Source organism: Urocitellus parryii, unplaced genomic scaffold (genome assembly GCF_045843805.1).
Source record: "Urocitellus parryii isolate mUroPar1 unplaced genomic scaffold, mUroPar1.hap1 Scaffold_53, whole genome shotgun sequence".
Lineage (NCBI taxonomy): Eukaryota > Metazoa > Chordata > Mammalia > Rodentia > Sciuridae > Urocitellus > Urocitellus parryii.
The window spans coordinates 1,630,360-1,702,448 of record NW_027554068.1 but is presented as its reverse complement, the minus strand read 5'-3'; the positions used below and the strand labels follow the sequence as shown (position 1 = coordinate 1,702,448).

Here is a 72,089-nt window from a genome sequence, read left to right as displayed (position 1 = left end):
TGTATATCTTCCTGTTTCAGTCTGGGCAAATTATATGACTTAAGAAATTTGTTTATGCCTTTAGTGTCTTCTATTTTGTTGGAGTATAAGTTTTCAAAATAATTTATAATTATCCTCTTCATTTCTGTAATGTCTGTTGTGATATTACACTTTTCATCTCCAATGGTGGTAATTTTAGGTTTCTTTCTCCTTCTCTTTGCTAGCATAGCTAAGGGTCTATCAATTTTATTTAGTTTTTTAGAAAACAAATTTTGTTTTGTTATCTTTTTTAATTTGTTTCTTTTGTTTTGATTTCATTGATTTCAGCTCTAATTTAAAATATTTCTTGCCTTCTACTGCTTTTGCTGTTCATTTGTTCAGCTTTTTCTAGGGCTTTGAGATGTAGTGTGATGTCATGTACTTATTGAATTTTCTTCTTTTAAGGAATGAATTCTATGCAATTAATTTTCCTCTTAGTATTGCTTTTATAGTGTCCCAGAGATTTCAATGTTGTGTATATGTTCTCATTTAGCTCTAAGAATTTTTAATCTTCTTATTAAAGTCTTCGCTAACCCTTTGTTCATTCAGTAGCATATTGTTTAGTCTTCAGGTGATGAAGAAATTTTTATTTTCATTTTTTTGTTGATTTCCAATTTCTTTTCATTATGATCTGATAAAATGCATGCTAATATCTCTACATTTTTGTATTTGCTAAGAGTTGTTTTTTGGCATAATATATGGTCTATTTTAGAGAAGAATCTGTATGTTCCTGAGAAGAAAGTGAATCAGCTTGATGCAGGTTGAAATATTTTATATATGTCAGTTAAGTCTGATTTATTGATTTTATTTTTGAGTTCTATAGTTTCTTTATTCAACTTTTGCTTAGAAGACTTATCTAGTGGTGAGAGAGGTGTGTTAAAGTCACTCAAGATGATTGTGTTGTGGTCAATTTGACTCTTGAACTTGAGAAGAGTTTGTTTGATGAACACACCATTGTTTGGAGCATATATATTTATGATTGTTATGTCTTGTTGGTGTATGGTTCCCTTGAGCAGTATGTAATGTCCATCTTTATCCCTTTTGATTAGCTTTCGCTTGAAGTCTGCTTTATTTGATACGAGGATGGAAGCCCCTGCTTGCTTCAGCAGTACATGTGAGTGGTATGTTTTTTCCCAACCGTTCACCTTCAGTCTGTGTATGTCTTTTTCTATCACATGAGTCTCCAATAGGCAGCATATGATAGGGACTTAAATAAAAGTGCAATAATTGTGGCTTTAAATTCTGGTTTGCAAAACTATTAGTTTATAAGTAAACAACAACAAAAAGTCTAAAATTTACCCCAAGGGGGGAATATATACATATATATATATATATATATATATATATATATATATATATGTGTGTGTGTGTGTGTGTGTGTGTGTGTGTGTGTTTTATGCATTTCATAACCATCTTTGCAAGTATACAAATTCATTGCAATAATGTTTGTAGATATGTGCATTGATATTTTAATCATAATTTAATATTTGATTTCTTTAAGAAAACTGATTTCATAATTCAGTCACTTGCATCTTTTCTACAGAACATAATTGGTGGGCAGAATTCTCAAACACATATTTTTTTATTGACATATCTGAGAAGAAGATGTCATTGTGTAAGTTGTATCAGGGATATGAATACAGATATATATTCTTATTTGGCCATGTGAAAAATGCGGTCCTGTAAGTTAAATACTTATAATTTCAAATCAGTTCTTCCCTTGTTCTTATTATTCTTTTGTTGCTTTTCGACCTATGAGATGGAGCTGCCCTTGAACTTGGGGGTTCCACCCCCCGCCACCCACCCTGATCATTCAAGTGCAACCATCAACTTGTCTGTAATATTTTAAATCTGAGGCCTCATAGTGTTATTTTACAAAATAACACCACATAAAAGTCTGGGCTTTGGTTTCCTTAAAATACAGTGTTGGTTGCTTTATGAATAAAAGCATAATTTCAATTTAGGAGACTTTTTGCCTGAAGCCTGCAAGACAGATGCATCTGATTAACTTTAGGGAAACTGGCCTGGCCTGTTATTGTAATGTAGATGTTTTGGGGTTGGGAGGATATTTTAAAAAGGCATGCAAGAAGGTCTCTTTTTAAGAGAGTCAGAGAACAGTTTTGCTACAGAAGCTGCATCTCAGATCACTTTTTTCCACACTTTTATTTTCTAGTGGAACCTCTCCATTAGCCTGTCTGAATGCAATGCTTCACACTGACACTCGGATAGGGGATGGAACATTCTTCAAAATCCCTGGAAAGTCAGGCCTCTATGCTCTCAAAGTAAGTTGTATTATTCTGCATGTTATGTGTGTTATTACCATGTATCATGCATTTTTTTCAAACATAAGAAGGTAAACAAAATTAAGTTTGAGTGAAGGGTTGAAGAATGACCCCTATGCCTTTTAAATGTTTTCAGATGTCATAAAAATGATTTCATACTGAGAATAAACAATGACATTTTTCTTTAAGGAAAGCTTATCTGTGGTTTCTCCACAGCATCTGGCAATGGAAAATAGCTACGGCTTCCTTAAAACTTTTGATTTTTCAAAATTTATAGGGAGGAGTATCATGAGTCATCAGTGAGGAGTTTAAGACAATCAAAGTTGCCAGAAACTCTTTGACTTAATGACCATCAGCTTCATTTTTACTTATTGCTATTATTCTCACCAATTCTGTGAAGTCTAGAAAACTTGGACTACTTTTCTTGAGGAAATATATGATCTTAGTTAACTGATATTGACTGGGAATAAATAAAATATTTTTTTTGTTATTTTTATCTTCAGAAAATAATGGAATTATCAAGTGTACATTTTATATAGCTAACTGTAGTTAAACAACAAAAATTAAAAATGGGTTGCTCCAGAAGTCTCTATTCTTAGATATTAGGAACACTTATGTAACATTTCTTATTTTTCACTTATTTTTTAAAATTACAGTTAATGCAAAAGTTAATCACCCTAATCAAAATTACACAGTTTAAAACTCTATATCTCTGTGTATATATTCATATACATACACACACATACACATATATACATTTATATAAAAAGCAATAAAACTTCAATGTTTTAACAAAATATCTCTAAAAGTTCAGAAGTTACTTACTTTCTATCAAGATGCATTGGAGGAATCATGATGTCCCAATTTATAAAAGAAAAACAAAGAAAAAAAGAAGAAAAGAAAGTTAGTTTTCCAACATTAAACATGATTCCACATTTTACCATTTCCATGCATAGGATAATGTGTAAGAACTAGACCAAAGCCTTAGATTTGGCTGCCTATGAGAAGATAGGAAGGAAAAAAAGATCAGTGGGCTAAAAGTTACTTTGCTTTCCTTCCTAATTCTTCTACAATGTTTTCATTTTGTTCATAATGCACATATATTTTCAGATTATAAATACAATAAGAAACAAATAAGCAGGACAATGTACACCCCCAATTCTTTTCTTTCTTCCATCCTCTATAACTGGGCCTTTTCCTATACACCTGCCAGGGTAGATACACAGCTTATTCTGTTTATTTGTTTTTTTCCCCTAGACTGTAAGGTTGTGGAACCCTTCTAGTTTGTTTTCATTTCCCACAACCCCTGAAGCAGAACAGGGGTGGAATTTGGAGGCAGGGGAGCAGGCATAATTTAAACTCTCTAGACATCAAAGAACCCCCAGAGACACTTTGCAGAGCCCCAGTGCTGTGTGAAACATAGAAAAACCACTGCTTTATACCATCAAAATGCTGATGGGACATACAACATTTTACTAATAGTAAACACTTGGTGAAGGGAATGAATAGCCTCTCTATTTAAATAACTTTAAAATTCAGGAAGAATAGTGGAGAATGTGACTGAAAGACTATTTGCAAACATGACAAAGAAATATCATAATCATGAGCCTCCATTCCTTTATATATAAAGTAAAATGCTTTACATGACAGTACTGAAGTAAGCTTAATATTAAACTATTTTATTAATGTACCTGTTACTTTATAAAAAATTTAGATGGAAGCTATTTCTCATAAACATTTTTAAATCTCATTTTCAGATATGGAAATACAAAAAATAATCCTTTTCAACATAAGTGTAAAAACAGATTGAACAAGCAATTATTAAGCACCATTAGTTATTAGAAGTACTATTAATATCAACAATTATATGCTCACTCTCCTTTCAGAAAAATTATAATTGCTTTGTTCAAGTATTTCCAGTATCAGTTTTCAGAAAATATCTTAATTATAAAGAACACATCTTTAAGAGAAAAGTATGTGGGCCTCTGGCAGTGCAAATATGATTTCAGCTGTTGATCTCTGTGTTTGGGTTATAAAATTAAATTGTTTATACTTAGGATATATGCACTTAAATCTACACGTTTTACTTCACAAAAAAGTTTTTGAATGTTGAAAAGGAAATAATGTACCTTTGGATATATTTGACTATTCATTCTACAAGTGGAAAATTAAACTATTTTTACCAGTGAATGAGGATAACATCTAAGCACACATAGTAATATAGTATATATCAGCTGATAAAGCAGAGGCCTAGATGAATAAAAAGAACCCTAAAAGTAAAGACCAAACTAATGTCTACTCTAAAGAAATGTTACTACTAGTAAGATATTTTCTTAAATGACTGCTAATAAAACCTTTATTAAATACTAAGGTCTTTTGTATGTTATATGAATAATACATGCATGTAAGTATGTAATTGTTATCTGAATAACCCCAGCACAAAACATGCACAAAAATGACCAAAGTAAGCTTGAAATTGATTTTGAAGAACAGTCTCCTAAACTACACATTCCCTTCAAGAAGCTCACTAATGAGAGTTTGATGAACACTGACACAGGAGAAATAACAAAGATTAGAGGTTGGGGAAAAAAAACAGGAATAACTCAGGAACTCAAATAAGAGATGGGTTAAAGGAAGATATTGGGTAAATTTCTATGTAAACATATTTACATGATTTTCAATATTCAGCATGTCTGTAATAGAAATGTAATCCTAGTCCTCTTTTATCAGATGAAGATATTGAGGCAAGAAATGATCATCAAATGCCATATATTATGCAACTTACTTCTTCAATTCTTAAATGAGAATTTCAGACTTCAACCTTAATGCACATCTGATGGACTTCAATATAAGAAGATATTCTTAAACAGATATTGAAACTTAGACATTTTATCCATTTCTATATACTACGATACTGCTACTAAACAGATGGTAATAATTCATACATTGTTACTAAACTGACAATAATTAGGAAACAAAAATTTCAAAACATTAAAAGAAAGATAAAAGTTTAATTAGTATCATTTTAAAATAGGACCTAAAAGGGCATTAAATATCCCTATAAGTATAAACAAAGTATAAAATCTATATTATAATTTTCAAAGTCTTTCCAGTAAAACAGGAGGACAGATATCATCTTTGATTGAAGACATCCAACAGCCTGTATGCCACATATGGGGCTAGATATTGATAACTTTTCCTCTACGAACATGCATGTCCTGACACGCTATGTTAGCCTGCTCACTACGGAAGGCCACAGAATGAACACGACTGTGGTCCCTGGAGGCTGGCAGCCTGAGTTCAACTGAAGCAGACTATTCACAAGATGCATCACAATGAACTCAGCCTTCCTGGGTCACACTCTCTTCAACTACAAAATGTGAACACTTAAAGTCACAATATCATAGAGAACTATTCTAAAGATTAAATAAGTCAAAACATGGAAAACATTTAGAATGATGTTTGACATGTTCTAAGTGTTCAAAAGTTACCACTGCTACTCAACATAACCAATATCTATCTGTAGGCTCAAAGAATGGAAAATGGAAAGAAGTTAGTATTTCATATCTTGTTTAAAAAATTGGTTCAGGAAAAAAATACATGTATAAAGACATGAAAGAAAGAAAAAAAAGAACTGGTTCAGTTAAGATACTGTTTAAGTTCTAATTTCATTTTCATCTCATTAGTAAGAATTAGCAAGTGAAGACAAAGACAGTGAAACTCCTAGTCTGCAGTCCTTCACATGTGAATAATATTGAAAATCAGGGATGACTTACACAGTCAGAATACAGAGAAAATAACAGCAATAAATGATTATTACAGTTATTGATTATTAAGAACATCTAAAATGTGTCTAGGCTTTCACAACTGATCCATATTTCTTATATCCCTGACAGCTACATAAGATGTAAGCATGATTCCCAGTTTTACAGATGTGGTTGAGGCTCAGATATTAAGAATCTTATTGACGTACAATAACAACTAAGTGATAAAGTGAAATCCAAAATTGAATCTAATTCCAAAACTTTCCACTGTCCTATATTCTGTCTCCACAAAACTGCCTGCTACACTTCACCCATCTTGACCACAAAAGGAAGAATATTTAGCACTTGAAGGAAACACACCAAGAAATGCCAGATGTTGCTGAATAGTAAGGTGGTTGGCTCCATCTTAAGTCAATACTGCATATGGCTTTGAATTCCACAGCACAGATTTTAAATATTATAAATATAGACCTAGGCTATAGAAGATTTTGTCAGTTTTCTTACTTGGGTAACGCTATCCCTGGAAACTAAGGAAGGACAAACTTTGAGAAAATATGAGAGAGAATTCAGACCTACAATTGAGATGCCTTTGTAGAATTGGATCATTAAAGAAAAACAATCCATTCATTGAACAAACATTTATTCAAACACTATATATGTCAAGATAATCTTGAAATAAATTTGCACTCTGACAGTGCTTCGCACATAATGGAAATGTAGGCTGAACTGAACTGAATTTTCTGAATACATATGAAAGGACTGGGATTCGGGAAAAAGGCTGCCATGGGGCACATTACAAATGTGAGGTGAACCATTTAGAATTGAAATGTTGCCCTTAGTTTATTCCAAGGAGGTGACTGGAGATATGATCATGTGTAGATTTCTCATGTCATCAATTCCAAATGCAACAGTCAATCCATGTCCACTGGTGACTCTCTGGGACTATATACTTTTTCCCCAGTCATGCAAGCCCAAAGAGAATACTGCCAGATCAAAATGAAAATTTGTACATTCTACTAGGACCTACGCATCCTCTTCCATCTTGTCAGCAACAGTTAATACCACAACTCCCTTCCCAAAATCTGTTCTCTGGGATATTATTCCCAAGTGATGCTCAAAAAAAAAAAAAAAAAAAAAAAAAAAAAAAAAAAAAAAAACCTGACAAATGTGTTTGGAAAACACAGCATGCTGTAGTTGACTCTGGCAAATTTACCAAATATATTAGCAATGTATATTAAAAATCTCTGAAAAATTCTGGTTAACTCCTTGTTTCTTAACCGCATATAATAAAATAATTCTCCACAGCATGATATTTAGCAATGTCTCCAATTATATGCCAAAAAATATACATGGTAAAAAAATGCAATACTATGTTTATATGGTTAGGATCATTTGGAGGAGAGTACTAGTAGTCATCATTCCCAATGTGTTTAATTCTATTAGCGAGAACTTAAAAAGATTATTTTAAAAGAATACAATATATCTATTTTTTATGAAAACATAATGCAAGGTGAGATTTTTTCCTGTGTACATTTATAAAATTGAAAAATACTGACAAGAATTTTGAGTAGTATTGAGATATTATAAGCAGTAACCATATATAATTGAGAATACTGTGAATTTTCAAAACTATATTACCCAGCTCATCCTCCCCAATTTCCAATTGCTTAGTGAGCGGCACCATCCTCCTCTTCATCATCATCATCACTTGGGACAAACATTTCTCAGACTATTCCAACTATTTGCCTCCACAAAGCCTCCTCAAAGTTCACCTTAACTTTACTACATTATTATTATTATTATTATTATTATTATTATTATTATTATTATTTTACTTTCTCACATTCTAATTCAGTCCTTGCCTCACTCACAAGAGGATAATTCTATGGCCCCTAAATGTTTTCTCTGCCTTCAATATCTCCCTGCTGTATAATAATTCATCCAACACAGTGGTGCCAAATAGTTTTCCTACTTTAAAACAAAAAAACACTGTTCAGACTGCTTCTTAGGCTATACCATTCACTGGCTTTGTTTTTTAATTTGTGGGGGGTTTTTGCCCACCAAAGGAAGTACAATCTCACCCCGCCGGCAGTGTAGTCCTATACAACATGCTCGGCTCTCATCTCATTTCATCGGCTTCAACCCTCAGACATTCTCCCAGTCCAGTCCAACTCAGTAAATCACAATGCCTCTGCCGTTTTCCACCTCTCTGCTTTAGAGCTCAGGTTAGGACCTGTGCCTGCAACCATCACCTCATTCCTACTGGGTTTCATTTTGCCACTCTAATACAATTTTTAAAGGAGATGTTAACCACCTACTATACAGTGAAGCCCTTTGAACTCAAGTATATCCCCCTTCCTCTGGAAAATATTAACACTGAGGTCCTCTTGCACAGTTTCTTGTCTTCAAAAACTGTTTATACCTCTAACTTTGCTATTCTTCCTACTTCCAAAATGTTTGGAAACTCCCCTGGAGATAGACATATATTTATCTCTGTATCAGCTGACAAAACATTCCAATATACTCAAAAGGTGTTCACTGAAGTAAGTTTGATTACTGCTATAAAACTGTTGCAACCATGGATGCATAGACATAAAACACCTGTGGTGAATATCATAATGGCTCCCTTCATGTCAGAAAACACTCCACACACCCGTCTGCAGAGGTCATCTTACAACTGGCATGCCCTGCAGTCTTTCTTGCAGAAACTCTCCTTCCTTATTAATGTGATTCCAGTGCAGAAATCAATGAAATGGTCCAATTTTCCCACCAAGAACACTGGCCAGATTAGGCTGGGGATATAGCTCATTTGGTAGAGTGCTTGCCTCACATGCTCAAGGCCCTGGGTTCAATCCCCAGCACCAAACAAAAACAAAAACAAAAAAAGAACCCAAGAAGACTGGCCAGATTAAACTATGTTCCTGATCATAGTGATTAGTCCTCGGATGGGAATTGAGTATTTTGGTGGGTGGGGGGTGAGTGGGTAGAATTTTTAAAGAAATAAAGAGAAGGAATATAAGTAATTTTCAGTAGGAACATTAGCTGTAAAAACATAAAAAATATTACCTGGTGCGTATCTCTCTGCCTCTACAAGGATAGAGCCTACTGAGAATAAGGCTACCAACAGGAAAGCAGAGCAAAACACAGAAAGAAGAGGGAGAAAAATTATCCCACCGAATCTACTGCATTATGTAATCATGTTGAAGATCAACCCATTCATTAGATGTTGAAGTCAAATAAGCCAATAAATCTGGCTAATTTTATTTTCGATACCTGGCTAATAGAAAGCCTAAATGACTTATATAAGCTGACCTTATTTTTATGTGTTTCAATTTCAATTTCCTCATCTATAAAATGATGAGTTTAAAACAGCTATGTTTTAAGGCTCTATTAATCTCTTTCTGGCTAAAGTTTTAAGGGCAGCTAGTGGTTGACTATTAGCTTTCTAAAGCTCATTCCACTTGGGCTTCCTGGCTACATGCTTCCCTCATTCTCAATGCCCTTTGCTCCTATAAACTGCTAATTACCTCTCCAGCCTCTAAGGATCCTCTCTGCACCTCCACAGGCAGTGTAGTCTGTGCTGCTATCCTAGCACTTAGCTCTGGCCAGTCTAACACTGCAATGCTTGTGGCAATAGCTGCCGGAGGACTCCGGCTTTATTAATGATTCTTCCTTTTCCCCTCATTGGAACCCACTGGCCTTGAACACTCAGAAAAATTCAGGGCTTGTTAAGAAGCTAACATTTCACAATTTACAGAGAGGAACAAAATTTAAACCTTGAGGATTCCAAGTATTGGCTGAGGATGTCCAGACATGGGAATTATGAAATACTCTAGTGAGAACATGAACTGATATAACCAATTTGGAAAGACATTTGGCAATATCTAGTGAAAATAAGCATACATGCTCTACAGACCAGTAATTCCACTTTTTGGTATAACTCTAGAGAAACTCACACTTTTACAAAGAGATGTTACTCACTATGGGGGTGGGGGGAACTATAAATACTCTAAACGTTCAGTAGGGTACAACTATAGGCAAACTTTTCACCCAGATAATCAAAGTAAAATGTAAAGTTCCAAACTTTAGTAATACATAACAAATCTATAACAGTGGCTGCCTCTGAGCAGAAAGAGAAGGAAATTGAAGGAATTTCAGCTTTTTCTGATACTTTATTAAAAAACAAAAAAACAAAAACAAAACCTGAAAAACTATGACAATATGTCCAGAACTGTTAATTCCAACTGGTTTCTGCTGGTATATGGGCACTCTGTGGTATTTTCAAAACAGAATTTTATATATATATATATATATATATATATATATATATATATATATATATATATATGATTGATCATTGTTATTGTTCTTTTACCCATGATTCAGCTTCTCTCTAATACTATCGGATTTCCTGCTTGATTCAATTTTTGTTAATGGCTAATTTTTATGCAAGCAAATTAATATTTATGTACATAGAAAGTATAAAGATAAACATTATACTTGGTTAAAAGTAAAAGTGCCTCTCAACTCTCCTCAATCCTACCCAACATTTTCAGAAGCAATAACTACTGAAAAATGTACAATGTTTTCTTTTAGCTCTTTTTGTATTTACATCTATTTATGCACATATTCAAATGGTTTAAAGGCTTTATTTTCAAAACAAACAAGAGCATCATAGTAGGTACGCCTTTGTACTTAACATGATTGGGAGATTTCCCCACAGAATAATTTTTGTTCTTTTTGTTTGTTTGGTTTTGGTGGTGCTGGGGATTGAAGCCAGGGCCTTATGCATGCTAGACAAGCATTCTACCAACTGAGCTATATCCCCAGCCCCATGTTTTATTCTTAATAGTCTACAGAATCTGAATGATTTTAATATTCATTTAAAGCTTTTAAGAGTCTATAGAATCCATATACTGTATCATGACTTAAGTATTTCCCTATTATAAAGTAATCAATTTGCATATAATTTTTTCATTTTGAATAGGGCAGCAATAAAGAGACTTGTTTATACTTTCTAGAATATATACATATATATATATGTATATATTCTAGATTTCATATAAATCTTTTTTAATATTTATTTTTTAGCTTTTTTTTTAGGTGGATACAATATCTTCTATTTTTATATGGTGCCGAGAATTGAACCCAGTGCCTCAGGCATGCTAGGTAAGCGTGCTACCACTTGAGCCACATCCCCAGCCCTAGATTTTATATATCTTGAACCAATTCCAAAAGTTGAGTTTTTAATTTGAAGAGTGCTTTAAAAATGTTGATGGGTACCTTCCAATGAGAGTGCCTAGTTAATGAAGGATCTTAAATCTTTGAATTTTTGATAAGCCCATCAAACGTGGGTGTGGCAAGATCATTCCAAGTAGAGGGAGCAGCACAAATGAGGCATAAATGGAAAGGACAGAATGCCCAGTGCAACATAATTAGCTGGCATTTCCTCAGCAGACAGTAGGAGAGAGTCTAGGGTAGGGAGCAGATTCCTGAGGGAAGGCATGCACTCCATCATAGTGCATGACGTTTACTAACACAGCAAACAGCTTACACTTCATGCAGGAGGTGATGGTGAGGCCCAGAGGATTAACAGGAAAAGTGCTCTTGTCCCTCAGCCAGCAGCAGAACAGATTTAAACTGAGACACTCCTAGATACATACCAATTAGGAACCTGTAAGACTGGCCTGCAGGGAAGATGGGAAGAGTTCCACCAGACAATGATATTAGTATAAAAATGTGTTAGGACAAAAGATGTGGATAAAAGTCAAGAAACACATGGGGAGAAGTAGGGCAGACAATGACAGGATTGCTTCAGGCACTAAATGTGAATAATGCTTTGATTAATTAAGATGGACAATAAGGCTTGGCACCGTGGCGGATCAGGAAGCTGAGGCAGGAGGATAGTGAGTTCAAAGCCAGCCTCAGCATAAGCAAGACACTTGGCAACTCAGTGAGACACTGTCTCTAAATAAAATACAAAATAGGGCTTGGATGTGGCTCAGTGTTCAAGCATCCCTGAGTACAATTCCTACTACCAAAAAAAAAGATGGGCAATAAGAAGAATGGTCAGAAGACAATATGGTGAAATTAGTTCTGGACTTTCTAATTTAAGGTGTGCATCCAAATTCAGATAGACACAGACATCACAGAGTCAATACTGGGGTTAGAGATAAACACTGGGAACCATCATTTCCTAGATAGCATTTAGAATACTGACAAACGATAGGCACACTTGTAGAGAAACAAAAGAAAACTTACTCATTTGAGTTTATTATACTCCAACTTCTGAAAACTACAGGAGAAAATGTTCCTGAGACCAAAGAATGGAAAAATTCTATGAAGACTTCGTTATAATATTGTAAGATCTATTCTAACATCAGCATTTGATTATTTTATAAGCCAGAATTAAAAAATCTGATTTCACAAGGAGAAACAACTTATAAATAGGATGTTATCTAGAGAATCTTGCCAGCAGAAACCCTTCCTTTAACAGTCTTCTTTTTCAAATTAACAAGAATATTACAAAACATCTGCCAATTGAAAAAAAAGATGAGAAAAATTGCTCAACTTCATAACCCCTTAAAATACTTTCAGCATTTTGTGAATTTTCTTTTAGACTATTTTTATTATTCCCCTATTTTAAAGTTATAATTTACCTAAATATTACAACTCATGATAACGCTTTTCCATACTACCACAAAACCACCATTAACATCATATCACATATGGTTGAACACATTGTCAGTGGTCTTCAACCTGGCTGCATTTTAGAATCTTAAGTGAACTCTTCAAAACTGTGAATTTCAGGACCCATTCTCTATCTATTAAATAAAAATCTTTGGGTGTGCCCAAACATTAGCATTTTCTTAAATCTTTCCAAATGACTCCAATGTACAACCAAATTTGAGAAACACTGATATCACCAGTGAACATTTACATTATGTTCTTTATTGACAATTGAAATAGCATCGATATGAATCTCTCAGTGCATATAATATCTTTTCCTGGGAATCAAGAATAATTTCTTAAGATGGTGTGCAGAAGTGGCATTATTAATTCATGAGATGGAGGTTATTTAATGACCTTTGGTGAATAATATCAACTGACTTTTCATATAAGCAAGAAGCACAATTTGGAGTCGGGACAAAAGCATGGACTTATTAATGTATTTGGTGCGCCCAAAAACAATCTCAAAGGGTTGCTTTAACTTGCACTTTGATGATTATTAGTAAGAACAGATATTTATCCACCTATTTGTTTATTATTCATTAATCTTCTCCACTGGAGGTCCTCTGTTCACATCCTTCCACCATGATGCTTGACAGTTATTATCTTTTCTTATTGTTATAATAATTTATTTATATAGCCCTTCTAACATGTGCACTAAAATATTTTCTTCATGGGTTTATTGTCATTTTTATATGCAGGCATATTACAAGCCAATTACATCCACCTTTTCCCTCATGCTTTGTTTTATAGCTTCTGTGAAAAGCTATTTCTCTATCAGTGGTGAATTTAAATGTTAGATTTGATTTTTTTCTGATTTTTTCCCAATGGTATGAATGTTTCATATTTGAATTTTCTATCAGGCTTGTATCTTCTTCAACATAAAACACAACTACCACACTACAGGTTCAATAAAAATTTATCATTTGTAATGGCTTTCTATGGCTCAGAAAGAAAAGGTATATAGTTCCCTTGTCCATTACTTCAGTTCAAATGAATCCTCCCACTCCTTCTCTGCAAAAGACTCTGGCACTACTACTCTGAAATTCCTTGATCAGCAGAATGTCAAAAGAATTCAGCTCAGAATTTTGCTGGCTATGGGAAAAATTTTACCTTTAAATGTTTGATAAAGGAAATGCCTAAAAATAACTACACGGACCACTACTGCTAAGATTGGCATTCACACCACAAAACAAATGCCAATTTGATTTAGTTTTCTTCTCTCCTCTCTCCCTTCTCTTTCTTTGTCCACACATATTCTTACTTTGTTCATAATGCCTTCTACTTGATTAGAAGTGTTAACATAAAAAGATATTTAATAAAAATAACCTTTTAGGAAAAAGATAACTTTCTGCTATAAAATGTGTTTTGTAAAAATTCAAACACCATAGTTATTTATAATGATAAATTTTTGATAGAATTATAATGTAAAAACAAACTTTATTTTACCAAAGGCATAATTTCAAGATAATACTTCTTATGGAAATAATGTGCTTTGGAAAGAAGTATAAATACAAAAACCAATGATTTGAAGAAGCATCCTTCCTTTTCCCAAACTTAGCATGCAACACTTAAAAATATATCTTAAGAATCAGCAGGAGGTCTAAAAGAAAGGCAATACACCTAGTTCTTGCTTTACTTTCACCCTAAGGAAAATATGATTCATGAGAGATATAAATAGGAAGCAGGGGATTGCCGAAATGCTTATGTTTACTGTAACCCACAGTAATACTCTTTCATACAGTAAAAGAAAAAAAAATAACATAAAGTTCAGGATGGATACAATCAATGTAAATGTTTAAAGCAAACAAATACTAATGTTTCAGGCTACCAGTTTTGAAAATTATAAAATCACATATACATACATATTAATAAACTACAAAAGTAATGTTACTATTAGGTTATGTATATATTACTTCTGTTTTATAGTAATAAATATCTTCCTCTGGGAAATTGTGCATTTTGATTACCCATGAGGAGAAATACATGTTTAGATAAAACAAGATTTCTTGTACATTATTTGACAGCAATATCAATGTTCCAAACAGGCATACACAGACTCCCCAGAGAACAACCACAGTAAGAAAGAGGGAGAACAATAGATAAACAAAATTGGGGTGGCAAGAAAAAGAAATGGTGAGCTAAGGTAACATTCAAGAAAAACTACTTCAAACTCGTGGTCTTACTCAACCAACTAACCGGTTGTTAAAATTACAGAAAACCATCTATGTTTACCTAACTACAGGAGAAAGATTTTTTCTGTCTTCATGTCTTAATTGTTTTAAAAACACAACATGAGCTATCATGGTTTCTAGCAATTTGTCAAACATCTTATTTAAATAAGCATAACTCCAATCCATTCAGTTAACTGGAATCAATATTCCTGAATTTTTATACTGCCACTTGCATAAAGCTTTCAGGAAATATTTCCTTGATACACCTGCCACCCAATTCCATGAAATCAATATTTCATTGGAGCCAAGCTGGGAAATCCTAAGGCACTGAACTCAAATATGAACGCTGCTTTATGAGTTGCTAAGATAGCAATGAAATTGAACACCACTATCGTCAAAGAGTTTTACCTCTCTTTATTGCAAGGGGTTTGTTTTCTAAGGTACCAATGAAGTAATTAATAACAACATTGTGCTAGGATAACAGTAACAACTTTAATTTATTATATAGCACTTTCCTATTTACAGATGCCAGTCTGTAAGCCCAGAAACAACACTCTTTTGGGCTATTCCTGAAATAAATTTATTGTGGTGGTAAGAGATAGCTACCCATCAATATAAAAAGGAAGACTAACAATACGAATCCCAACTTTGAATCCAATTCAAAGATAAAGACAACCATTTACTAAAATACATACAAATTACTCTTTAGGCAGAACAAAAAAAATTCAGCACACTATCGGCCACATCTATCATGTTCACGTGTGAGAACACCTAAGCAGAGGTTCCAAACAGAAAAATTCTGCACATTTTTTAAAAGCCTTTATTCACAGTAAACACCTGGTATTTGCCTTCAAACGTTGTTTTTTCTCAAATAATTACTACCTGAGTACTTCATGCATTGATCTTTAAAAGTAGTTTCCTAGGATCCAATACAGGGTATCATTACTTCATTTTCAGCACCAATAGTGAACAAATGTCAGAACAAAGATATAAAATCCAAACTCTAAACCTATTCATCTCTTAAATGGTAAACATTTGCTGACCCTAAAATTATACCTTTAGTCACTTGGCTTGTCAAACTGGGTTGTAAGAAAAACTCTGAAAGTTTTCAAAATAAACATTCAGCTAGTACATTCCTATGTCTCCCATTTCCTCCTTGGTTTTTTTCATGGCTCCTAAAAGGCCATGTTTTTCTTTTTTTTTTCTTTTTCATCTTTTTGTTCTTTTCTCTGGAGACCCCACTTAAAGCTTAACATTTGCTTATAGCCCACTGTGACGAAAAGATTGAATCTAGAATCAGCCAACCTAGGCTCAAATACCAGATCTTCCACTTCTAACTGTGAAGTTAGGCAATATACCCAACTTCTCTCAGCATCAATTTCCTCATGTGTAAAATGAAGACACAGCACCCACTTCTCAATGTTACTGTGAGGATTAAATTAGCCAAAAAAATAGAAAATGCTTGGCTCAGTGCCTGACACTGATCACTTACTGCATAAATGTTAGTTTCCTGCCCTTTTGCCAAAATGACATTCAACAGACAATTCTAATGATATTTACAGACACATACATCTGTGTTTCTTCTTTTCAGTTCTTTACCCACAGGCCTAATAAGATTCCTCTATGTGCAGTGCTCAAAACGATTTTCATTCTTCCAAAGGAAAATAACTGAAACTGCATTGCATAAATAAATAACAACCAAAAGAGGCACCAGATTTCTAAGAAAACATGTCCAAAATTGAAGAAAATCTACCATATTGCTTGTAAAAAACTTAAAATGCCTGAGCAGCTTAAGGAAAATTATGTTGCAGAATTCCTTAAAAGTACAGCCCAATTTGATTCTCGGTTAAACAGAGTCACAATAATGAAGTGCTTTCAATGAATAAAAAAACAAAATCACTGGGAAAAATCAGCCATCAGCCTCCAGCATATCGATTAAACATTACTCAAATTGTAATAGGGTTTTTATGATGAGATAAATTTGTGCTTAAAAATATGGCCACAGTGTACACGAACTGTAATTCTAACAGAGAAATTAGAAAGCACACCAGAGCGCCCCACATATTTTCACTTTCCTACATGTTACCCTTTCTCAATTTCCATTCCAGACGGCACTGCCACACTGACAGACGGAAAGTATGTGAGCGACATCATTCTGGGAATCACTCTCATAACCTTCTACCCAGTCATTCAGATCGCACTGCCTGGTCTTTAAGTTGTCCTCTCATGTCCACTAAACATGAACTGGGAATGAGTGACCACTATGGGGTTCCATATGGGAAGACCCTCAATGTCCATTTCACCCACATCACTAGCTGGTACCTACCCGGAAGGAATGAACGGAACCACTCCAATGCAATCCCAGCCACTCCTGCTAGTTCAAGCATTCGGTTCAGCATCACCCCATGACCAACACGAAAGCAGCTGAGGCTCTAATATAATCATCATGGAAAGTTGTCCCAAATCCTTCATTTGAGGAAGATCCTTCATACACACCAACGCTGTCTCCAAGCCATGCCGGGGTCTGAAACCAGACTGGAAAATATTATATATGTGTATATATAGTAAAACTCCCACAAACCACTCTTCTACTTTGTCATATTTATTTACAACTGCTAATCCCATCCTCTATGCATCACCTTTGCAAGGTGAAAATATGACCATTCAAGGAAAGATCCTTTCCATAGTAGAAGGTAAACTTAAAGCATATGAAGACCTGGTGCTGCCTGGTAAAGTGGTTGAGGCGATCCCAAATGGAACATACTTTGTCCTGAAGGGAAGAGAGAAAACACAATATTGGTTTCCAAGGCTAATTTTCTAAACTTGGTGGACAGGATCAAACTATTCTGATTGTTTTAAAAGCCTTGGCATTTTCAGGGGATAGAATAACAGTGCCAGATTAATTCTTGAAGCTCAATTTGTTATTACCAATTGTGCCTCATCTCCTGAATCCCACTGGGTAGATACTGCTTTCATAATCCTAACTACCACCACCTTAATCACATTATCAGACTCTGTGCTCATCAAAGAGCTCTACTGCACTTACTCATCGCGGAGACAGGGAGGGCTAGGAACCTTAGAGTGAACCACAACTTCAACTGGGAGGAAAAACAGAAAAGTGATCAATCGAGCCCCAAGATCTATTATAACTTAAAATAAAATAAAATAAAATTCAAGACAATTTTAAAAAAAATTTCCTTCTCTCTCCTTAATGAATAGACTTTTTAGAAAGAAGGTGATAGAGTATACAAAGTTTAATCAAAGAGTCACCATTTTTATTATCTTGAGCCCTTTATTAAAAGATTGAAGACTATTCCTTTCAGCTTGCCCATTTTACCTAAAAGAAAATACAGACAACTACAACTTTCAATCCCACCACAAAATTTTACCAAGTTTCTATTTCCAGAATATGTTTTAAATGAGTTATATCACTGCAACATTATTTTCTATGTACTTACCCTAAATTATTTTGTATCAAGCAAACAGCTACCTATGAAAGTGCTTGTCACATGTAATTCCATTTAAAAGTTAGTAGAATTCTGTCTTATCTCCATTTTCACTTGCTCTCCTGGCCAGACTCACTCCATCCTTATCTGTTACATTCAGTTTATATTAAAAGAGCTTGGAAATGTCCATCTGCTAGCCTGCCTACATACATTCACTCCCAACTCCGTTAAGTTCTGTGGACATTAAATATCCAGAAATCTTTCAGACAGATTTGGACCTGTAATACTTATTATGTTTTTCTGCACAGTCCCCACTACCTCACTACATCTCCTAAAACTGACATGTCCCTCATTAAGGATCATTCACGTAGTTAAGACTCAGAAAACATTATTTAAAAATTTATAGAGATATAAAAACTGAAGGGACAGTATACTTGGTTGTTTAGTTTAAGCTCACAGACTGCTTGGTGCTTGCAAAATAGTGCTTTTCCTCCTAAATGTTAAGTTCTCAAATTGAACCCTGCAGCATTATCTGGTTTCTGACCATAGCACAGTAAGTTTATCAGTTTTCAAACCATCACTTATGCAGATAAGGCTAAAGGTTATCTGTAAGTAATAAAGGTTTGGTCAATAAACATTTGCTCTGATGCCTACTATGAACTAGGAAACGTACAGGATGTGCAAATATAAGGTATGTCACTCACCATTGAGGAATTCATAATTCAGTTGAAAGAGAGAGGTATAAACAAAACAATTATAATAATGATACAGTAAAAACATTCCCATGAAATACAAAAGAAAATTTATTCTGCTTGGATGCTATGGGAAAAGTTTCATCAGGAAAGTGACAATCTGTATCTTAAATGATAACAAGCATTCGAATGACAGTGACAGTAATAACCCACAGAAGCTAAGCCATTAGATCTATGCAATTTACAAGAATCTTGGAAATCAGTTCAATACTTGCAACTAAAATATACACTATGGTATATTTAGTTTCACAGGCAGCAAACTATTTCATTATAACAGAAAACTCCTCACATATTATAAATATTCAAATATATAAAAGCTGTGAGAATCTCAGTGACTGAAGTACAAAAATAATGACACAGATTTTCCAAGAAATTAATTATTTACAACATATATAAATTTAGAGCTAAGAAAAAGCAAAATGGGATTGTTCATTAAAGTCTCTTCTCCAAAATTTTATTTTGTGTTTTTAAAATTTCGTAATTGAATTTCAAACAAAATTTAGGTGATATGTAAATACGCAGGACATTATGATGCATCTTCCTTCCTCCAAAAATAAAAAATAAAACCACGCCAATTAGATAATTAGGAGTACTTTCAGGATACTATATGTTAACGCATATGAATTTAGAAGGTGAGGGAGCAGAGGAAATTCTACATCAAGACTGTAGATTCAGAAGGCTCGGGTGGCTGAACAATGGGAGTTACCTAAGGAAATACACTCTATAGATTGCAAATAAGACCGAGGAAAGCATATTATTTCACAAAAAATAATTTAATTCCTGGTATTCTATATCAGGAAAATCCCTAATCCCACACTCCCAACGTTCATCCCTGGCATATTTCATTACTAATAACAACTGGCTTTGCTCTACCAACTCACAGTAATTTAAAATCTTGTCATGGAGTCTGAATTAAGAAACTAACTAGAATCCCTTTTCTAATCTTGGATGAAATTTTAGATAGAACTTAACTGGTCAATGATATTATACATTTCTTATTGAAATGTGAAACATTTGGCACCACTGTGACAAAATACTACTGTAAATAGCTTAGGAATAATATAAATTGGACTTCATCCCATCTTGATTAACTGCCTCCAAATTGCTAACAAAATGGCCAACATGAAATCTCATAAACCAAGTATCTTACAATTGGCAGCACATTTTCAAATTTTTCCACATTATTTATATCTTTATATAGCCTTATAATGCAAATAAAGTTAAGTTTCTTCTATTTTACTGGAAAGATGAGAAAGAAATGACAGAAAGACTGATGACTGACTGACTGACTTATCCAGGATAACACATTATGTTAGAAGCAGAAATAAATCTGGAATTCAAATTTCCATTCCCTCAATCAGAAAACATCATGAGCCTATTATGTGAAGGGCACCATAGGGAAGAAAAGGATCAATGAGACATGAACTTTACCATTAAGGAAATTGTAGTCCTATTACAACAAGAGAAAATTTGAGAGAGTTTATTAGGTACTACAGCAAAGGAACACACACATTATGTTATAATGGAAAAGCAAGGATAAGATGATGAACTGAAGCTGAAGGAGTTAAAAGAATTCTACACTGAGAAAGTGGACTTCACATCTGAGCCTTGAAGATGGGGGCGGAAAGCAAGAAACAGTGAGGGTCCTTATAGGCTGGCAGTGACAGACCTAAAAAACACATGAAATGTTTACATAAAGTATACAATTTTTTCAATATAAAAACACATATTTAACTCAAATCAAGTCCAAGCATGAGATTAAATGAAAAAATAGGAATGGGAGAGGTTGTTATTTCATCCTCAATAAGGACTTCCCTGCACTTAAGTCCTGCCCACTGTTTAACTGGGAACATGCCTCTTTTGCAATAACCATAGTACACCCACCCCCTGCCCACCCCCAACCACCGCCTCAGCTTCTCTTTGAGCTTAGTACAAGTATAGGTAAGGCCAATAGGACATAAGGAAAGAACTGATGCCCTTAACGTCCAGAACAAATCTACAAAGGGATTACATGTGTTCCTTCTTCCAACTGCAAGCTCTCTCAGATCAATGAGATAAGAAGAAAATCACAGAGATGGGAACACAACAAGCTGCAAGGATCTGGTTCCCGGGACATCTTGGTAGAGCAAAGCTAATCCCATCACTCCTGGGACTCCCCTTCAAACACCTATTTGATTAAGCCACTTATGTGGGAAATCCATCATACCTAATTAAACTTATACATAAGCTTGTATAATAGGTTACTGTATAAAGTAAATAGCAATCAAAAGTAATTCTCAAAAATCTAACAAAACAATCTGAAAATATGTAAATTATTTGCAAGGGCTAAAATAAAGTGTGCAACATGCAGTTGTAAGAATTTTTAAGTGTATTTTTAAATTTTAATCTATGGAACAGCCATAAACATTAGAAAATTCAGGGTTCAATATTATTTTATATGTGAGGAATAATAAAACATATAATTAATTACAAAAGATATTTGATAGCCACAAATTGTAATGAATTTAACCTCATTTAACCCATTAAAAAATCATTATACATATTCCATGCTACGTTGATACCTAAAGACCCATTCATTAAGTCAAATAAATTATTAATATCAGAAAAATAGGAATCAATGATTGAAAACTTGATTTTTGCTGTAGGTTCACATTGGTCTATGTTTTCATTTACCCAATGGACTTTTCAGACACCTCAATTTCATTGATTATATTTATATATTTAATTATTTTTATATATGTGCATTTAACTGCTATCCACCTGTGTTTATATAGAGAAGAGAAAATATAATAAGTAAGCATAAAATAGAATAACATTTAAGAATATTAATACATAAAAGCACAATAGGCTGCAAGTCCACTTGGAAAAACTGAAATCAAGAGAAAAATGGATGCTGGATGAACCGTTTTATTCAAACTATCTGCAGGCAAATCTATTGGCCCTTGTTTTACTCGTCTTATTCTCATGTACATTAGAAAGAACAACTAGACTAGGAATAGTCAATAAAATTATCTGTTCCATTTTCATTGGTTCACTGAGCCTGGCTCTCGCTGGATCTCTTCAATCAGCCCCCAGCAAGGAAAGTCTATTCTCCTGCTACTCCTTTGGGGAACCAAGGAGCCCATGAGACCAGAACCAAGAACTTTAGATCACGATTATAATCTACAGTACAATCTTTCTTTTACCCTTATGCCAAGAGTGCTACTGGAGGCAAATGGGTCATCAGGTAATAAAGATGATAATAAAATCAGGTAATAGAAGATGACTGGATCACAGTCATCTTTAACTCAACACTTCAGTAAAAACAACTGAAAGGCATGATCCTTCTACTAGTACCTTAGAACACACCTGTTTTCTTTATAAAGTCTAGTCTTCACTCACTAGTAGGCTTTTGTATATTCTACTCAAACTCCAAAACAATCACCCTTTTCTAAGTTGAAAGATGACTCAAATATTCACCAACTCTACTATTGTGGACAAGTGACTTACATTTTCAAAGTCTTAGTGTACTATCTGTAAAATAAGAATCTAAAACTATATGATTTGTGAAGTCCTCCCCAGAAACACAATGGTATAATTCCAAATTAAACTTCATCACATCTTAGCTTGCATCGTAAGTCGGAGCTGTCTGAAGGATCTGCTTCTAGAAGGGAGTTTGCGCTTCACAACTATTCTCACAAGAATAGTTTAAGGTTGACAAATGACAACAGTAAAACTAGTCCCGACCTTCTCTCTACCAAAGCACTTAACCCCTCCTGATACTGAGGGCTCTCACTACCCGTCCACTTTGTTTTCACAGAGCCACACTGTTTAAATAAAGACTAGAAGTTTTGGGAAACTAGGTAGTTGAAGTTGAGTAAAGGGAAGACTGGATTTTAAATTTTAGATAATTATCCTAATTTCCCCAAATGCCTTTGAGTTTATTTCATAAGTACCCATCCCTTTCTTCAAAGAAGACTGTAGGTTCACATTATTCTACCACTGTGCCTGATTATACAAAGTAATTTATGAAAGTATAAAAACTAAAGTTTGTAACTTTTTTTTGGTAACATGACAGATGAATGATTTGTAAAAATAAGCATTAAGTGATCATCTTAAAAATCAAGTTAAAATTCCCAATATTGAAATTGGAATTTTTAAGAGGGTGGGGGGCTGGAGATATGGCTCAGTGTTCTAACATTTGCCTAGCATGCATGAGGCCCTTGGTTTTGATCCACAGCACTGCAAAATAAATAAATAAATAAATAAATAAATAAATAAATAAATACATAAATAAATAAAATTAATATTTTTAATGTTAGAAACTGGTTTGGTAATGCCTAATAGAATCTCTGTTCCTAGATGTGCACTTCCCTTCTTGGAGTGAACATGTGGGGGATTCCTAAGTGAACTTTGCCAGCAACCCCAACACTTAGCAACTTAAGATTGGAGGCATTCTTTCAACTATCCCACTAACAAAAGCCTATTCCTAGATCTGCAGCAATGCCATTTTCTAGCAATGAGCAGGTCTTCTTCAAAGAGCACAACATAAACAACAAGTTGAATAATTTGTTATATAAATCATTATACTTCATGAAGACATGTTAGGAAAGAATTAAGTCATGGATTCAGGAGAACCATGGCCTGGCAATTGTGCATGTCTATTGTAAAAGTAAAAATTAAAAGGAAAGAGAAACGATCTTGTGACTCCCAGCAGGAGTACAGGAAGGCTGATAGATAAGTGGACATGATACAAATTACAAATAACAGTAAATTGTCTCTGGTCATTTTCTGCTTAACAAAATTTCCTAAAGGAAGCACTGATGGTGCTTCTGAAACTATATTTACTTATGCCTCTCAGCCTTCTAGTGTCTTTTCCTACTTGCGTCTCTCAAAAGAAAAATGGGATTAATAACCCAGTGTTCCAGTACCTCCACCCAACCACGGTTTAAACAATACCATCTATTTTCATTCAGTTGTTTCCACAAATGGACAGACTGCTAATCTCTAAAATTGTCTTTTGGATTATCTACATTTTGTTAGTAATCATGCTTTGATTAATCAAGTTAGCCAGAAAGAAGAATTTTAATTTCTAAGTCTAAGATCAACAATAAAACAGTAATATTCCTATGAAGTCTTTGGTTCTCCCTTTATTCACAGTACAAGTCACATTCTCACAGTGTTACCTTGTTAAAAAAAAAAAAAAGTAAAAATTTTGCATTTGAACGATGTCTTGCTGCTGCCCATAACCTTGATTCTTTACTCAAAATCACCTCCTCATATTAGACAAGCATAGTCATCAATGTCTGTCAAAGGCGTGGCATCCCACAAATCTCAGGGTTTATGAGAAGGCTTTTTTTTTTATCCATCCATCCTAATTACAAATAGACTATAAACTGAAAGCACTTCAACACATTTACCTACAAGTTAGATTTTAATCTTGGTGAGTAATATATACAAGATATCAACAATGAACCAGAAAAACCACTAAAGAAGATGGGAGGAGTATTTATTAATAGAATCTTACAGGTTTTAACTTTGTAAAGTTGAAATCCTGTTTTATCACTAGCCACTGGAAGAATTATCTCAAGGTACTTAACCTCACCTTCCCCCATTTCTTCTCTGTAACATGGGATATAGCAGAATATCTACTCACCGCAGTGCTTATTTTACAAAGATAATTCACACAAAGTCCTCAGCCTAATATAAAGGATCAATAAACATCAGTATTCTTTTTATCATCAAGTCCCTACTCATTAATTTGCCTGACATGCTACATAAAACACAATGTCTTGGCACTCTGCTAAGAAAATTAATGGATAAAGGTATCAGTTTCTTATTTTAATGATTTTAGATTTGTGCTAGAAAGACAATCTTTACTGTCATGTTGGAATACCAGATATTTGTAAAAAAAAAATCAAGAGTTTAGACATTCCCAAGTATAAAAGTTAAACATTATGCACTAGGTTTAAGACATGCTTCACAGAGATTAGAAGATTGAATTAAATAACACAAAGACTGATCTGGAACCACAGTGTTAAACCCCAAAGCAGAGACCACATTTTGTTTTTCTATTAACCCCATCATGGGCTTAGAAATGCTAACAGAATAAATATTTGCCTCTTAACTTCCACAAAGCCCCTAGGATCTTGTAAGTGAACACTGAGTAGGCCCTTAACTGGCCAACTTTGTGCAACGATAGTCTCTCTCTACAACTTATATTCCTTGATGCCCTTTAATTTCTCTTATGTCCCTCTAATGTAACTCCTATGCATCCTGGGCATACACACTTGCATACTGAGAAAAACCCAAAAGATGATAACCAACAGACTGAAGAGACCAAATACAAAAAAATCTTTACACTACACCTAGCACAGGTCTTGACTTAAACAACAAAAAAAAAAAAGGTTAACAAAATAATCACCTGAATTTCAGGCAGAGTTCCAGCCAACAATTAGCAATTTAATTTTGCTTGGGTATGTGAGGAGGCATTAGATAAATAGTCTTTTTCCCCCCTAAGAGAAGTACAACTTGTTCTTAGGAATTATGCACTATAGCTTTTAGAAAACCTGGCTCAACAAAATACCATAATTTTTATTCCTTCTGAAAACAAATCAACTATAAAAAGAAGTCCCCATGTCAGCATATCAACTATTTTGCATTTGAATTATGTTGTCAAGTTCAAAACAATGAAGCAAAACTAAAATCATTTAGGCGTGTGGCAATTAAGAGCACAAGGAATGTAAGAAAGGATGAAGAGAAAAGCACCACTTAGGAAAGAATGAAACAAAATCACGACGCTTACAAGCCTGCTCCTCCCCAAAGATTTTCACCTGCACAGGATACTTAGAAAGACTCATGCACAGTGTAATTTTATATCCATTTCTGGTTCTATTTCTGCACTGAAATATTTTTTTTTTTTTATTGGTCGTTCATAACATTACATAGTTCTTAATACATCATATTACACGGTTTGATTCAAGTGGATTATGAACTCCCGCTTTTACCCCGTATACAAATTGCTGTATCACATCAGTTACCCTTCCATTGATTGACATATTGCCTTTCTAGTGTCTGATGTATTCTGCTGTCTGTCCTATTGTCTACTATCCCCCCTCCCCTCCCCTCCCCTCCCCTCCCCTTTTCTCTCTCTACCCCTTCTACTGTAAATCATGTCTTCCATTTGTATTCTCTTGACTTACCCCTCCTTACCTCTTATATGACATTTTGTATAACCCTGAGGATCGCCTTCCATTTCCATGCAATTTCCCTTCTCACTCCCTTTCCCTCCCACCTCTCATCCCTGTTTACTGTAAATATTCTTCTCAAGCTCTTCGTCCCTACCCTGTCCTTGTTTACACCCCTTATATCAAAGGAGTCATTTGGTATTTGTTTTTTAAAGATTGACTAGCTTCACTTAGCATAATCTGCTCTAATGCCATCCATTTCCCTCCAAATTCTATAATTTTGTCATTTTTTAATGCAGAGTAATACTCCATAGTGTATAAATGCCACATTTTTTTTATCCATTCATCTATTGAAGGGCATCTAGGCTGGTTCCACAGTCTTGCTATCGTGAATTGAGCTGCTATGAACATCGATGTAGCAGTGTCCCTGTAGCATGCTCTTGTTAGGGCTTTAGGGAATAGACCGAGAAGGGGAATAGCTGGGTCAAATGGTGGTTCCATTCCCAGCTTTCCGAGAAATCTCCATACTGCTTTCCAAATTGGCTGCACCAATTTGCAGTCCCACCAGCAATGAACAAGAGTGCCCTTTTCCCCGCATCCTCTCCAGCACTTATTGTTGTTTGACTTCCTAAAGGCTGCCAGTCTTACTGGAGTGAGATGGTATCTTAGGGTAGTTTTGATTTGCATTTCTCTGACTGCTAGCGATGGTGAGCATTTTTTCATGTACTTGTTGATTGATTGTATGTCCTCCTCTGAGAAGTGTCTGTTCAGGTCCTTGGCCCATTTATTGATTGGGTTATTTGTTATCTTATTGTCTAATTTTTTGAGTTCTTTGTATATTCTGGTTATTAGGGCTCTATCTGAAGTGCGTGGAGTAAAGATTTGTTCCCAGGATGTAGGCTCCCTATTTATCTCTCTTATTGTTTCTTTTGCTGAGAAAAAACTTTTTAGTTTGAGTAAGTCCCATTTGTTGATTCTATTTGTTAACTCTAGCGCTATGGGTGTCCTATTGAGGAATTTGGAGCCCGATCCCACAGCGTGTAGATCATAACCAACTTTTTCTTCTATCAGATGCCGTGTCTCAGATTTAATGTCAAGCTCCTTGATCCATTTTGAGTTAACTTTTGTGCACGGCGAGAGATAGGGATTCAGATTCATTTTGGTGCAAATGGATTTCCAGTTTTCCCAGCACCATTTGTTGAAGATGCTATCCTTCCTCCATTGCATGCTTTTAGCCCCTTTATCAAAAATAAGATAGTTGTAGTTTTGTGGATTGGTTGCTGTGTCCTCTATTCTGTACCATTGGTCCACCCGCCTGTTTTGGTACCAGTACCATGCTGTTTTTGTTACTATTGCTCTGTAGTATAGTTTGAAGTCTGGTATCGCTATACCGCCTGATTCACACTTCCTGCTTAGTATTGTTTTTGCTATTCTGGGTCTTTTATTATTCCATATGAATTTCATGATTCTTTTATCTATTTCTACAAGATATGCTGTTGGGATTTTGATTGGCATTGCATTGAACTTATAGAGAACTTTTGGTAATATCGCCATTTTGATGATGTTAGTTCTGCCTATCCATGAGCAGGGTATGTTTTTCCATCTTCTAAGGTCTTCTTCTATGTCTTTCTTTAGGGTTCTGTAATTTTCATTGTATAAATCTTTCACCTCTTTTGTTAGGTTGATTCCCAAGTATTTTATTTTTTGGGGGGATATTGTGAATGGAGTAGTTGTCCTCATTTCCGTTTCAGAGGATTTGTCGCTCATATACAGGAACGCCTTTGATTTATGCGTGTTGATCTTATATCCTGCCACTTTGCTGAATTCATTTATTAGCTCTAATAGCTTCTTTGTAGACCCTTTTGGGTCTGCTAGGTATAGAATCATATCATCTGCAAATAGTGATAATTTAAGTTCTTCTTTTCCTATTTTTATGCCTTTAATTTCTTTTGACTGTCTAATTGCTCTGGCCAGTGTTTCGAGGACTATGTTGAACAGAAGTGGTGAGAGAGGGCATCCCTGTCTTGTACCAGATCTTAGAGGGAATGCCTTCAATTTTTCTCCATTCAGAATGATGCTGGCCTGTGGCTTATCATATATTGCTTTTACAATGTTGAGGTATGATCCTGTTATCCCTAATTTTTCTAGCGTTTTGAACATAAAGGGATGCTGTACTTTGTCAAATGCTTTTTCTGCATCTATTGAGATGATCATATGGTTCTTATTTTTAAGTCTATTGATGTGGTGAATAACATTTATTGATTTCCGTATATTAAACCAGCCTTGCATCCCAGGGATGAATCCTACTTGATCATGATGTATAATTTTTTTGATATGTATTTGAATCCGATTTGCCAGAATTTTATTGAGGATTTTTGCGTCAAGGTTCATTAGAGATATTGGTCTGTAGTTTTCCTTCTTTGATGTGTCTTTGTCTGGTTTCGGAATCAGGGTGATGTTGGCCTCGTAGAATGAATTTGGAAGTTCTCCCTCTTTTTCTATTTCCTGAAATAGCTTGAAAAGTATTGGTGTTAGTTCCTCTTTAAAGGTTTTGTAAAACTCTGCTGTATACCCATCCGGTCCTGGGCTTTTCTTAGTTGGTAGTCTTTTGATGGTTTCTTCTATTTCCTCTATTGTTATTGGTCTGTTTAGGTTGTCTATATCCTCCTGGCTCAATCTGGGCAGATCATAGGACTCAAGGAATTTATCTATGCCTTCACTATCTTCTATTTTATTGGAGTATAAGGATTCAAAGTAATTTCTGATTATCTTCTGTATTTCTGAAGTGTCTGTTGTGATATTGTCTTTTTCATCCCGTATGCTAGTAATTTGGGTTCTCTCTCTTCTTCTCTTCGTTAGCATGGCTAAGGGTCTGTCAATTTTATTTATTTTTTCAAAGAACCAGCTTTTAGTTTTGTCAATTTTCTCAATTGTTTCTTTTGTTTCAATTTCATTAATTTCAGCTCTGATTTTAATTATTTCTTGCCTTCTACTTCTTTTGCTGTTGTTTTGCTCTTCTTTTTCTAGGATTTTGAGATGAAGTATGAGATCATTTATTTGTTGGTTTTTTTCTTTTTTTGAGGAATGAACTCCAAGCAATGAATTTTCCTCTTAGAACTGCTTTCAATGTGTCCCATAGATTCCGATATGTTGTGTCTGTGTTTTCATTTAACTCTAGGAATTTTTTAATTTCCTCCTTGATGTCTTCTAAAACCCATTGATCACTCAGCAACCTATTGTTCATTCTCCAGGTGATGCTTGCTTTTTCCTTTCTTCTTTTATCATTGATTTTCAGTTTCATTCCATTATGATCAGATAAGATGCATGGTATTATCTCTACCCCTTTGTATTGTCTAAGAGTTGCCCTGTGACATAGTATATGGTCTATTTTTGAGAAGGTTCCATGTGCTGCTGAGAAAAAAGTGTAGCTACTTGATGTTGGGTGGTATAGTCTGTATATGTCAATTAAGTCTAGGTTGTTAATTGTGTTATTGAGTTCTATAGTTTCCTTATTTAACTTTTGTTTGGAAGATCTGTCCAGTGGTGAGAGAGGTGTGTTGAAGTCTCCCATGATTATTGTATGTTGGTCTATTAGACTCTTGAACTTGAGAAGAGTTTGCTTGATGAATACAGCTGCACCATTATTTGGGGCATATATATTTATGATTGTTATGTCTTGTTGGTGTATGGTTCCCTTGAGCAGTATGAAGTGTCCTTCTATATCCCTTTTGATTAGCTTTGGCTTGAAATCTATTTTATTAGATATGAGTATGGACACGCCTGCTTGTTTCCGCGGTCCATATGAGTGATATGATTTTTCCCAACCTTTCACCTTCAGTCTATGTATATCTTTTCCTATCAAATGCGTCTCCTGTAGACAGCATATTGTTGGGTCTTGTTTTTTGATCCATTCTACTAGCCTATGTCTCTTAATTGGTGAGTTTAAGCCATTAACATTTAGGGTTATTATTGAGATATGGTTTGTTCTTCTATCCATATTTGTTTATTGATGTTACTAAACCTGATTTGTTATCCTCTTTGACTACTTTCCCCCCTTTACTGTCCTACCTCCCATTGTTGGTTTTCAATGTTGTTTTCCATTTCCTCTTCCTGTAATGTTTTGCCAAGGATTTTTTGAAGAGATGGTTTTCTAGCTGCGAATTCTTTTAACTTTTGTTTATTGTGGAAGGTTTTAATTTCATCTTCTAACCTGAAGCTTAATTTCGCCGGATACACGATTCTTGGTTGGAGCCCATTGTCTTTCAGTGTTTGAAATATGTTATTCCAGGATCTTCTAGCTTTCAGAGTCTGTGTTGAGAGATCAGCTGTTATCCTGATTGGTTTACCCCTAAATGTAATCTGCTTTCTTTCTCTTGCAGCTTTTAAAATTCTCTCCTTATTCTGTATGTTGGACATCTTCATTATAATGTGTCTAGGTGTGGATCTCTTATGATTTTGCACATTCGGCGTCCTGTAGGCTTCTAGGATTTGGGATTCTGTCTCAATCTTCAATTCTGGGAAGTTTTCTCGTATTATTTCACTGAATAGACTGTTTATTCCTTTGGAATGGAGCTCTGTGCCTTCCTGTATCCCAATGACTCTTAAATTTGGTCTTTTGATATTGTCCCATAATTCTTGGATGTTCTGCTCATGGTTTCTTAGCAGACTTGCTGAGCTGTCTATGTTCTTTTCCAGTTGAAATACTTTGTCTTCATTGTCTGATGTTCTCTCTTCTAAGTGATCTACTCTGCTGGTAGTATTCTCAATTGAGTTTTTAAGTTGGTTTATTGTTTCCTGCATTTCTAGAATTTCAATTTGTTTGTTTTTTATTACCTCTATCTCCCTGTGAAATTGATCTTTTACTTCCTGGATTTGTTTGTCAATGTGATCTTTCATTGTCTGATTTTGCTGTCTCATGTCTTCCTTGAGACTCCAGATCATCTGAAGCATATATATCCTGAACTCTTTATCTGATATTCCATCTGTTGCAGCTATTACCTCTTCTAAAGTTGAGTTGACCTGCATTGCTTGTGGACCTTTCTTTCCTTGTCTTTTCATACTGCTCGCGTTTCTTTCTGCTTGGTGCAACTGTTGTGTTTTGAAATTTACCCCCTATTTATTTATGTTGCTCTTGTATACTTGAAAAGTCTCCCTTGCAGGTGCGGGCGGCGGCTGTGCCCCTACTCCAATTGGGGTGATGTGTCTACCACGCTGGCGGCTCTCTGGGCCTGTTCCGGGAGTGGAAGGCGGCTCTGCTCTGTCCCTATTCCAATTGGGGTGTCGTGACTACAATGCTGGCAGATCGCTGGGCCTGTTCCGGGCGTGGGCGGTGGGCTTGGCTGGCGGGATTCCACCTAATGGCAGTCCCTAACCTCCCTGCTTGCTAATTAATGGCTTCTCTGAGGCGCCATGCCTTCTGTAGCTGCGGGGCAGGCCGCGCGAATCAGTTGGCCTGGATCTCCGGGGTCCTGCTGCTGGCTGTTTTGATGTTGCAAGCTGTTGGAGAGTGGTGGTGTATTCTTCAGCTTTCCCGGATGGTGTCCACTGACTGCCTGGATGGAGTGTCCGCTGTTTTGATGTTGCACTCTGAAGGAGAGTGGCGGTGTATCCTTCAGCTTTCCCGGATGCTGGCCGCTGACTGCCTCGGTGGAGTGTCCGCTGTGGGGGATGGGACTGTACCGCTTCCTTCCCCTTCTGAGAACCCGTGCTCGGCCCAAGGGTCCGTGTGGGCTTGGCTGGTGGGATTCCACCTAATGGCCTTCCCTAACCTCCCTGCTTGCCAATTAATGGCTTCACTGAGGCGCCACGCCTTCTGTAGCCACAGGGCAGGCCACGCGAATCAGTTGGCCTGGATCTCCGGGGCCCTGCTGCAGGCTGCTGGGATCCCTGGCACTCTATCACTTTGATTTTTTCTGCTTGCCCCTCCCCCAGCGCTGGCTAGCCAGGTTTCCTTTTGGCTGCTACTGGGAGGAGGGGTTGGAGGTCAGGTGTCTCTGGTTTCCCCCTGGCCTGTATGGAGGCTCAGCTTGATACTCCCTCTCCCGGCAAGCCTAGGAGAGATTTTATGCGAATTCCCGCTGTCTGGGGGGTGAGCTGAATGACTCCGACCTGTTTTGATGTCGCACTCTGAAGGAGAGTGGCGGTGTATCCTTCAGCTTTCCCGGATGCTGGCCGCTGACTGCCTCGGCGGGGTGTCTGCTGTGGGGGATGGGACTGTACCGCTTCCTTCCCCTTCTGAGAACCCGTGCTCGGCCCAAGGGTCCGTGTGGGCTTGGCTGGTGGGATTCCACCTAATGGCCTTCCCTAACCTCCCTGCTTGCCAATTAATGGCTTCACTGAGGCGCCACGCCTTCTGTAGCCGCAGGGCAGGCCACGCGAATCAGTTGGCCTGGCTCTCCGGGCCCTGCTGCAGACTGCTGGGATCCCTGGCACTCTATCACTTTGATTTTTTCTGCTTGCCCCTCCCCCAGCGCTGGCTAGCCAGGTTTCCTTTTGGCTGCTACTGGGAGGAGGGGTTGGAGGTCAGGTGTCTCTGGTTTCCCCCTGGCCTGTATGGAGGCTCAGCTTGATACTCCCTCTCCCGGCAAGCCTAGGAGAGATTTTATGCGAATTCCCGCTGTCTGGGGGGTGAGCTGAATGACACCGACCTGTTTTGATGTCGCACTCTGAAGGAGAGTGGCGGTGTATCCTTCAGCTTTCCCGGATGCTGGCCGCTGACTGCCTCGGCGGGGTGTCCGCTGTGGGGGATGGGACTGTACCGCTTCCTTCCCCTTCTGAGAACCCGTGCTCGGCCCAAGGGTCCGTGTGGGCTTGGTTGGTGGGATTCCACCTAATGGCCTTCCCTAACCTCCCTGCTTGCCAATTAATGGCTTCACTGAGGCGCCACGCCTTCTGTAGCCGCAGGGCAGGCCACGCGAATCAGTTGGCCTGGCTCTCCGGGCCCTGCTGCAGGCTGCTCCTGAAATATTTATAGAGTGCTCAGTGTTTCTGGAGTAAATTATACCTAGATCTTGGTAAAGCTAAAATCACTTAAATTACCTTTTTTGCTCAATTATTTGGAAGAATGGAGAAAGAAAGCTTGACAGAATAAAAAGATATATTAAGCAATGGCCATTTCATAGCTATAATTGCATAGCTAAGTGGATATTGATGCCTTGAGGGCTATATGCAGTCACCACAGCTATTTTTACCAAAGGCTTCAAATAAAATCCAAATCAATTTATGTTATGTGAGCATACACATTATACTTGAACATGAAAGTTCTTAAGCCAAGTATTCCATCGGTTTGTATGTTAGGAATAACATAGAAAAACACATATTAGCAGTACACAAAATGAACGTATGGTACTATGTTAAGCACACAAGTATAAATACCTTCCAAAATAACCACTCAATTCTAGAAATATTCTTATGATATGCCATGAAATTCAGAAAATGTTCCAAATTTGGAAATCACTGTTATGGACTGAATGCCATTCACCTTCCCCAAGATTCACATGTTGAACCCTGAGCCCTCAATGTGATTATATTTAGTCCTCTAAGGAAATAACTAACCTTAAATGAGAAAGGGGTCCTGATCTGATAGGATTAGTGTTCTTATAAGAAGTGACAGACAGCTCTCTCTTTCTCTGCAAACTGTACTGAGGAAAGGCCCTATCAGGACATAAGCAAGAAGGTCAGCTACAAGTAAGGAAGAGACCTCTAATCAAAAATTGACCCTGCCAGGCTGATCTGGGACTTCTGGTCTCCAGAATTGTGAGCAAATAGATTTCTATTACTTCAGCCACCCAGTCTATGACATTTTGATATGGTGGCATATACAAACTAAGACAATCACTATTAATATGACTTTGATGTGGAGAATCCTGTTTTAAAGTTACTATATCACTGTGAAGCACTGCATGTGAAAAGTACATTAGACCCACTCACTCAGCAATTCAATCTTTCTTATATCAAAAATGTGATAACTATCAAAAGTATATGGGAGTGTATACACACACACACACACACACACACACACACAACTCAATTCATAAATGCCTTGTGGGCTCTACTTCTATTTTTCAAACCATTAAAGAAATAATGGGGGAAATTTCACAATGAAAGACAAGTCATCAACTGAGGCCACAATGTCAGATATTTGATTTTGAAGGCTCTACAGCTGCCCAAGTCCAAGTTAATTAGGGTTGTACTAAAGATCTGGAACCTGATCTTGTAGGATAATATTTCACATAATTACTTTTAACTTAGGAACTGCTTCCACAGTAAAATATAACGGTACTCCCCTCAAGAATTATTTCAATTATTTTTGTCACTATATAAAAAAGTAATTTTAAGTTTAACAAAAACTTAATTTATGAGATTACAAAATTATTTTTAAACAATTAGTAATATTCATATATGACTATGTATTTAATCAACACTATACCATTTAAGTTGAAAATTATATACAGAAAACATACAATGCCAGCAAATATTTTTAAAGATTTTTTTTGGGAAAAGTCAAATGTATATTAAAATGACCAGATTAGAAATTCAAAATTTCACCTACATGTAAAGTATAACAACATGCATTCATCATTCATATCATATATTGTCAGAAATATCATAATTTATACAGAGACCAAAAAATAGGAAAAATACCATGCCTAATTTCATCTGATTAACCACAAACATACAATGTATAGTAGTTTTTGATTCATAATTCACCAAGTGTGATACTGGTTCTAGAATATTATAGATCATTAGTAAGAAATGCTACAATAAATGTTGTTGTTTGTTTGAGGGTGAGAAAATAGATTTGAAAAGGGAAACCTAGGAGTATGGTCAACAGATAAGAAGACAGTGCAATAATACAGGTAAGAAATAATAAGTGCTTGAAGAATGGCAAAAAGCAGGATACAGAGAAATAAATGTGTACCCGAGTAGTAGAACTGACACTATCCATGAACCAACTGGCCGTAAGGGCTGGGAGAAGACTGTTAAGAATGACTCTAATGGAGATTTCTAATCTCACAGTGATGGCAAGTAAAATTTTGCTATCAACCTCTAGAGGCTTGCTTAGACACATGGACACACACATAAATATATGCAAATTACCCTATGTTTCTGCTTAATAACGCCATTGTCTCATGCATCCCTCTCTCAGTAGCTGACTGTGCACACCATTTACACAATGAGATAATTAGATGTTAACAAATGGTAGGGATGACACTGTGTGCTAACACTATAATTCTAAAATGCCCCAACACAAACTAGAACACCATTTCAGTATGAAAGGAGGACTGCCAACATGGAGACTGGAGATAAGAATTGATTTTGCAATAGAAATTATTTGTGTCTCTCTCTTATCTCTAGACAAAACATTTCAGCAGCAAAAAAAGGAATCATCTCCTATAGCACTAATTAGCAACATAAATCTCACCAGGAGCAATGCCAAAAGATTGCAACTTAGTGAAGCTGTAAGAAAATCAACAAAACCCTTTTTCTTTATAGAATAATTTATTAAAGACTGAGAGTGTTTTTAGCAAAAAAGCATATCTGATTTCAATTTGTAATATGAGAGAGATCTTGCAAAAATAAAAAAAAATAATCAGTGACACTCTTAGTGTCAAGTATGTAAATAATTTTAAAGTAATAGTGAGCTAGTTGGAAAACACATCTAGGTTGTTAACTGATGCTTTGGAAAGTTAGTCTGCTCTCCAACATATAAAAGTGAGAGAGGAATTCTTTATTAGGGTGTGTATAAGAAAAAAGGGGAGTTTTGACACAGCTTTTAGTTGACCCAGCTTTAGTGGGTGATTAGGGTTCTGCCAAGATGATAAATTCTTGATTTATTTGAAATAATGTGATTTTATCTAGTCTTCATAAACAAAGATTGAGATCTAATATAAATCAGGCTTGGCTAAGGAAAAACATTTCAATGAAAAGTAAATGTATGAATAAACACATAAAACAATATTTAACAAAAAGTTAACATTCAGAATATTTATGCAATTATGTAATGATGAGTAATGTAAGAACAATGACAACTAAAGAAAAAGTGAATTAATAAAAAAACAAATAAATAATGTAATGGATTAATTAATGAATGAATAACTAACAAGTACAAAGATGTAATGTGACTGGAATTGTCAAAGTCAGCTCATAACCATGAAAAAGTGTAAAGGTACATAGAAATAGTGTTTTACTACTTACTGAGACATACCCTATGAACTATAAATTCCACTCCTAGGTGGGAAGAGTTGAACACAGAACCCATTCACCTGGCTCTCTCACTTGGGATCTGTGCAAAAAATTACCATTTTCTTTCCCCTCAAATTTTATTGCTGCTTCCAAGAACACTAACCTCTATATTGGGTATCATTGTAGACTTGTAGCATCTGAACCCCTCTACTGTTCAAGTTTTTCTTCTCTTTTTTCATTGCTCTTTTTCTCCCTACCCCCATATCATCCACCAATACTTATTTTGTATAGCAAAATCTACATACTCAGCAATCACCAGTCTTATATCTTACTATATCCATTTCCTACCTTGTGTATGACCACTTTGAGATCCCCTCCATCAAAACGTCAATAGTCCAAAGTGATCAGAATTGGGGGTAAAATTTGCAGAATATTAAAGGTCAGTTACATAACAAGAAAGCTATAAAATGTGGGCTTCATTTAAAAATAAAAAGAAAAAGAAAACCTTTAGACTTCACTAGTTAAAATAAAGGATCCAAGATTTATGAGTCTCAATAATTTGAATTATACTTGTGAGTCACTTTTTTGTGGGGAAGGGATATAAGGACATTGCTAATGAGTTTAAAGCTCAAACTATTTTTTATGAGACAAAGAACAGAAAAGTTAAAAAATATTAAAGTAATTGAGATATCATTTTAATAAATAAAAATATATACATATTTATTCACAAATTGCTTTAACCTTATAAACAGTTATAAGTGTCAATGCACTTCTCTCTGCACTAGCTCCTATTATTGGAAGAAAACTTTGCCTTAAAATAACCCCATACACAGGTATTTAATGCAATTTACAGGCCATTAAATAATAATAATAATAATAATGATAATAATAATAATAATAATAAGTGAGGTGTGGAGGATTTCAGGGTTGTAAAGCATACCTGTAATATAAGTTAATTGAAAAGCCATCACAGGAGAATTTTATACACTGACATATATATTTAAGACATATATGTAAATATTATTTATAAAAAGTGTTTATGGGTTCTGTAGTCTTTTTTTTCCCCACAGTCTTTTTTTTTTCTTGAATATTTTTTGTTGTAGATGGACACAATATCATTAGTAGTTTGTTGGTTGGTTGGCTTTTTAATGTGATGCTGGGTGTTCAACCCAGTACCTCACGCATGTTAGGGAAGCACTCTACCATTGAACCATAACCCTAGTCCCCAAAGTTCTTTACTTAATTCATTTTTTTGGAGGGAGTGTGTGCGTGTAGTGCAGGGGATTGAATCCATGGCCTTATACAAGCAAAACAAGCACTCTACTGACTAAGCTATATCCTCAGCCCTGATCTGGAGTCTTTAAAAAAAATTAAAAAGCGAGAGAGAATTTCTGCAGACATAGCACCTTTGCTTGTACGTGGTGGTGAGGATCGAACCTGGGCCACACTCATGCCAGGCGAGCGCGATACCCCTCGAGCCACACCCTGAGCCCCAGATGTGTAGTCTTTATACAGTGACAATGGAGCAGCCTGTCATTCAGACTTTGATTGTGTGTCCACTTGGCTCAGGTTGGGGGCAGTGCCTGAAGCCTTGACCAATCAGTCACTTAGGTGAGAACTGTCCAATCCTCAAGCAGCCGGTGATGAGGGGGGGGCTTCCACAATCTTCCGTTCCCTTTTCGTATGGAGCCCGCCATTTTTTCAATCTTTTGGTAGGCTTCTGTCCTGGATCCGGAGCCCAGGTGTCTGTGCTATGCAGAATCTGAAAACAAACCACAGGGAGAATCCTGAGAACCCTGAGAGCCAGGAAATGGTAAGTGTGCCTTGTTATATTGAGACTGGGTAGGAAGGTGGCTTAAAGCTGACAGGAGTGGCAATGGTGGAAACTGGCAGTCATGGCTAGGGACTCCTCGTGGTCCTCTCCAGAGTCTTGTGGCCAGAGGGTCTCTCTGTGGTAGCTTAGCCTTCACCTCCCTCTGACTAGTCTAGTGAGGCTTAGATCAGCAGTTGAAAACCTGGGCATTTTATTCCATAATTGTATGGTGTTTTCAGCTTCTTTCTAGAGCCCTTTGTGGGCTTCCATGTGCCATGAGTCCAGCATGTCTCCAGATTGCATAGTGAAGACTGAGATAATTACCAGGAAAGAACTCCAAATCCATTTATTGTATTCATGCATGAGAGAGGCTGTTGATTTTAGGGCTTGTTACTCATGAGGGTTTTGTTTGTTTGTTTATTTATTTATTTATTTTGTATGTGTCAGTGTTTGTCTGTGTGTGTGTGTGTGTGTGTGTGTGTGTGTGTGTGTGTGTTGTTTTCTTCTTGGTACCAGAAATTCAACCCAGAGGTGTCCATCCACTGATTGACATTCCCACCCCCTTTTTTAGAAATATTTTTATTTAGAGACAGGGTCCCTTTGAATTTCTTAGGGACTCAGAAATTTGATGATGCTGGCTTTTAACTCATTCTCTTCATGAGTCCTGAGATTTTTAAATGTAGCAGAAGCAGTATCTCAAATCCAGAACAAAAATCTGAAATCCAGAACTTCAGCTCAGCTCTCCATAGGTCTCAGAATAAACCCCTAGTTTTCTAGCTCTCTGTTCACATATCCAAAACTAGGGTTCTCTGTTCACAGAGAATGAGTATAAAATAGAATAGATGATATAATGACCATGTAATTCGAATAATGGGCCTCACTCAAACACACCTGGTGGCTAACTGAAAGATATGTTAATGAGCACCATTAAGGCCTATTTGACATGTAAAAGACCTTGAAGCCCACTTGTGGGAACACCTTCTACAAAGTCCTTTGCCCCAGAGGTGATTCCTGATTGAATTTGAAGAAAAAAGGACGGGTCACAGAAAGTGAACCTATATGGTAGTCAGGATGCCTTTTCCAAAGCCTATTCTAAATGCAGTATGCTCCTTGTTCTGCCCAAAACCATCAGTAAAGTTGTAAGATGGTACACAAAAATGAATTTTTTTTCTGGTATCATTCCTCATACCACATGGTGGTCATTCTATTTCTTTTTGCTTAAATAGATTTTTTTCTTCAAAATTTATGAGACAAGCACCCAGATTCAATTGGCAAACTGAGAAATTTTGGTTCATCTCAAAACTGCACTTTCAGCATTATTAATCATTATTTTCCCATGTTTTATTTCAAATGTATGCATCATTTATAATGTTTTTCTTCAAGAACTTGAGGGCATTTTTAAAAGATTTTAATTTATCATCTGAGATTTTCACATGAGAAAAAAGCAGAATAAAATTAGGTGACATTAAAAAGAATGAATCTCTCCTAAATGAGATTTATGTGTCCCATTTAAGGATTTTTAAAAAGTTTAATGGGTCATCAATTGAGGATTTATTCATTTATTAATTAATTTGTTTATTTACTTATTTATGGTCAGATCATTTCATTAAAATAACCCACAGAAGGGGATGGGGTTGTGGCTCAGTGACAGAGCACTCACCTAGCATGTGCAAGGTCCTGGGTTCGATCCTCAGCACCACATAAAAATAAGTAAATAATAAATAAATAAATAAATAACGCACAGAAACGTTCCAAACATTTCAGGAAACTCTTTTATTCTGGTGTGGCAGGAAAAAATAAAAGTGGGACTAACTTGAATTTAAATTACATGCAAGTTAAATCTCTCTCTCTCTCTCTCTCTCTCTCTCTCTCTCTCTCTCTCTCTCTCTGTACTGGGGATTGACCCCAGGGCCTCATGCTTAGAAGGCAAGCACTCTACAAGCTGAGCTATTTACTCAGCCCCATTTATTTTTTTTTTGGGGGGGGAGAGACCAGGGATTGAAGTCAGGGGCACTCTACCACTGAGCCACATCCCTACCCCTATTTTGTATTTTACTTAGAGACAGGGTTTCACTGAGTTGCTTAGTGCCTCGCCATTGATGAGACTGGTTTTGAATTCATGATCCTTATGTCTCAGTCTTGTAAACAGCTGATATTACAGGCATGCACCACCATGCCTGGCCAACTTCAATCTTAAGGGCTAAAGTACATAGCAAATTAGATCAAAGTCCATGTCAATATCTTGGTACTATATATAAAAGTTGTTGATAGACCTTATATTTCATTTACTTATATGTGGAGCTGAGAATTGATTCCAGTGCCTCACATGTGCCAGAAAATTGAGCTCCACTGAGCTCCAGCCTTAGGCCCCTGGTACTTTTTTTATGGGGGATATTGGAGATTGAACTCACGAACACTTGACTACTAAGACAAATCCCCAGGATTTTTTTTTTTTTTACTTTATTTAGAGACAGGATCTCACTGAGTTTCTTAGCACCTCACTTCTGCTAAGGCTGTCTTTGAACTTTTGATACTTCTTCCTCAGCCTCTTCAGCAACTGGGATTACAGGCTTGCACCAACACACCCAGCCCCTGGTACATTTTAATACTGTTTTATGTAGATTTTAACCAGTAGCTTTAACTTTTTTTCTAATATATATTTGATTTGAATCCATAACCCAGAAATCAGTGAAACAGAATCTATTTTTTTTTTTATCTCCAACACTGCTTTTGGTTATGACAGTGTCTGAGTTCAGATTCCCCATTAAAGAGTTTACTGTGTGTTGTGTTCTCATTCTGACCCCCCATATGACCTATTTCTGAGTTTTAGAATATCTGAAACAAGGTTCCCAGAGATTCCAAATTTTTTGGAGTATTTAGAAAACACCACTATCTAAGTCTTGCCTTCTAGGGACCAGTTTGAATTTTAAGTGTATAGCATCTGAAGGGATGGAGTAATTAGATGCTTTGCAGTTGGAAGACATTTTCTGATATACTTTCTATCTAAAAGGTACTTCATTTGTTTCCTTTAATTAGATACTGTGAATAAAGGTACAATAAAAATAGATGTGAGGCAATATATTTAGCAAAACGATTCCAATTTTTTTTACATATATACCCAGAGTTATTATTACTGGATTGTATGGCATTTTTTAACCAAGAATTATTATTTATATCTTTTTATTTATTTAAATAATGGAAATTAACCCCAGGGCACTTTACCAGTGTGCTACATACCCAGTCTCCAACACTTTTATTTATTTATTTATTTTTGAGAGAAAGTTTTACTGAGTTTCTTAGGACCTTGCCAAGTTCTTGAGGCTGGTCTTTAATTTGAGAATAAACCCATAGTTTTCTACCTCTCATCCTCCTAAGCCACTGGGAGTACAGGCATGTACAACCTTGCACTGCTACCCCAAATTATTACTAGTGGATTATGTGGCATTTTTATTTTGGGCTTTTAAAGAACCTTAACCCTTTTATAAAATATATTTATTAAATTTACTTAAAATATATTTATTAAATTTATTTAAAAATGTCACCAACATTTTTACATATTTGTGTACCCTGGAATCCCTATTAATTATGAGATATTTGCTTGGTTTTGTATGGTTTGGTGCTGAGTATTGAACCCAGGGGTGCATACCACTGAGATACATCCACATTCTTTTTTATGTTATATTTTGAGATAGGCTCTCATTAAGTTGTTTGTAGCTTTGTTATGTTAATGAGGCTTTGAATTAACAATTCTCCTGTGTCATTTTCCATAGCTTCTCGAATTTCAGGCATCTGCCACCATACATGACAATTTTATATTTTTATAATAGCTATTCCAACAGCACTGCATAGGCTGCAGAAAATCTATTTGATTACTGCATTAAATCCCTGAGGCAGTTTATGTGAAGTAGCCAGTGTAGGAGTGTTGAGTAAAGATTATCAAGGATTGTGGAATGTGATAGACATTATTATCTAAAGTACATGTATGGGGCTGGGGATGTGGCTCAAGTGGTAGTGTGATCACCTGGCATGCATGCGGCTGGGGTTTGATCCTCAGCACCACATACAAACAAAGATGTTGTGTCTGCCGAACACTAAAAAATAAAAATATTAAAATATTCTCTCTCTCTCTCTCTCTCTCTCTCTCTCTCTCTCTCTCTCTCTTTTTAAAAAAATAAAGTACATTTATGAAGACAGGAATTGATGTGAACATACTTTATATACAAACAGAGGTATGAAAAATTGTTCTATATGTGTAATAAGAATTGTGATGCATTCCGCTGTCATTTATTTTAAAAATTTAAAAAAAAATCTTTATATGTATTGCTGAGAATCAAATTCAGTGCTTTGCACATGCTAGCAAAGTAGTCTACCACTGAGACATAACTCTAGCTCATGTACCCAGCTTTTTATACTCTCTTTGTAGTAATCAGAAACAACTTTAAAAATTAAAATTGCATTTATATCATTTTTCCTAGTATAGTAATGTATTACTAACTAAACTTATTCTTAGTATTTTTTAAAAATAATCTAATGGATGACTGTTATTTTTTCCAGAGATTATTTTATCACTTCTTTAGGGCTTGGTGAAGAGTCTTTTTTTTTTTTCAGAATTTAGATGTCTTCTATTATCAAATGGGTCCATGCTAAGTGTGTTGAAAATAGTGATTCTAAAAGTTTGCACAATCCACACCTTTCCAAGACTATAGGAGAAAGGGAAAGACAATATTCACAACCAAGAAACCATTTCCCATGGAAGCATAGTATCAATGTCCAACCTTTCAGTGGTAAGGTTGTTTAAGAACCACAACCATAGGTTTCTGGGATCCTCTAAAGAACACTGAATGGCTAAAAATGACTTACTCTTCTTCAAAATAAAATTTTTGCTACCTACTTAAAAAATAAAGCACTATGAATGAGAAAGGTGAATGAGACTTAAGTTCTGTGGAGGTACTGAGGTTGACATTTCATTATAGTTTATAAATAGTCAAATAAGAAGGGCCTTAGAGTTGTCTCATCTTTTCCAACACATGATATGGAATACTTAGATGAACTGACATGAAATAATGAAAATGCATTTCAGGGAAGTGATATCACAGAAATTTTCAGGGTAGAATCTTGGAAATGTGGGAAAAATATATTCATATTCATTTCTATAGAAAAAAATAAGTGATAAGTACATGAGTAGGGTAAATTCACTGTGCCTCATGTATTGTAGGTTGAAAGTAATGAGAAAGTAGAACTGAGGAGATCCAGAACTCTATAATTGTAGGAGAAATTAATAGCAATTTAGAAAAAGAAAATATAGTTAAATCCCTTTAGATTTGCCTCTGTCCTCTGTTCCTCTTATGAATTTGATTCTGTCAAACGAGATTATGTGGGTATGGTTCTCTTTGAATTTGTTTTCTTTTGTTTTTAGGATTTTGTCAGCTATGTCATGTAAAGCCCTGTGTAAACTCACTTTGGGGGCTCTTTTACCTCCTGTTCTGGACTGCAGAGCAGAGACCCACCTCACTCATTGTGTGCAATGAATTGACTTTTGTCAATCTTTGCCAACAATGGTTGGAAGAACAAGCATATTGGAGGGTCTTTCATATCCTATAATATGGTTGTCAGACCCTGTGGGTTAAAGGGTAATTACTTGCTATGTTAAAAACATCTTCCCTATGAGAAGGGCTTACCAATATATATTGTTTTGGAAGCCCCATAAACACAAAAGGGAAGCATTTATGCTCAAAAACAAAGGAAAGCCAGAAGCCATTAGATGTGAAAAAATACAAAAAATAAAATCTTCTCTTAGAGCTTTCAGAAGTAAAAAGTTTATTTCTGTTTTGTGCAAGAAAACTAAAATTTCTCTTTGGCCTGACAATATTTTGATGTTTTAAACTTACTTGTAATTTCTACCTGTGTTTTGAATTCACCTATGCCTGGCTATCCCTTACCAGATAACAACCCTCTCTAAAACCTTACTTGTGCCTCATAAATTCTGGCTTCCACTGACCAAACAACAATTCTCTCTAAATCTCAGTGGCAGCTCATAAATTCTAATGTCTGGAGCTGAATTTATTCCCTCCCCTGAAATGTTAGTGATGTAGATCCTTAACCTGCTATCTGCCTTTGTATTATGATTGTCAAAATCTTGTTAGCTGTAAGCACCCTATACACCCACCTCCTTTGTAACTTTTTGTGCTTTAAAAACTTTTTCCTGAAGATCAGCGGGATGATCTCTAGCATGGAATCTTGAAAGAGACAGTCCTGGCCAGTTTTTGTGTACACAATACAATCTTGATTTAATTTGATTTAAAATTGGAGTTGGTGGTCTTTTCTTTGTGATTTGGTTTAACATTAACCTTTTTTTAACTTCACTGTAAATAAAACCAAAGAACACAACAAAACTCCTGTAAATGAGCCAGGTGCATAAAAATAGTCATTCTTTACTGAAAGCACAGTATTCATTATAGAAATGATATAAGCTTAAAAATTAAAAGATAGCTCAAATATCAAGGTAGTTTAGGAGTTAGAATTCTTTTCTTTCAGAATATAGGTAGTAAAATAGGACAAAAGAGAAAATGTGAAGCCTAAATATATTAAGTAATATGCAAAAAAAATCACCAAAATATTTATTATAAAAAATTGTTTCCACAGAAATGGTTCAAAAGAAGCAGTCTTTTTGTCAGGAATAAACATTTGGACAGGAATGGAAGTTTTGGTTCTCTCTTTAAGTAGTTTTACTCATGGTGAATAATCTTTACACTATTTCTGCATTTTACTGGTTGGAATTAATTGTAATTCATATGTCTGCAAAAAAGGTACTAAATGCAGAAAAATATTATCTCTGTATATTAGCAGCAACTGAGTTATAAAATTTGCTATGATAACTTGTCTCTTCATGTACTTAAAGACTATGAATTTGCTGCTTAGCACTTAGGTATAATTCTCTATGTTGTTCTCTAGTTATTTATGTCTCTATGTTTTATACCAAGCTCTTAGTATGTGCCTTAATTACTGTGTGTAGCAATGTAGGATTTATGTCTTATTTGTGACACTTTGTTCCCAGAACTGTGTCTAAAGGGAAATATTAACAAAATGATTCTCTCTAATATTATATTATATTTTATATTTATTTATATATTTATGTATACATATATTTATAATTTAGAAACATACTTTGGTCTGAAACTACAATGATACTAGTGTATTTTAGCTTGAATTGGTTGTGAGAAACAAACTAAAAAGACTTTTCTTTTTGTTGGTTGGTGATTTCTGCAACCTCAGGAACCTAATGAATAATGGCAGAAATAAATAAGTAACTCTCTAGTGTGAGGCAGAACCACCAAACTAGATGATGTTTTGCTTCTACTTTCTATATTGATCATTAGAAACATACCTTTAAATTTACATGGAACACTTTTGGAATTCTGTTCTGTTAGTTCTTCTAAAAAAATCAATGAAAGTGAAAAATAATGCAGGAAAGATAAATAATTAATTTCAAACAATTCATTTCTTAAAATAAATATTTTTTTCAAATCACCAAAAATTCTGAAAAGTTAGAAAAGTTGAAAGCTTTAGAAATAGCCTAAGGTCTTTAGTCTGCATTTATTCTCTTATTCAGTTGTTAGATCTTCTTTTAGATCATTGGACATTTTAATAATTAGTTTTTCATTATCTTTATCTGTGATTTTATGTACTTCCATAACTGTGGGATCCTTTGTTGGAGCATTGTGAAGGGGGGGGGGGGCGCGTGCCTGTTTCCTCATGTTTTCTGAGATCACGGACTTTCACTTCAAATGAGATGGATTTTCTTTCCTCTTTTTTTACATGTGTCCCTTTGTTGGTATCTTTCTCTGTTTCTGATACGAGTAGATGTCCAGGAGTAGAACCTGTGCAGAGGATTTTTTAGTTTGATTCATCTTGTTTATCTGTTTTTGCTTTTGTTTTCTAAAATAGGGGTCTTGTCTAAAAAATCTTTTCCCATTACAATAGCCTTAAAATGTTTAAAAATAAAATTTTATTTTTTTCAATTAATCCCTGGTTCTCCTGCATGGTAAGCAAGCATTTTACCACTGTGCTACACCCCCAGCCCATTTAATCCACTTTGAGTTGATTGTTTCTGAGTAAAGAGCCACAGGGTTCTAGTTTCATTCTTTTTCCTGTGGATTCCCTACCCTGTTTTCCCAACACCATGTATAGAAAAAAATGTCTTTTTTTTAAGAGAGAGGGAGAATTTTGTTTAAGATGGACACAACACAATGCCTTATTTTTTTATGTGGTGTTGAGAATCGAACCCGGGTCCCTCCTGTGCTAGGCGAGCGCTTTACCACTGAGCCACAATCCCAGCCCCAAAACTGTCCTTTTTCTACTGTACATTCTTACACCTTTTTCAAAAATAGGCTGCTGTAGGTGTGTGGGTCGAATTCTATGCTCTCTGTTCTGTTCCATGGGTCCATGCTTCTGTTTATAAGTCAGCACCATGCTGTTCTGATTACTCCAGCTTTGTCCTGTATTTTGAAGTCAAGTCATGGAACTCCTCTTGCTTGGTTCTTTTCATTCAGGATAACTGTGACTCTTCAGGAGCTTTGTGGTTCCATAGAAATTTTAGGATTGTCTTTTCTAGTTCTGTGAAGAATGCTCTTGGTGTTTTGGTAGGGATTACATTGAATCTGCCGATCTTGTTGGGTAGAATAGACATTTGAACAATATTGGTTATCTTTTTATTTGTGTGTGTGTGTGTGTGTGTGTTATTTTCAATTTCTTTCCTCATTGCTTTATAGTTTTCATTTTAGAGATCTTTTACCTCTTTATTTTAATTTGTTCCAAGGTTTTATATTTTTTGCAGTTATTGTAAGTAGTATTGTTTGCTTGATTTCTATTTCAGATGATTTGCTATTTGTATATAACAACTCTAATAATTTTATTTTTTGTATCTTGCAATTTTGCTAAATTCATCTATTACCACTACTAGTTTTGGATGAAGTCCTTGGAGTTTTCTAAATGTAACATCAGCTCATCTGCAAACAGTGAGAATTTTATTCCTTTTTTCCCAGTTTGGATGCCCTTCATTTTTTCTCTTGCCTGATTGCTCTAGCAAGCACTTCCAGAATTCCATTGATTAAAAGTGGTAAAATGGGCATCATTCTTCTGTTTCAGATCTGAGAGAAAAAACTTTCAGTGTTTATCCATTTGATATGATGCTTGCTGATGGCTTATTTGACACACCTTTTATCATGTTGAGATGTATTCCTTCTATACCTAGTTGTTCAGCATTTTCATCATGAAGAGATGTTGATTTTATCAAGTGCATTTTCTACATCTATTATATCGGTTTTGCCCTTCATTCTGTTAATGTGGGATATTACATTTATTGATTAGATAGTGTTGAACCATTATTGCATCCCTGAGATGCATTCCACTTGGTCATGTTAAATAATCTTTCTAGTGGGCAATTGAATTTAATTTGCTAGTATTTTGTTCAAGATTTTTGTATCTTTATTCATCAAAAATATTAGCTGTGGGGGCTGGGGCTGGGGCTCAGCAGTAGCACACTTGCCTGGCATGTGTAATGCACTGGGTTCGATTCTCAGCACCACATATAAATAAATAAATAAATAAATAAAAAGTTTTATCAACAATTAAAAAATATTCTAAAAAAATAGCTGTGGATTAGTTTTTGTGTGTGTTGTCAGGTTTTGGTATCATGGAATTGCTGGCTTCATCAAATGTATTTGGAAGAATTTCTTTCTCTTCTATTTTTGGGAATTACTTAAGGAGAACTAGGAACTGTTCTTCAAATATTTGGTAGAACTTTTAGCAGTAAAGCTCTCTTGTATTGGAATTTTCTTTTCTGGAAGGCTATTACTACTGATTCAATCTTGTTACTTATTATAGGTCTGCTCAGCTTTTTTATTTATTTATGATTCAACCTGGGTAAGATATATATGTGTAAGTGTTCAGGAATTTTTCCATTTATTCTAGGTTACCAAATTTTTGCAAATAATAACAAACATGGGTATCTTTGTTCCTAATAATCTCAAATGATCCTTTGTACTTTTGTGGTGTCAGTTGCAATCTTTCCCTTTTCTTGTCTGAATTTGAGTCTTCTCTCTACTTTGCCTAGTTGTCTAGCTACTGACTTTTCACCTGTGTTTAGTTCTTTGAAGAACCAGCTGCTTATTTCATTACTCTCTCGTGCTCCTTTTTAGTCTCTGATTCATTATTTGTGCTCTGCTCTGAACTTATTATTTATTTCTTCCTTTCCACTAATTTTGGTTCAGGTTTGGATACCAGATGTTTTTAATACACTTGATAAACAATAATCTCCCAGGCTTTCTTAAAAATCACAGTGGACTGGTCATTTTTCTGGCTTTTCTAGTATATCTAACCTGGCATATACAATTTTATGAACCACAAAGCACATACTTCTGATTCCTTCCTTTACTACCTTTCTTCAAACTATGAATTTTTCATTTTATTCAGATTACAATATCACTTTCCAACCTAAAAAGGGCAATCTCCTGGGACAGTAGTGCCATCTCCTAACAGTCAAGCTAAAAGCTATGAACCATAATTATGAACTCTTTCTCATGCAGCTGTGATCCCATCCTCACTGCACCCACCATGACTCAGCATGCACAGTCCCTTCTCCTGCGTCTGATCGTCCTCTGCCAGGCAGGCCCTTCCCTCACAGCAGGCCTGGCACTGCCATTGCCAGGTGATGTTCTGCTGGGTGTAGGCATCTTTCAAAGGGCAGAGGGGAAGTGGGCCTCCTCTTCAAAGGAGGGGAACATGCCCAACTTAAACAGGTGAAGCAGAGAGCTTGGGAAGGGTCATTCTTGGTCTGCCAGCTCAGCCCTTCAGAGGGATGGGGAGGGGGTGCCTAAAGGGTCCTTTCTCACCAGCCCAACCCTTACTCGCCCTTTTCCCTCACAGGCACTCACTCCCTTCACTATGACTTCACCGTCAATTCTAAGGCAGCACCTGGACAGCAATGGTTTACAGTCCATGCCCAGGTGGACCAGAAGAATTTTTTCTCCTATGACTGTGGCATGGACAAGGTCAAATCCTTGAGTGCCCTGGGAGGGAAAGTGAGTGCCACAGTCACCTGGGAAGAGCCCAAAATGTCACTGAGAGATATTGTGAATACGCTAAAACAGAAACTGGCTGACATTAAAGCAGAAAATGACATGGCCAGAGGTATGTAAGGATAGTCCAGGGATATGAGAGAGCTGATATTGGTTGAAGGAAATTGATTGTGTGCATATATAAAAAAAAGAGTTAGATGTTGGTCCCTCTAAAAGCCCAGACATAACTGTTTTGGAGGACAGAACACAGCCAGATTAGAAGGAAAACAGGGAAGGTGGTACTGGGTTGGACAAAGGATTTGTTAAGAAAGGAGGCTGATTTCTCTCTGATGGGGGCAGGTCTGAACACCCTGGAGGGCAGGATGTGTTGTCAGCATAAATCCAACAGCTCCTGGAAGTTTGGCTTCAATGGACAGATGTGGCTCCTTTTTGACTCAGACAACAGAAAGTGGAGAGAGATACATCCTGGGTCCAACTGGATGAAAAAAATGTGGGAAAATGACAAGGAGGTGACTGAGTTGTTACACAGGTCCTCGATAGGTGACTGTAGAACCTGGATTCAGAATTTGAAGGAATGGGAGGCAGAGTTGGAGCCAACAGGTAACTGGCAGGAGGGGGAAGAAGTGGGATTCACATGAGATGCTTCTACGTGTGTGTGTGTGTGTGTGTGTGTGTGTGTGTGTACAATCCATCAAGCATGAGTCAGACCTGGGTTAACATTCATAGGTATAGTCTTCCTATCTTTTTCCCTTCTCACCTCCTAATGCCTCTTTTTTAGTGCACATTCTTTTGGTCTGACATTTGCTCGTCTCTTTTTGGAAATTCCTCTAAATCACTTCACATGTCAGCTCCTGAGACCCTTCTCCACCACCATCCTCATGGGTCTCCTCATATTCTGCCACCAGGAAGGATGAGTTGTATGGTCACCCAGGCTTCTCCCATTAGCTGTATGAGCCCCTTAAAGACATGGCCCGTTTCCTGTCTCCCTCATTTCTCAGGACCTGTCACAGCAGCTGCCACATAGCAGAGATCTAGGAACTATCTGCCTTCCTGAATGACTTGGGGCAGCAGGATCTAAGCAGATATGTCCTCATATTTTGGTCTGAAGAAGGGCTAATACTCTTATGTTTTCATTTCAGGACCTTCAACCACCACCCCAAACACAGTAATTGCGAAGTCCTCAGCCAGTACCTTTAATCACTGGAATTCAGTACCTTTAATCACTAGAATCCTCATCATAGGATGCATCATAATTTTTTTCTCACACGTATTGTAGGCAGATTGAAGAGAGGGATGGGGGAGATGGGGAAGCAATGAGGACAGGAAAGTGAATTCCCAAGATCCTAGTCTGTACCTTGACTGGTCCTTCCCATTCTGAGGTGAGACAGAAGAATCAGGCCTCCTGTCACTGGAAGCAATAGCTTGACCATGCTCAGCCCTGAGTTCTGAGAAATCCTCCCTGTCAGGGCCCATGGGAAAGAGGAGTGGCCATACCAAGGCAGCCTGTGGGCTCTAAAGGGTTTTAGCTTATGCAGGTCTGATTCAGACCAGATTTCTATTAGAGGGACACAGTGGGGCATGGTGTGGAGATAAAAGGAACACAGGAAGGAAATACCCAATCCTGGAAGATGGCAGCATGGTATCTCCATTTAATGTGTACAGAGAAAGGGACTTCATACCCACAGTCAAAGAAGAGGGTCCTGGGACCTCAGTCCTGGCTCAGTGGTAGAGTGCTTGCTTAGCATGTGTTAGGCACTGAGTTTAAACTTAAAATCAAGGTATTATGTTCATATGTAAAAGAGAGGGAGAGAGAGGGTCCTATGGCTAACACCAGGGTAAGGCGCAGGGAAGGCCTTTCCCAGCCCAACCTGGAAGGCTGGAGTTCAGGGCTGCATTCCGACAGGAGGCTCATTTCCAGAAGCTGAGTTGAAAACAGAGTGGAGTCTGTTCAGGATGAAGGCAGAGGATGCCAGCTCTCTGGGGACTCCTACAACTCCAGGATTGGGCTGTGGCCCTGGAACCCAGCCTCCTGCAGACTCCAGATCCTGAGCCAGCTCAGCAGCCTCTGCCTTGAGCAGGGCCTCTGCAGAGACTGGTGGGGCTGAGCAGCTGCTGGAGCCTGATGCTCCAGCTGACTTAACCAGAGTGGAGGGAGTAGGCAGGGCCAGTCACTTTTAGAGCTGTGCTGCTCCCAGGTAAGGAGAGGTTGAGGGAGAAGGGGGAAGAAAGATGTCATCTGCAACCCCACCCAAAGTCTGGGAACTAGGTTCCATATCCCCTCTCTTTGGCAGGACTCTCCGCATCCCCAGGTCCTATGGACCCTCCTATCGGGGGAGGAGCAGACTTCCAGTCAGGGAGCAGATCCAGTCATTAGGGCTTCAGTCCTGAGACCAAAGCCTATAGCAGGGCAGGAACTGATTCTGGCCTGTGGGAAAGAAGGGAGGAGGGGATAGAGGCTGTTGGATCCTTGGGTAATGGATGGAGGGAAATACATGACCCAAGCTGAGCACCCAGAAGAATTGAGATAGAATTTCTTCAGAGAGTTGAAGTAACACCTGTTTCTTTTCTAAAGGTTCTCCCAAGAAACTTCTGAAAATGTGATTCAGTTAAATAACTGGCCTTACTGGTCTTCTGCCAGTCTACTCCCTGCTCTTCCTCCATAGAGCAGATGAAGATTGAAGTACAAATCCAGAGGCCTCCAGCACATCATCACGTATTCTAACTTAGCCTACAGCTCTCCGTTCAGATCCAGCATGGGTGAGGTACCCATGGGAGAGATGGGCTGGCTGTGAAATAAAAACTGTGAAAGTAATCTATCAAGAAATAAATACAAAATGACAAGAATCATATTTTCAAAGCAGGGCATGACCTGTTGGTAAAGTGCTTGCCTTGCACAAGGCCCCGGGTTCAATCCCTAGCACCACAAAAAAAAAAAAAATTATATACATCATATTGTTAACTTTTAAATAAGCCAGTGTGTCTTAATTGTCTTTTAGAAATATAGTTTACTTTGCAGTGTAGAGAGTAACATAAAATTTTATAACGTATTTATTTAAATATAAAATATTAAATGACACCATTAATTTCCAATTAATTTGTTATTATTATATAGTTTAAGAGCTATTGTTGTAGAAACTTTTGTTTGAAGAACATCAGCTTAGTAAAATGTTCTTTTAAATCTTGTACTTTAATGACGTGTGTATTTGGGAAATAAAGATACAATTAATATGTTATTAATAATTATCATAATTACACTGATTTTTTATATTAACCAAGTTTAGCTTTTAAAGAAAAATTTGAAATATGGAATGTAATGTGGTACTTTTAAAATAACAGTTATTGTTTAATCAAAATGTTATATACCTTAAATCCTTTAAAACTAGTGTTTTTTTAAAATAATAAAACTCAACAGACATAAAAAATTATTTTATTGGAATGAGAGTAGATTAATATTTTCAGTATTTCTTATTTCTTTTATCCTTTAGTTAGAATTCCCAAGTAATAAAAGTCTGTGAAAAGATCTTATCTATATTGGTAAATAAGCCTCATGTCAGAACCTTAGCAGGATTTAAAGAGTAAAAATCTTTCAATAACTTCAGCTGATTGTGTTAATTTCATGTAACCAATTTAGCTATATGTAAACATTTTGAAAATTATTTTGTACATATTTTGTTTTAATTTACTGAGACATTTATAGCCTTTCACTTTACTAGGTTAAATTTTTCTTAAACCTTTCTATATAAATCACACCTGATAGAAGTTTAACTCCCAGCCCCTTGGTTCTCATGAGGACATAGAGAATAAAGGAATTTTAGATCTTATTTTATATTAACCAAATTACAAACACATCTAAAGTTTAAGTATATTTTAGTTAATAGGGTCTGATGTTTTTATATTTAGTAGATGATATTTTAGCACCCAATGGATGACATTCTAGCACTCTAACCTTGCAAATCAATAAGTACCTCTTTTAATAAAGACATATAATTACTCCCCTTTACCTTAAATGTATTTATTCTTAACTGTAAGATACAAGACATCAAACAAATTTAGATAACAGTATTAATTATCTTTTTCCTGTTAAAGAAAATTGTTAGAAACAAATAGATATAAATTTTAAATATCATAGGGATTAACAACTTTATTATTATTATTATTTTAATATCTGTATTTATCAAGGGGGTCAGTAGATAGTTTTCAATGTGGTAGGAGGCTTGTTTTGGTGCTTGTTTCTTGGTGTTGCAGGGATCTTGAAGGAAATAGGTTGTTTGGTCCTAAAGCTGTGAGCCAAGACAAGGGCCAGCATGATCTGGGCTTTCTTGAACTGGGGAATTTCACCCAGGAGTTCCCAGAAAAGTGGCTTCTGTGCCTTAATGGCTCAAACAAACCCCTAATTTATATATGGTTCTTTTGCTTATTCACATCCAGTCAGGATTTAGAAGACCCTCAGGTATTTCACTTTTAGGGACACAATGGGGTGGACTATTCTGATAGCTGCTTTCACTCTCCTGTCTATTGCAGCAGCCACACCCACCTTTTCTTTGCCACCCATTGATTCCTGCTACCCCAGGATATGATGACCCTCATGAAGATCCTGTAACTTCAACTTTGAACTTTTTTTTAAAAGACATTTATTCAGCGTCATGATCAGACTATTACATTTAGCAATCAACAGCCCAGGTGCCAAAAACAAAGTAGATTAATACCCTTTGTGGAATGCTTTGAACTTTTCACAGAACAGAAACTAAAAATAGCCTGTTATACAATTAGTCACAAGTGTAGCCCTTGAGTTTTTTGCCCATACATATGAGTATTGTCTAAACCATGTCTTCTTTGTAGCAGCTAGGCCCTGCCAATACTGCTTGGCTGAGTTCACAAATCTATTGTAACCTTTAGCTTCCCTGTCACTTCTCTGGCTCTCCTCTCCTGCTAAGCTTTGTTTCCTGGCAGTATTAAAACCTTCTGCCACTGCCATGGCTACTGCTGCTGCTGCTGGAACCACCATTACCATCATGGTTTCATAATTTGGCAAATATTGGCCTCTACCACCATAAGGTCCAGAGCTTCTGCCTCCAAAGTTTCCACCCTTCATGGGTCCAAAATTTGATGACTGATTGTTATAACTCCCAGAATCATTGTAGCTTCCACCATCTCCAAAATTGCTTCCATCATTACCAAATGCATTTTAGCCATCCCCACTGCCACCATATCCACCACCATCATGGCTGCCACCAAAGCCACCATGACCACTGAAGTTCCCTCCATGACCAAAATTGTCATTTCCACCAAGACCACCTCTATGACCACCACCAGTTTCCAGAACCACTTCGACCTCTGGCTAGATGAGGCACTAGTCACCTCTTGCTTTGACAGGGTTTTCCTCACTTCACAGTTGTGGCCATTCACAGTATGGTATTTTTGAATGACAATCTTATCCACAGAGTCATGGTCATCAAAGTTACAAAAGCAAAGCCCCCTTTTTTTCCACTGCCTTGGTCAGTCATGTTTTCAATAACTTAGATTTTCCCATATTGTTCAAAATAATCTCGTAGGTGATGTTCTTCGGTGACTTCTTTAATGCCACCAACAAAGATCTTTTTCACAGGTCAGTGGGCCCCCGGTCTTTGAGAATCTTCTCTTGAGACAGCTCTCTTTGGTTCCACAACTTTTTTATCTACCTTGTGTGGTCTTGCATTCATGGCTGCATCCACTTCCTCCACAGTGGCACAAGTGACAAACCCAAAGCCTCTGGAGCGCTTGGTGTTTGGGTGTCTCACAATCACACAGTCCGTGAGTGCTCCCCATTGCTCAAAATGGCTTCTCAGACTTTCATCAGTTGTTTCAAAGCTCAGCCCTCCAATGAATAGCTTCCACAGCTGTTCGGGCTCTTTAGGGGACACTGATTTAGACATGATGGCAGCAGGAAGAGAGACTTTGACGATGCTTTCTATGCTCATCCATGGGCAGAAAAGCCAACTTTGAGCTTTTTTATTGTGTTTTGTGATAGTTCAATTCTGCACTTTTCATTAACGTGATAAGCCATGTCCTTTGCTAACCTGTGGAAATATACACTTAGCCTCTGGCTATTGGAACAAGAAATAACAATAGTTTCCATCTTTGTTTGTGTAACCAAATATTTCTCCGCACCTTGAGTTGACCTTTGTTATCGTTTAGAACTGGGGTATCCCCCAAAGATCCATGTATTGACTATGGTGCTATTGAGAAGTGAGGAAAACTTTATGAGGACAGGAGCTGGGTCACTCCCTGAAGGGCTCTTTGTGTCCCAGGCCCCTTCCTCCCTCTATTTCCTCTCTTCTCTGTCTCTCCCCCCCCCCCGCCTTCTCTACTTTCAAAAAGAATAAATTGTTTACCATTGCTACCATAAAGGGAGCAGTCTCTTTTGCCACAGATCCTACTGTCAGGATATTCTTCCCTACCTCAGACCCTAAAGCAATGCAGTCAGCCAAACTTGGACTAAAAATTCTGAAACAGTGAGGCAGAAATTAATCTTTCCTCCTTTAGTTTACTGTCTTCAGTAGTTTCCTCACAGTGATGGAAATCTAACAACCTTGATGGTGCAAGCAATATTGTTTGTAAAATACCATGGCAGACTTTATTTTTAACTTCAGGGACTCTCTTTATATGATTTGTTGTACTTAAATAAACATCTCTGTTTTTAAGCAATTTTTAATGAATTGACAATTTTTTAATGCAGTGAATGTGATGGTTAATTTTATGTGTCAACACACTGCCTAAGGAATACCCTGATAGCTGGTAAAACATTATTTCTGGGTGGTGTTCTGAGAGTGATTCTGGCAAAGATTTGCTCTCAAAGAAGTAGACTGAGCAAAGTCTCCCTTCTTAGTAAAGCAAGCATCATCCAGTCCTTTTAGGGGCTCAACAAAACCAAAAGTCAAAGGAAGGGCAAATTCCTCTGCATGATCTGAGATGTCCATCTTTTCTGGTTCTGGGATATGACAAACCTTCACTATTTCTCAGTCTCCATGACTCAGATCAGGACTTAAACTATCAGCCCTCAGTCCCAGGTCTTTGGTTCAAACCGAATTATACCCCTTGCTTTCCTGATTCTCCTGCCTGCAGACAAACACTAAAATTTCTTGGCTCCATAACCCATCAGCCAATTTCTACAATAAGTCTCTTGTTTCTGATTCCCTGCAGAACTCTGACCAAAAAGTCTTGGTAGAGAATGAATGATATTTTATACTTTCTTCATATTATAGAGTAAAAACAAAACAAAACAAAAACCAGTGATTCTGCTTAGTTGGTTCATATAAGTAGAATGTAACGATCACTCTTAACAGGTAGTCTAGATTGCAATCTCAAACATTTTGCTGGCTCAAAACAAATGTTCTTGTGCTTAAGGTATGAAATTTTACCCCAGTGAACTTCACCCTTGATAGTGATTTTTTGTTGTTGTTGTTTTAACCACAATAACCTCAACCTGACCTCACTTTCAATTAGTAGTCCTGCTGCTTCCACCCGCACCCAGAGGTCCATTGCCAAGTTGCCTGCAGGTTTGATTGCACACAGCCATCTCCATCTTGAGACACTGTCCAGTGCCTGGGGGATGGGGGGAAGGATGCTTGCAGGTTTGCTGCCACCACCACCTCACCTCGTGGTGCAGCCAACTCTGTCTGGGGACACCAGCCAAGACCTGGAGGTCCTGTGCCAGGGTGCCTAGGGTTTGGCTGCCCTAAGGTCCTCCTGCTGGGAGTGCTGGTGGCCACCATCTTGCCAATTCTTTGCAGGGTCCCTCCTTTGAGCACATCCCTCATGGTCTTTCTGCAAGGTGAAATGGTGTTCAGATCCTAAGACTGCAACATGGCTGAGCCTGGGGTATCTTACATCCTTATCTGTCAGATAGTGAGTGGGTCTGCATGGGTCATTCATGTCCAGGCAATCCTGTGAAACTTCACAGACGAGGGGCATTTTGCCTGGGGGAAGCATTGGTTGGAAATGCTGGAGAGAGCCAAGTTTCCCAGCACCACTAGTCCTGAAGTGTCTGGGGACAGATGGAGCTGGTCAGAAGGTTGTAAGAGGGTGTGAGGGCATCTTGCTATCAACTTGCCCAGCCAACCAGTCTGGCACCCACCAGACTGGAGCTATCATCAAACTCTAGATAATCCCACCTATCACAACTCTAAATGATCTCAAGTCTAGCCTATTTTGCAGCCATTCTAACATGTAGTAAGGTGGGATGCAGACTCTTATTTCAGGTAAGGTGGGGATCCTGACCAAAAAAAAACACAATACAACATTACATCTGAAACATAAATTAAACAAAGACTAAGAGAAATTTTAACTTTCTTTTTGTGAAAAAAAAGCAGCAAAATGCTTCCTTGTTTTACAACTTCACCTTTAAACAGATCAGACTCTCATTATTAGCTTCCAAAAATGTATTTAAATTCCAATTCCAATGTGAAGATTAACACCAAATTATATATATAACTTATTCAACATGTTACTTGATACAGCTATAAAACCTCAAATGACATGAATAAATACCAACCAAATTTGTTATTTTTATACAAATAAGAGATTTTGCTACACATAATTTTAGTTTGGAGAACACCAACTTGGCAAAGCTTTGCATTCAACTAAGTTTAACTTTAAAGTGCAATTTAGAATCCAGATTGTATGGTAACACTAATCACAGGTCTGTATGGATTAACAAAATCAATAGCCTTAAGTTTCTTATAAATTTAGGAAACAGGGTTAATGATAAGAAATTGACTTACTCAAAGCAAACATATATAAGACAGGTCTTCAATTGAGAGCATGGTCCTTCAATGTCAGATACAATGTATAAAAGAGAGCACTTAGTGGTTATCTTGCCAGTAAACTTGCATATACTTTCATTTTATTAACTTTTTAAAAAATATTAATTTTCAGTTGTAGTTAGACACAATACCTTTATTTTGTTTGTTTATTTATTTGTTTGTTTGTTTTTATATGGTGCTCAGGAAAGAACCCAGGGTCTCTGCTCTACTGCTAAGCTACAACCCCAGCCCCTCGTTTTATAAATTTTTACATAATACTTATACAAGGCTTAGATAGCCATAGTTCTCAGTATATGTGACTAGGCATAATGAATACATTATACCTAGTCACATATACTTAGGGTGACATCTATATTGGTAGGTTTAAGTAACAGTTGTTTGATTAACCAGTTACAAAGTAATTGTTTCAGACTTTCAAACAGATACAAACCCTAATGACTTTAAGACTTAGTTTCCACAAGCCGAACAAATAGAATAAAATTATCTTGATAGATAAATTATAGCCAAATTAAACAAACACACTAAATTTTTGAGATTCATCTTCTTCAAACTTTCTGCAACTTACTTAGACATTCACAACTTTAAATCCTTAGTTTTGTCATCTTTAATCTGGGACGTTAGCACAAGAATATTACTTTACCAGACAAAATATTTTCTCATTCAGAAACATTTCTCTTACTTTCTAATTTTCCATACTAAAATATATTTCTATACCTGTAATTTTCTTTTATCTTTACTAGTTTGGGAACTTTTTTGAAATTCATATTTTGAAACAATCCTTATGGATGTTATCTGTGCATTTAATTTACACAACAAATTTCATTCCAGGAGAGGGTTGGACAATGCAACATATACAATAATTATGATTTAATCTTTTTTCTCCTATGTTGCTTTCAATGACATTTTTGAGCCTGACCTGTCTCCATGAACACTATCACAATGCCATCAACTTTAAGTGAGTTCCCCACTGTCACTTGTACCCAGAGGCTCCTTTTGGGCCTTTTCTTATACTAGCAGACTGATATGCAATGCAAAAAGCCCTTTCCATTTTTCTCTTTAGGGGTTCTTGAAGATCCCTTTGCAGAGGCTGCCTATGAAACACAGGTTGTCCTTAGTTTCTGTCTTTTTCTTTTCTGGGTGCAGTTATTTGTCCTGCCAGACTCCCCAGGCTTTTAGTTTATGGGATAGTGTTGTAGCAACAACACCGCTTTGTCCCAGTGATGAACTTGCCCTGGCCAAATGGAGTGTCCTGTCAGATCTTAACAGTGGAGACTATTCCTGTCCCCAGGTCATAAACTGACAGTTCTGGGACTGACTATCACATCCTTTGTAGCCAGCGGCCTCCACCCCCCACACACACCAGAACAAAAGGGGCAGAAAGGCAGGACAGAGGCCAGGCTCTCTTTGGCTATTGTTCTAGAGCCCAGGCAGTTTTCTGTGATTTTCCCCCAGGTTTAGGGCTGGTGTCCATGACCCACAGTGAGATGACCTGCAGCTGACAGGGGCCAGGATGAGGAACAGTGCTAGGAGTGCCAGCTCTGGGTTTAAAGACTGAAATCTTTTGACCCTTTCCTCTGGTGTCTTGCTATTCTTGCACACCAGCAGCAATGCCTTTGGCACCTTCCACTTAGTTCCTGATGGTTGAGAACCCTGATCTTCCTAAGTGCCCGCCCATACAGGATCCTTCATATACTTTACCCCTGACAGGCCTACTTCAACTTCTGAATTGTATAATAATCCAGAAAAACCATTCAAAGGTAAGACGGTGTTACAGTAAACTGTCTTTCTCTTAGGTTTATACCTATTCATGGTGAAAGGAAAGTAATCACTACACTCGGAGCAATCAAGGGATCTTTATTGCAGCGGTGTCTGATTGACTCGGAGAAAAAGAGGAGAGAGAGAGGGCCCAGCAGGAGAAGGTTTTTAATAGCCCTTTACTGTGCTAGCTGCCTTGTTGGTGTACAGTGATTGGGTCACACTGTAATTGATAAGGGTGTCATCTTCTGCCTTCAAGCAGATTGGGCATGGGCTAGGTGTGGGTTTCAAACTAAAAAACAACAAGAGGAAGTAAAGGGAAAAGGTGCCAAATAATCATCCCAAAAGAAAGGGCTAATGAAGGGTGGGAAGCAGACAGGTGAGGGTCGGGTGTTCAGCCTGCCCCACAGCTAACATTTGTTCAGCCTGATCCGCAACTAACAGTACTTCCTTATATGTGGAAGGCACTGGGTTTGACACTTAGCACCACATAATACTAAATAAGATAAAGGTATTGTGTCCATCTAGAACTATAAAAACTTATTTTAAAAAATGTAAAACCACGGACTGGGGCTGTAATTTGGTGGCAGAGCACTTGCCTAGCATGTGCAAGGCACCGGTTTTCATACTTAGCATCACATAAAAATAAAATAATTTTAAAAAGTAAAACTATGAAAATGGTATTACCTAATATTTTCCATAAGGTTAGTCCTCTATTCAAGTTCATCTGAAACATGAATACTGTTCAGTCTTACTGTGTGCACATTCATCATAGCCCAGGAATGGAACTTACTTGAACGGGAAATTAGAACTCACTGAGAACACTGAGGACTGTCTTTATCCTGGCTCTCTGCCCCGACCCAGCACTCCCATTTTCCTGTTACCAGGTCTATTCTCTTCCTCTAAGTCCAAGATTCACTCCACTTGGCTGAACACTAGAATTCTTGTCTCTATTAAAGTTAGGCAGAAAATCATTCAGTGCTTGAAGCTGCCAAACATGAATGGCAATACAAGAGTGGCACCCAGTCTGAAGCAAGGGATGGTGATCAGAAAAACATGGAAAGGACCAGACATTGAAGGGAGGTTTATAACCAATTATTGTAATTTCTGACTGTAAAATTGATTCATACGGATCACACACCATTTGAAATGTAAGAATACATAAATGTAAGAATACATAAATAATTACATGTACATTAACAACCCAAAGATAATTAGTGTGAGTGACATTAGGAAGATAGCCATGTAGGAGTGCTTCAGCTTCATCCTGCCCCTCCCATACAAATTCACCCCACAAATATCCACAGACAAGAGTGACCAGAGACAAACATTTAAATCCAGAAAAGCAGGGTTCAAGTGGTAAGAGAGACCATTTTTTCCCATGTTCTCCCTTCCCCAGCTGGAATGAAACCACACACAGCCCATCCCCCTACACACCAGGGTTTCTACAGTGGAAAATGTGAGGTGAAGATGGACATTCAGCTTCACCACCATTCTGGAGCCCTTCACAAGAGGCAGGCCCCTGTCTCTCCCCACTAAAAACATTGAGAAACCTTTCAAAATTGGATCAACTGTAGCAACTATAAACAAAGACAGAAGAGAGCTCACAGCAACAGATGTGTAGATCTTGGTGGTTGCCCTATGCTCTGGGCCAGGGCACACTGCAAAATTCTGACCTGGCTGGGCAGTTGTGGCAATCCTGGTCATATAGTGATAACTAGTGGTCCAACAGGTTCTGCAGAGAGACCAATCCAGATAGTCTGATGGGACTTTCTGAATATAATGCCTCTTGGAAAACCTCACAGGACAAAGTTAACTAGGAAGAATGGAGTAAGTATACATACTTCAAGCTTTATAGTGTACATGACAAATATACACAATATTATCTGTCCATTTTTTAAAATAATAAAAATTGAAGTTTCAGCCAATTAAAAATAAAAGAGAGCTAGGTATGGTGGCTCATGCCTGTAGCAGCTCAGGAGGCTGAGGCAGGAAGATTGCAATTTCAAAGCCAGCTTCACCAATTTAGTGAGGCCCTAAGTAAGCAACTTAGTGAGACTGTGTCTCTAAATAAAATATAAAAGGGCTGGGGATGTGGCTCACTCGTTTAAGTGCCCCTGGGTTCAATCCCTGTTACCCCCCCAATATATATATATATATGTTTTCACATTTCACAATCAATTAAAATATAGCCTATAGGATCTGGAGTTGTAGCTCAGTGGTAGAGCACTTTCCTTGCAAGTGTGAGGCACTGGGTTCAATCCTAGGACCACATAAAAACAAATAAAGGCATTGAATCCATACACAACTAAAAATGTTTTTAAATAATTATTTTTTTAGCTCTAGGCGGACACAATATCTTTATTGTATTTTTATGTGATGCTGAGGCTCGAACCCAGTGCCTCAAGCATGCCAGATGAGAGCCTACCACTTGAGCCACATCCTCAGCCCCCCAAATTTTTTTAAATAGAGTAAAATATACCTATAGACTACATAAATTTCTCTCCCATGCAAGCTTGCACCCTGACATTAGCCACACACTCAAGATAAAAATTTTTATGGGATTATTTGTTATCCTCCCAGGGAGTCTTAACTCAACTCATGGGAATCTATTCTCCACTGGAAATTTTGTTACTGTTAGGCTCACTATGAATACTGTCACATTCTTGTTGAGAAAAATTGGACCGCTTTGCATTCCTACCATAGTAACAATTTCACTTCCCTTGTCAACGCTGGGTCTTAACAATTACAAGTTTTTACAAAAAAGTTGCCCTCGATGAAATGATGCACTTTTAAATTGAATCAATTTGCACAGCATTTTATTCTAGGAAATTGTATACAGGTTTAAACATGTATGATTATTGCAATGTTCTCTTTTTGCTAAAGTAACTAATGGGAGACCATCCTCATCTTCATCAAAGAGCTGGCTGCATATAAATCTGATGGACAGTCCATAGATTGCCATGCAGAAGGAAAAAGAAAAGTCCTTATAAAATGAGCTAGTCTGGGAGGATCTTTAAGATGTAATATTTTAAGATATATACTGAGAACAGCTGAACGTATATGGGCTCCATATTTGCTTTGAAAATAAACATTAATACTAGACACAGCTCTCCTTTCCCTAACGAGAAGTGTTCCCAAACTCATTCCAGGTTTTCCTGTCTGATGTCGAAAAATAAATGTATTTGAAAAGCCACTAGCATTAGTTATCAACTCCCCTGATTTTGCAGGGTCCAACAATCAACCTAGTTTATTGTCAAATTAGAACAAGAACATGGACCCAGCTCAGAAGCTTAAAGGTGTTGCTTGCTTTGGTAGCAAAGAAAAGCAGAGTGTGCTGGACATGACTAAGCTGGGCCCACTTCTCTGCCCTAGCTTCCCTGGGCCAGGTTCCAGGATCTGAGTGGGCGCCTGCTCCTCACCCACCTCCCCACCAAGTACAGCAACAGCTGCCTGACAGGACATTACCACTAGACAAAAAAGTGCTGTGCTTTTTTAAACACACGTGTAAGAAAAACAGAAAGAAAGAAAGAAAGAAGGAAAGAAAGAAAGAAAGAAAGAAAGAAAGAAAGAAAGAAAGAAAGAAAGAAAGAAAGAAAGAAAGAAAAAACAGCACAACTCGTTTGGGAAGAAAAGACTTGCAAAACATGTTTTTGAAAAAACCATTTAAAAATTTTTTTTAGTTTATTTATTTTTATTTTGTTATATGTGACAGCAGAATACATTACAATGCATACTACACATATAGAGCACTTTTTTCTTATCTCTGGTTGTATGCAAAGTAGAATCACACCATTCGTGTCTTCATACATGTACTTAGAATGATGATGAAGTACATGAAGATGTATGAAGGCACGAATGGTGTGATTCTACTTTGATAAAACCATTTTTATGGAAAAGAAAAGGGCGGAGACTAGAAACGATGATGCAGAAATCAAGGGAAAGCGGCCTCACTCCCTTCAGTGAAAAGTCTCGGGCAAGAGGAAAAGAGAAATCAGTAAAGTACTAAAGCGGAGGCCTAGAAAGTCTCCAGGATGCATCCCCACCACCGTGCCTAGCCCGGCCCACACCCCCGAGCCTCCCCCGCACCCAGAAATTCCCAGCACCCCCTGCTCGCCCTTACCAGCATGCACAAATTCCCTGCTCCCTGCTCCCCACTCCGCCCGAAACCCGCTCCCCCCTGCTCCGGGTGGATCCCAGAGCCCCACTCCCGGGCCCCAGCCCCGCCCCCAGGCCCCAGCTCCGCCCCCTGGCCCCAGCTCCTCGGGACCGCCCGGCACCCCTCATCAAGCTGCGCCCACAGAAGGTCTGTGCTACGGGCCACCCGCCCAGCATCCAGCTTCTCGCCTCATCCTGCCTCCTGCCTCCTGAGTCAAAACCGGTCTTAGCCCTATGTATAGAAGTCTCCACGCCCAGCTCCGCTCTCTGCCCCGCGCCCGCGGATCTTTTAAAAAGCGGCCGGCACACACGGGCACCCCCTCGCGCTCCAGTGTAATCCACACATGGCTCTGGATACCCTCACCTGGCTGCTCTTTTCGGTCACCCTAGCTCTGCTTCTACTGCCCGACTGTTTCTGGTCGGCGGGGACCGGTGAGTTCAACTATAGAGGACTTGGACCAGGTGGGACTGAGCCTGTGGGGGCGGTGGAGGGGCCTGAGGAGGGGACCCAGGCTCAGTCCTGCCATCAGGTGTACATATGTGACGCCTGTCACATGACTTTCTGCCACCCCTTAAGTTGTATCTTGTCTGGTTCTCATCCTCAGGCCATTGAGAGGAGCTGGAAAGAAAAAAGTAAGGGCAGGAGGTGGGAGGGGCAAGAGGAAAGGAGAATGCAAGCTGGCAATCCCTGCTGATGTCTCCCAGCCTCACCGCTGTCTCCCCAAAGCATGCCTGAGCCACAGCCACCAGGGCCAGGTGCACAGAGGCGTGACCCCACAAGGTTAGGACAACAGATATCCCTAGGCCCATCTCTGCTCTACAGACTCTCATCCCAAGGCTGTTGACCCTTGAACTTCCCACCACACTTTGGGAATCTCAGCACCTGCGCCCACAGAGCCTCAACTGCCACCAGCCACAATCACTTTTTTGTGATTCAGTGAGCCACCACCCAGCTCACCTCCCTTCACAGCTTTTCTCATCTAGCCACGCCCCATCCAGGGCCTCCCTACCTTCCCATCCACCTAGGGGACCCTAACCTCCACCAGGACCACCTGGCACCATATACCCATGCCTGAGGACATACCCTGCAAACATCCCCGCCTCACCCACAGATCCTAACACAAGAGGAGGGGGCCCCATTTTTCCAAGTATGACCTTGGTAATGGTATAGAGCTGGGGTCATCTAAGAAACAGATAGTGCAAAGACCTCCTCTTCAAACCCCAGTTCTTTTGATCAAGTCCTAAAGATTTCAGACATTTTACCAGAATAACAAAAATGAGTTTATTGAAGAGAGAGGAAAAGGGAAAGGCAGCACTCTCAAGGGAGAGAGTGGGTTCTCTCAGAGAGGAAAGAGACAACCTGCCTCTCCTGTGCTCCAGTTGTATTGGGGATCCCAGGAAAGTTTCCAGAGAATCCTGCCCAGGCCCATCTCTTGGCTTTTATATATATATATATTTTAGGTGTAGTGGGACACAATACCTTTATTTTATTTATTTTTATGTGGTGCTGAGAATCGAACCCAGGGCCCTGCATATGCTAGGCGAGCGCTCTACCTCTGAGTCACAACCCCAGCCCACCTCTTGACTTTTGACTGACATCAGGGTGACATCAGATTTCAAGTTAGCATTGCCATGACAACTCTCTCTCCTTGGCCCATGCTGACTGGTTCTAAAAGGAATTTTAATCATTTTTATAGGTTTTATGGTTAGGAGGAATTATCTTTATATTCCAAAATCTGTTCTGTGAAACACCCTTCACATAGCTCTCCCTTCAAAGTAACTTGGGTTCCTCTTATCAACATTATTTTCTGCCTAAATTTCTTCCAGATAACAGGTACTTTGCTGAGGAATGTGACATATCCTGTCTAGTAGAGTTAGATAAATTGCTTTTTAGCAAAGAAAGCATATGGGGGTCAGCACATTGGGACATTTTATAATTATTATTCAATTATTCTCTTGACATCATGTTCCCACCATTGTCAACTGTCTGTCTAACAGCAAAGGTGCCATCTATATGTTTCTGTTGTGGGAGCATCTATAGACTCCTGACCTTGGATCCTAAGCCTATGTAGTCTATCTCTTGGGGAGCCAACATCTTATAGTGGTATAAAGTAGGCACAAGTTGCAGACAGTAAAGGCAGACAGTAAGCACTTTCAACTCTGCAGGACACACTATACCTGTCTCTATATCAAGTACTCAATTCTGCTTTACTGTGAGAGGAACTAAAGACAACATGAAAATGAATGGGGCACTAGATTTGCCCACTGTCCTAGTCATCTGACCCTAGATTAGAGTGTCTCCAATGTTGGTGCCCATTCCCAGGTTGTCTTCCCCAAATAGTTCTTCAGATGCATATTTCATAGGGAGACGCAGGTCCTATGTTCCTGTGGCTTCAGGTTGGACTGGTTTTTAGGAGGGGTTCCTGTAGATTGGGGCTGACTATCACCCAAAACACACCATTTGCTACCCAGTGGATTCCTTGGTTCACTGGGCAGTAGGCTCCTTTCTGAAGTCACAGGTGTGAGCTGAGGGTGAGGTGTTGCACTAAGTAGAGGACAAATGTGTGTCCTCCAGGATGACATACTATTTTAAACAAACTGTCTGCGCAAGGCATTGTCAGAAGATTGTACTTGGCCTTCACTAAGAGTTGTCCTGATCTCACAAGTGACTTACTAAGTCCGTGGATGATTCATTTTGGTTATAAATTGAAGGAATTTGAAATGACCATTGAGGTTGGTCTGTGGTCGCAGACCTCTGTGAGCAGGACCTGAGTCAGGTCCATTCATTCCTGGCCCCACATGCACCTACCTTGTCAGTACCAGGGGGCCATGTGATACTTCAGATGCCTGGGCATGAGGGCAGCTCACACTGCCTCCAGGATGAATGTCGGCATGTTTTCTCTGTCTCTATGCACACAGACCCAACTGAGTGGGTGGATGGCCCTGTGGGACAGGCTGAAAGGGGACACTGACTGGCTCTGTGGTTGAAGGGTCCCTCCTGATAGGACCCTGGCCTCTCCTCCTAGGAATGAGTTCAGGCTCTGAGACATGGCTGAGGTCTGGAAACTGAGCCAACAGCCAGACTTTGGCGGGCATCAGCCATCCTTGGGTTTTGCTTCACTTCTTGGAACTCAGACAGAATCTGGGTTGCCTGCCCAGGTGCTTTGCCATGAGGTACCCTGTGATCTCTCAGCCCAGGCTGCCTTTCTGCTTCTAAGAATGTGCAGACTCTTTCCTTCCACCTGTTCATCACGTCCATTTGGGTTCTGTGTTACCAGAATTTTTCTTCTCCATTACTTGCTGAGAGTCCAGTTCTGGAATTCTGTCACCCAGCAAGCACTTTGGCCCTTAGCAGTCATCATCAGTGACCTCCTAGACAATGTTGGTGCCCTTCTTGCCAGGTTTTTTATTTTGTTTTATTTTTAATTGCTACATATAAACATAAAATTATATATATTAAAGGAGGTGCCATGTGAAGTTTTAATACTGTGTGAGATTTAAATCATGTTAAATGTGTCTGTCGCTACAAGCATTTATAATTTCTTTATGGTGAAAACTTTCAAAATCCTTTCTTTTAGCTACTTGAGATACACAGGACTTTGTTGTTGTCTATAGTCACCCCCACTGTGCCATAGCACACCAGAACTTCTTACTCCTACATAACTGTAACTGTAACTTAGGACCCATCAGTCAACCTTTCCCCAGCCCTCCTTTTTCAATTACCACATACAGCCTCTGGAACCATTCTCAATTCTCAACTTTTGGGATCAACTTTTTCGGATTCTATCTCCAAGTGAGATCATATGGTACTAGTCTTCCTGTTCCTGACTTACTTCCTTAACATAATGATCTCCATTTCCATCAATTGTGTTGAAGATGACAGGATTTTGTCCATTTTATGGATGAATAGTATTCCAGTGTGTGTTTTGTATCACATGGTCATTATCTGTTCATCAGTAGATTGTTTCTGTCCTTTAGCCTTTGTGAATAGTGCTACAATAAACATGGGAGTGCAGGTGTCTTTGGCCTTTGTGAATAGTGCTACAATAAACATGGGAGTGCAGGTGTCTTTGATAGACTATATTTATTTCCTTTGGCTAATACCCAGTAGAGGAATTCCTGGATCATATCCTGGTGTTATTTCTTAATTTTTTGAGGACACTCCATACTGCTATTCCTAGTGGCTCTATAAATTGACATTCCCACCAATAGTATATAAGGGTTCCAAGCCAGCACTTATTATCTTTTGTGTATTTAATAATGACCATTCTTAGTGGAGGGAAATGATATCTCATTGTAGTTATGATCTGCATTTCAAAGACAATTTTTGGTACTGAGTACTTTTGCATATGCCTGTTGGCTATTTGTGTGTCTCTTCTGAGAAATGTCTGTTCAGATTTTTCTCCATTTTTTAATCAGGTTGTTGGGTTGTTATTTTTTTTTAGTTCCTTATGTAGTCTGGATATTAACCTCTCATCAGATGTGCCATTTACACACATCTTCTTCCATTCAGTACAGTGTCTCTTCACACTGAAAATTGTTTCCTTTGCTGTGCAGAAGCTTTTTATCCTGGTCTAAGTCCAGGCCTTCTGGAATGGTATAGTGAGGATGCCTAAAAATCTGTTCCTCATAGAACTATTGAGAACAGGTACAAATGTTTTCAACAATCAGCTTTGTCAGGCCTCTGAAGATCAATCAAAACTTACACCAACGTGAGGAGCATTTATTCAAGAAAAATGCCAAATTTCAATAAGAACTGTGAGATTTATGGCATGTTAACATGACCCATTCCCATTCCCCACACCCATCTTGGAAGTGGCCTGGAAATGGAGCGAGTGCACAATCTTCTAGGAAAACTAGCATCCCAGCCCAGAAGGTGCACTCTGGCCTTGGTGCACTCTGGAGTTGCCCCATTCATAGGTCTCATCATTATTTGACTACACAGAACTCATTCTTGGCAAAAGTGGGCAAGGGGAATCCTGACAGCAACTTTGTCTTTATATATATATATATTTTTTTTTTTTACTTGTAGATGGATATAATAACTTTAATTTAATTATTTATTTTTATGTGGTGCTGAGGATCAAACCCAGTGCTTCACATGTGCAAGGCAAGCATTTTACCACTGAGCCACAACCCCAACCCCTACCTTCTCGTTTAAAAGCAAACTAATTTTATTCTTAAGGGACTCCATCTTCATGGCCTAATGCTGCTACCTGAACTGCAGTTAATTCAGGAAACCAGACGAGGGGCAATAGGGGATTAGAAAAGATAAATAGATGGCAGAGTGCTTGCATTGCATGCACAGGTCCTGGATTTCATACTTAGCACCATAATAAAAAAGACAGACACAGAGGAAGAGAAAAAGCTGGGACCTGGTAGATATTACACTCTGGTGGAGTGCAGTGACCATGAGTCAGCTCAGCACATTTATTATATGTTTTATCACTAAAAGGGTTTTGTGAGAAAGTTTCTTTAAAGCAAGCAGAATCAAGATCATAGCTATAAGCAGCCCAATTATGATAATTAGCTTGCACCCATAACTTTCTACCCCTGAACAGCTGGCATCTGAACCTCAAGGTCAAGAACTGGATAACTCTGTGGCTAACAACCTCCTATTGAGCAGGGTGTCACCACAGCAACTGGGCTATCTTAATAGCACCTTCTCCCTGAGAGTTCCCAAGAGAGGCATCGCCTCTGTCACAGGACAGTTCAAGACCCATACTTCAGTCACCACTCCCAACAACCTAACTACCAACCAATGACTTTGTCACAGGAGAAGAAGTTTCTGGAGAAGGGGTCTGAGGATTCCCAGAAGCAGGCTGACTCGGCTCAGGACTAGCTGGGTCCTTGGCATATGCATCAGAGAAGAATTTCAGCATGAGCCAGACAAAGACATAGACTGGGCTTTATTTAGGAAGGTAGATACACATCCAAGGGAGAATGCAGCTGACTTGAGTGAGGAGCAGCCCTGACTTGGGCTGGGGGCCCAATATTTAGAGATGAGCTGTACTAGAAGCTGGAGTGGAGATGGATCCAAGGTGGGGCTGCAAAATTTCTCCCAAGTTTTTCTGCACTTGTGTATTTCCCTCATTTTACAAGGGCATGGGCCAAGGTTTGCAACTGTGTCTTCTGCATCTCGGTGGCATGATTCTGCACTTCAGTGGCTTGAGGGTGTTTCCCTTAAGATTCCATATTTCTCTCTCTTTATCCTAAATCCCTAATACACATTGTTGATTAGGTTTCAACATATAAATTTGAGGACAACTCAAATATTCAGGCTATAATAATCCTTCTGCTGAATTGTCTCACCATATAGATGAAGAAACTTGAATAAGGCACATAGCCCTTGTATTTGTCACTTGAATATGATCAGAGTAAAAACCAAAGGCCTAGGTATCTCTATAGTCAGGCCAACCATTCCCTACTCTGTCCCCTGCTCACTTAGTCCCTAACCCAGTGTTTACTCGCTGGTCTTCAGCATATTGCAGAATTCTCCAGCCTCAGAGCCTTTGCACTGCCATCCCTTCAGACTGGACTGTTCTTCCCTGAGGAATCTACTTGTGTCATTCTCACATCTAGTTCTCAGGTGACACACCCTTCCATGCCTCCCCCTTTTGAATCCTTTATTCATTTATTCTTTATTTAATTTTTAAAATTGTCATATAATAGAGATATATATTTCTTTAACCATTTTGTTTGTAAAGGTATCTATTTAAAATTATAATACCTCCACCTGCTGGAACAGTCCTGAACCTTCTCAACCTGAGTTTCCCCCCCCCTCATTCTGTGACCTATTTAAACACACTGTGCCAGATTTTGATTGCTACTGTAATAAATTACATATATATATTCTTTCATTGTTCTGAAGATGTAAACACCAAACTCACAGGGTTATAATCAATAATCATTTCTTTGTAAGGCTGTATTCCTTCAGAAAACTCTAAGAAAGAATATATTTCCTGGCCTTTTCCTGATTCTATTCTTTAAGTCTATTGATGTGATGAATTCCAAAAATCTAAATGGAACACTGGACATCATTTTTTGTTTTAAGTTTAGTTTTAATTTACACTTCTCTAATTGCTAGAGATGTTGGACATTTTTTCATATAGCTTTTGACCATTTGGATTTCTTCTTCTGTGAAGTGCCTGTTCATTTCCTTTGCCCATTTATAAATTTTGTTTGTTTAGTTTTTTGAGTTCTTTGTATATCCTGGAATATGATGCTCTGAGGTACAAGTTGCAAATATTTTCTCCCATTCTATAAGCTCTCTCTTCATGTTCTTAATTGTTGCCTTTGCTGAGAAAAGGCTTTATAGTTTAATGCCATCCCATTTATTGATTCTTGATTTTATTTCTTGTGCTTTAGGAGTCTTCTTGAAGAATTTTGTTCCTAAGCTGACATGATGAGAGTTGGGCCTACATTTTTTCTACTAGGCACATTGTCTCTGCTCTACTATCAAGGTCCTTGATCCACTTTGAGTTGCGTTTTGTGCAAAGTGTGAGATAGGCGGTCAATTTCATTCTGCTATGTATGGATTTCTAGTTTTCCCAGCACCCTTTGTTGAAGAGGCTGTCTTTTCTCTAATTTATGTTCATGGTGCCTCTATCTTGTATGAGATAACTGTATATATGTGGGTTTGTCTCTTCTATTTGTTTGTCTCTTCTATTCTGTTCTATATATTCCCTTCATACTGGACTGTTCTTCATAAATGTTTTTATGCTAATACCATGCTGTTTTCATTACTACAGCTTTGTAGTACAATACAAGGTCTGGTACTGTGATGCCTCCTGCTTCACTTTTCTCACTAAGGATTGCTTTGGCTATTCTGGGCCTCTTATTTTTCCAACTGAACTTTATGACTGCTTCTTCTATATCTATGAAGAATGTCATTGGAATTTTAATAGGACTTGCATTAAATCTGTATAGGACTTTTGCTAGCAAGGCTGTTTTGACAATATTAATTCTGCC

General features: G+C 37.6%; 1 pseudogene; it reads right to left on the bottom strand.

Moving 5' to 3' along the window:
• Positions 1-54,356: 54,356 nt before the first annotated feature.
• LOC144252730 (heterogeneous nuclear ribonucleoprotein A1-like) lies at positions 54,357-55,316 on the bottom strand (annotated as a pseudogene).
• Between the last annotated feature and the right edge of the window lie 16,773 nt (positions 55,317-72,089).